This window comes from Carassius auratus, unplaced genomic scaffold (genome assembly GCF_003368295.1).
Source record: "Carassius auratus strain Wakin unplaced genomic scaffold, ASM336829v1 scaf_tig00005214, whole genome shotgun sequence".
NCBI classification, from domain to species: domain Eukaryota; kingdom Metazoa; phylum Chordata; class Actinopteri; order Cypriniformes; family Cyprinidae; genus Carassius; species Carassius auratus.
The window spans coordinates 136,852-208,940 of record NW_020523638.1 but is presented as its reverse complement, the minus strand read 5'-3'; the positions used below and the strand labels follow the sequence as shown (position 1 = coordinate 208,940).

Sequence of the window (72,089 nt, the reverse complement as noted above, 5' to 3'; positions counted from 1 at the left end):
ATTTTTATTTTATTGTATTTTATTTATAAGGAAACAGCACATTTTGTAACTTTTGTGTTATTGTGTGACTGTCAAAATACAGAAAGATTTTCTATGAATTAGATGACTGCAACACCTACATAATGCAAACACATTATAAATAATTTTACATGAGGATGTTGGAAATTGCTTTGCTTACAAATATCACTGATAATATGATGTACAGCTAAATAATTGCAATGCATCTGCTGCTTCTATGCTTGGCCTCGTAATCAATGCTTGCAGCTAATATGTGACCTAAACTGAGATTTATACATCATCTACAAGCTGAACAAATACGTTTTCTATTGATGTACGGTTTGTTAGGATTGGACAATATTTGGTCGAGATACAACTTTAAAATCTGGAATCTGATGGTGCAAATCTAGATATTGAGAAAATCACTTTAAAGTGGTCCAAACTAAATCCTTAGCAAAGCATATTACTGGTCAAAAATTAGGTTTTAATGTATTTATGGTATGAAATTTACAAAATATCATCATGGAAGATCCTAAAGATTTTGGCATAAAAGAAAATTAAAAATTTTGACTCATACCCATACATGTTTTTTTTTTGGCTATTGCTACAAATATACCCCAGCAACTTAAGACTGGTTTTGTGGTCCAGGGTCACATATACTGTATGAATTTGCAGCTAAAATGAAGAACCATTATTATTTTCCTTTAATGCAGTGGAGAAAATGACAACATATTCATCTACATGTCCGGTCTGGGAAATGAAGGCACATTTGAATTTCCTGAGGAGTCAGTAAGTATAAAAATAGATATTTGTGCATATTGGAGTACTATTTAACTGAACTTGCAATAAATAAATAAATAAATAAATTGAATAAAAATATATGTATTATTTTCAATATTTTTAATAATAATAGTAGTAGGCTAGAAGTGGTAAAAAGGTAACATTTTGCAGTGTAGCTATGGATACACAATTAATGCAACTAAAAACTTTGTCTATAAGTGATAATCTTTTAAAAACACTATTTCCCATGCTGTGAATTTTAGAAAACATTTCAGAGGATAAAATTATTAATTCAATATTGCGCATGTAAATAGATGAATTAAGACACAGGACTTGTTGTGTTTAACCTGACATCCTGCTGAATTATAGAACATTAATTCAGTACTTTTATTACAGCTTTGTAAGAATGATCTCGTTCGTGTAATAAACAAAATGCATCATGAAAGGAAATTCTCAAAGGTACGTATACAATTAATGTTTTTTATGTATATTCCATATATACAGAGAGAGAGAGAGAGAGAGAGAGAGACAAAGAGAGAGAGATGGATTTTGTTTACTAATATTTTGAACTTAAACATCATTTGCATCACTTAAATCCCAATCTTTCATCTGAAAGGAAATTCAAACCGTATGAGTCTTCTTGACAGTAATTTTAAATATCTCTTACTGTTTCCTCAATGCACCTATGCGCTGCAGATGGTGATATTCATGACCAGCAGTTACTCTTCAACAATGTTCAAAGATCTTGGCTGTAATGTAGATGGTAAGGGAAAAAATCTAACAGCCATGCCTTATTGTAATCAGATTTGGGCTTACGCTAGATTTTATTTGAAAGGATTGTGCCCATAATCCATTTTCCAAAAATAAATAAATAAAACGTTTCTGATGTGATCTGAATCTATCACGCAGCCTATGCATTGACTGCATGTGATACAAATATCCAGAGCACTCCCACTGATTACGATGAAACCAGAAACATCTACCGCTCTGATAAATTCTCATCTGCTTGGTTGAAGGACATTAATGAGGTAAACAACTTTGAACTGCATATGGCATTAATAGTTTAATATTCTGATCTAATAATAGTCACAAAGCAGACATGACAAATGTGTGTATTTGACTTTATATTCACAGGCTGACTTTAATAAAGAAACATTCCAAGGGAAGATAGCTGATAAACAAGCTCATTACCAAGGTCCCTGCCCCTGTCAGTTTGGGAAACTGGTATTAAACATTTACAACTTTAGACATTATTTCATTATATTAATATAAAATAGGATATGATCACATATATAGATCTATTCACAAGGTCCATAAATGTTGTTCTTTTTCTAAAATCATTTGTTGATTTTTTTTTTTTTTTTTTTAGGAAATCAGTCAATGTCTCCTCAGTGACTTTCTGCAAAAATGAACACCCTCCAAGCCGATCAAACAGCATTCCAGACCACATCTTTCTGATGCGGGCAAGAAAATGAGTAAATAAGAGTAATCTGAGGACCTTTTTGTGCTAGTCTTTTATGTTGATTGAAGCAAAAATAGAGCTTAACACAGTAATATTGTGAAATTTTTTGTAAACAATAAAACTGGGAATAAGGTTAAACGTCCAATGATTGTATGTGTTTTTTTTTATCATGCATAGATTTGACACCTTCTTTTATTCTGCAGAAAACCTTTCCCCAATATAAATACATTTATCACTGAACCTAGTTATTTTAACCAATGAATAGATAGTCTCACAACTAATGTTACAATTAAAGTAATGCTACCAAGTGAATGATAAAAAAATCAGATATATGAGGACTGCACCTTCTGATTTGCTTAATTTTCACAAACAAGCAAGTGCATGAAATCAAGCATGCAATCTCCTTAATCTTTTAACAGAACACTAACATCCAAACAGAAATGATTTACTGAGGCAGGAACTTGACTGGTCTGCCCAAACCTCAGATCTGAACCACTCTGAACACATTCATGATGGATATTTATGCGCATGGATTTGAAATTTGTGGTTTTTAAAAGCTCACATTTGGCCAAGCTGTCCAGTCCAGAAATGTACATCACTGTAAGTGTGGTTTGAAGGAAAGTATTTGATGGAGAGGTATGAAAGCACAAGCAGCAGTCATCAACATCCAAACACCAATGGCACCAAACTATTTTGAAGGGCTTGACTCAAGGATTCAAGGGTTATGATCCAAATGACAAAATCACCTTATCACAGGGCTATGTTGGACAGATATTTGTCTGTGTGGCCGAGAATATTATGGACTCTGACACCAATGCACTTGTAGGGCAAAAATAAATAAATAAAATAAAACAAAAAACTAAATATAATTACTGTTGTAACTAACAATAGTAACTGCCATATAATCATACAAGCTTTTCTTTATTTGACATTTTGTAGACATAATAACAAAATTACAATAAAAACTAATTTTGCTCGTCTAACAGAGAAATTATATAAAGTATTTTCCCATTTGTCTTATGTTTATAAAGGTGACAGTAACACATTTTGATGATACAAATGGTCGTTTTTGCAGTCTTAATTACATTTTATGTAAAAATGGTTGTCAGGTCAATCAATGTGTCAAAAAAATGCTAAAAATATCAGCTGATTTTTTTATCCAGCTCATGCTAAAAATGAATAAGAACAAGAAAGCCAACAGTGGTTCTGGTTTAGACTGTACTGTATATTCTGAACAATGTACTACGTCAAACAAATATTCAGAGCATGTACTGAACATCTTCATGCCGTTATACTTGCTGCACTCTGCAGAAATACAGTAAAATACCAATCAAGGATGATTTTGTGAATATGGTCTCTATCTGTCACTTCATGTTACCCACAATTCTCTGACTGACTGCTTCAATGAAGATTCTTCTGTTCAGTTTTGTCTTTGTCTCTTTCATTTGGTCTCTTTGTGTAATCAATCCAAAATAAATAAATTTAGATAACTTTGATTTTATGTGTTGTTACTACAAAAATAGTCTGTATACAATTATTTTTTTAATTTTTTTTTTTACTTAAACCCATTTTTTGCCATTGTAGGAATCATGAAAAAACATTTTCAATGTACACAATTATTTTCTCTGTAATTTTTTTTTAAATATATATTTTTTTTCATTATTGAATAACACAACAATAAAATAAAAGTGTGACCGGGGGTTTAAAGCAGGAAGAGAAAATAAGCATTCGTGATGATTTTCCCTGGTCACGGCTATAAGGCTTTGTCAGAAAGTCACAGAAACTAAAACTTTGTAGATGGCAGTATTATTGTCCAACAGACTGGACAATGTTGGAAAATATAGTTATCAGGCTTACTTATAATTTTACTGTTTTTAACATAACATGTTATAGATAAAATACACCACATCCATGTTTAACTATACAGAGTAGTATTTTATTTAATTTTTTATAACACAGCTCCTTGCCTGCGTCAACCCGATTTTTATTTTCAACCAAAATGCTAATTCTATCTGACTTCATGTCCAACGTGACGTTACATAGACGTCCGGCTGGGATGAGGCTATAATTTGTTTCACATTCAGATTATTATATCTTTCTGAATGTTCTAGGTTTGTTCTTTCAAAAGCCCGCATGCAACAGAAAGTCAGTGACTGAGAAAAGTGCTGATTTCATTCAGGGTGCCTGCTTTCACTTTAAAATGTTGTCCTGGTGTCCAGTTTAATACCCTATATACTTGTTTCTGGAAAGAAACATTATTATTTTGTGTGGAAAGCAAATTGCTGTCTTTCTTTGACATTTTGACATCACCTCATACCAATGGGGCAATATCAATCCTTGTGTGATTGCTTTAGTTAACAATGTTCTTTCCGATATTACTTGAATAAAATAAAACAAGCTCCTAATAAAGACTTCATAAGCGGAAAATAGGAAGTTTCCGATAGCACGTGTGGTGGAAAAATTCATTTAACATTGCTTCTGTATGCCTATATATGCATGTGTTTTCTTAGAATTGCTGTGTGGGTTCAGAAGGGTGACACCTGGGTGGAAAAAAGGGGTCTGAGAATGACCTGAGAGGGTAATTGGGCCATATAGTGGGGGGACAATGCCTGAGGATGACCTGAGGGGGTCACCTAAGTCCTAAACGTGTGAGAAACAGCCCATAGAGAGTGTTCCTTTGTAACCTTGAAGCAGCAAAGGTATATAAGGTGGAGGACTGCCCTCTTCCTGGGTCGGTTTCACTCTGCAGGAACTCAGTGTTGCTGTATGACTGTCTGACCTTCTTTGCAAAGAATAAAAGCTTTCTTTTTAATTATACCTGAGAATGAGTCTGTCTCTTATGCTGATGAGAGTTGATTTAAATTTTGCCACAACAATTTGGTGTCAGAACGTGGGATTCCTTGGATGTGTCTTCTGGACCTGTGAGCGGACGGTGACTGATCATCCTGAACAATAGAAGTTCAGCCTTAACCCCAATTAGGTTTGAGGGAGAAAGGGACCGACCGCTGAGGCCCGGAGGGGACACCACTGGAATCAGAAAAGAACCGGAGTGGCAACAGAGCTCTCGGGTAAGAGACAGTTCATGGTATTCAAATTTTTTTTTTTTTTTAAGGATTGGAATTTAAATTAGAAAAGACGAACCATATTGGTTTCCTTCTCTGTGGGAAGCACAATCTGGATGGTTCCAGAGAGGAATTGGATTGTGAGAATACTGCGGCACAGTTAATAAATTTCTAAGGGGAGTTAAAACTGCTGCAACTGGCGTGATCATAAATTGAGTTAGAAATTGAGATCAAAGCGATCCAGATATTTCGAAGCGATAAGCTGAGATCACGCTCGAGCGGTTAACATATTTCTAAGAGGGGAAGTGAGAGTGTGCGAGTATTGGCTCTCCGACTTGGGCAGAGGAAGTCAGTTCTGTTGGAGATGTCTGACAGATTAAAGGCGCGCCGAAGGAAAAAGGTATCCACAGAGAAAGAAACCAGCAGATATGGGAAAGTCTCAGAGAAAGCTTGCTGAATATGATACACCGGTGTTTAGGCAAATGAAAAAAAGTGTATGGCCAAAAATGAATGCAAGATATAGGGAAATTAATTAAATACCATGGTTTTCCAAAAGAGGGAACGTTGAGTGTTAAGAAATTAAAAGCTGTGAAGGAATCAGTAGAAGAGGGAAGCGAGGGACAGAAAGGTTGTTGTGTGAGACACATGTGTGAGAAATGTGAACGAACTGTGAATTGTTGGATAGCGGAGTTAGAGAAAGGATAACAATGCAGAAAGAACTAGCAAGTAGAAAAGAGGAAAAGAAAGTTGAAGAATGTGAAGAAAGTGTAAATGCCTCCCATAGACCTACTAACCGCTTTTATGTTTGTGTTTCTAAACATGTACCTCCGCCCTATACACACTTTCCCTTGATCGATCTGAAAGCCGTGAAACTGGACCCTGACCTCGACTGGTTTCCGCCGAGAAGACCAACAGCACCGTGGCCAGATCCAGAATGGAGACAAGAAACAGCGGAAGACCCAGAAATCATTCCTGAAACCCCCAACGAAGAAATTGAAGAGGAAATAGTTTGTAGAGCACCCCCGACAAAGAAAAGACAAACAAGACAAACAGCGAAAGAAGAAAATGTGAGTATAACAGCTCCATTGATTGAAGTTTCAGGTCCTGACGGCCCTGTTATGGTTTTTAGACCATGGACTATAACGGACATGAAGGAAGTGATGGCTCACTTGCCGAGCCCTGACAAAGCAGGTGATAAATTTTCTACCGAATTAGTCACCTTCTGCCAAGAATTCAGCCCTACTGTGTACGAACTGAGGAGGCCGCTGGCAGTGAAACTGGGGGCTACGAGCTGACATAAAGTGAGTGGAGAGCTGCAGAAAGAGGACTGTCTGAGAGGACACTGTGAATGGAAAAGTGGATGACTATCTGCTGTTTTAGCACACGCTTTGCATGCAGAGGAGATGCAGACGGCGAAGAAGGAAAGAGTTAAAGCCAAGACCAACAGAGAGTGGCAGCTGGCCTTTGTGCAAGCCGTGTCGAAGCCGGGGGGGCTATTCTGCACAGCGAAACCAGCAATCAAAAGGGGGAAGATGGAAGAGAGGAGGAACATATCCGAACAAAACTGAAAGAAACTCTGAAAGATGGGGTTTTGGATCTGCGAGAGTGATGAACATGCGACATTCAAGTGTACCAGATTCAGACCCGGAGAACCAGCGAAATCAACAAGCAGACTGAAGCGAGGGAGACGGAGAACAGAGAGGAGGGGTCCAGGGCGAGCAACCAACGGTCACAAGTCAGGGAAGTGAAAATTTTCTAACCACAAACACACACACATACACTGATGTATTTTCTGCTCTACTTTCTGAGGTGGGAATCAACTGGAAATACCACTGAGTTTTGGACTAAAGTGTATAACTACACGGACACTTCAGGGTTAAAACCATTTGAAGAACTGTGCAAAGCTGCTCTGGCTGCCCTCTCCTTGCCACACTCAAATGCAGAGGTTGAACGGATGAGTGTGGTCAAGTCAAAGCTAAGAAATAGACTGTCACTGCACACTCTCAACTCCATACTCCTTGTGCGGTATGGACTGAAGCTGGCTGGTGATACTTGTAACCAGCATAAACTACCCAGTGAAGTTCTGCAACACTTTGGCACCACAGCAGCATACAGCTTTAAAGCCATGCCATCCTTTTCTGCTGATACCAGCTCATTGGACAGTGAAGCTTAAGATGATTTGCTTGTAAATCTATGATTCATCAAGGAATGGATTTTCCAGAACCGAGGGAATCCAGGCTGATGGTGGCAGTGTACACTGCACTGTGAATGAGTAAAGTAATCGAGGAAACCTGAACAGCTAACCAACCCAGCAGCACACCACACCATTCTATGGAGAGAGTTGTAAATAGGTGCCTAACAATAGACAAACACATTTAAATTAAGATGCTAGCTGCAATTGTTCAATTGTTCAATATAGCCTAATTGTTAATTTACTGATACACCTTGTTATTAGCTTGTCATTTAGGTAGCATATTAACTACCACAGGGCTTTAATTGTTCAATTCATGTGTAGTTTCACTGGTTAAAAGGAAAATAGTCTACATAAAATTTAATTGTTCAAAAGTGTTTAACTGTTCAATATCAATGTTGTATTTAAAAATAAAAATAAATCTAGTCATGAAAAAGTGTTGTTTGTATTCATTTTAAAAATGCTGAGTGTGTGTGTATTTATTTTACAAACAAATGTAAATTAGCATTTCAAATAATATTTATGTAGTTTTGCGTTGCGATTACGTAATGACGTCATGGCGCAATTACGTCACAATGTCATTTAGTATCGCAAGCCGTTTTAGCGTTTTGACTGTCCATAAATATAATTTCGGATAGTCACAATTTTAATCCGGATAGTCATAATTATAATTCGACTAGTCACAATGACAATTAGAGATATCTGCAATTATAATTGCACTAGTAAGAAATCAGATTAGAGATATCTCTAAAAACTTTATGACTAGTCAAAACTACATTTAAGATATCTGTAATTATTTTATAGATATCTTCAATAGACGCGTCATACATCCGCAAATGTAATTAGAGATATCTCTAATTCAATTTCGACTAGTCACAATTATAGTTTAAGATATCTGAATTGCAATTGCTCCTAGTCGAAATGCTCCTGTTTGACGTCAGAATAAATTTACTCAGCTCCTCCCCGCCTACTCTGCTAACAGCTAACAACCCAGACAGCACATGTACGTCTGGCCGACGTCGGCCCAATATCGAAACGTCGGCCTCTATACCTAAAACATCTATAACACATCGGCCTGGCGGAGGCCGATATAATTTGGTCAGTGCTCTGTTCTCCAGCTCATCAATCGTCGGCCCTGAGTTGGTTCACGACCGCGGGCCGATGCCGCGCTTATCTGTGTGCGCGTGCCCAGTATTCGTCTCTTTTAGCCACCCAGAGAGAGAGAAGAGGATAATCCCAGCGACATCTGTGGCTCTGAGGTAACGTTACGATTTCACTTCAGCTCAATTAGACAAAAATACTACTTTGTTAATTCTGTGACACTGAAAAAGTACTAGTAAGGCACACGGTGTGTTTTATACAGTCTATGGGCAGCTGAAGAGTCTGGCTCATTTTCAAATGTTACCGTTAACTTTTTGAGCCAACGGTCACGGTAGCGATTTTTTTAACATTAATGTTAACGCCTTAATGCGTTTTCAGAAGTTTCTCGGAGGGAAAATGTAAAAGCGGGTTATTAAAGAGAAGTCCTGACTGCTTTTTCACCGTGTTTTTCACTCTTTTACAGGCTTCCAGAAATAATCTGGTGAAATAATATGGTGAGCTATTGTTGCTGTTGCTTCTGAACTACAAAATGATTTTTAAATTTATTATTGAATGAGACTGTACATTATAAATGTAATGCTTTAACTCTAGATGTTTGTTTGTGTAAATGCTGTGTGTGCGTTGAGTCCTGCGCGAGCGGGGAGCAGAGTTGCCATGGAAACGGGGCATCAACACAAAAACCGTTACTGGCAAGCAGTAATCTCCTCTCTCGATGCAGTTTACACTGTTTTGGGTAAGTTTAGTCGCTAAAACCACACAAATATTACATACAAATGTTCCTGACACGTTTCTTGCTTGTTATTTACATGTTTCAATTAAATTTATTTTATAGAAACGGTTTAGTGTCTTCGGAAAAGTCCGTTATCATTTTAGCAGTTTTCAGGTAGGCTAACTCTATAGATTGAGCTCTTGTTGATGAAACTCTGGGCTTTTAATCAAATCTTCGATTTGATTAAAACAAAATGATTTTAATTTTAATATTGAATGATTATTGAACGAGACTGTACATTATAAATGTAATGCTTTAACTCTAGATGTTTGTTTGTGTAAATGCTGTGTGCGCGTTGAGTCCTGCGCGAGCGGGTAGCAGAGTTGCCATGGAAACGGGGCGTCAACACAAAAACCGTTACTGGCAAGCAGTAATCTCCTCTCTCGATGCAGTTTACACCGTTTTGGGTACGTTTAGTCGCTAAAATCACACAAATATTACATACAAATGTTCCTGACACGTTTCTTGCTTGTTATTGACATGTTTCAATTAAATTTATTTTATAGAAACGGTTTAGTTTCTTCGAAAAAGTCCGTTAGCATCTTAGCAGTTTTCAGGTAGGCTAACTATATAGATTGAGCTCTTGTTGATGAAACTCTGGGCTTTCAATCAAATCTTCGTGTGTGTATGAGATATTTTGATGGCACTTTGAATGTTTTGCTGGTGATTTGTCAGTATGTTATTGGAAAAGGCTGATTTACTGAATCGATGACGTCACTTACAGTGAGAGTGTAATCGGCTGAAATCAAGTTCACATTAGTTTCGATATTTCATGATAAACAGATATTAATACAAATTGTTCTGTGATTTCAGGAGGACAGAAAGAAACTCTACAGAACAGAAGTGAAGCTCCAAGATTTCAACATTTCTGAAGGGAGATTCTGACTTAGAAATACAGGTGAACTGAAGAAGCTCATGAAATACATTAATATGCCTTTTTCAGAATACATTTCACCAATTTTAAGAAGTCCCTGACATCATAACGTAAGTCACACTCAACCTAAAACTAAAAATATAGATTGTGTTATTTTAAGATTATATTTTAGTAGTAGAATATGTATATTACATGTTATTATAATTGTAATATATTATTCTGTCTTTTATCTCCATTTCACCTCTACTCTAGCTTGTTTCCTTCTAATGAACCTGGAACTGCAGAGTAAATATTGTTGACTCTGTGTCAGATTGCTTGTTTTGTTCCTGGATTCTTCAGTGATGATGAGCAGAGTCTGAGTGAACCTGCTGTCAGACAGTAAGTACCGTGGGGTTTCAGTCAGGGCCTTCAGTAAACAACTGTTAGATACCTGTACACATCTTACACATCTGTTACAGCTAACGCAGCCGTATGTGTAAAGGTGCGGTCACACTAGCCTTTGAACATGCAAAATTATTTCGGACGCTGCTGCGAATATGGGCGGGAGCAAGATATAACGGTTTCCCCTTATCACAACATGGGTTAATCTGTGCTTTTACTGTGTCTTTGGCGATGGCGTCGAAAGCGTCTTATTATATTGCACTCTGTCTCTCTCTCTCTCTATAAATATACACACTAAACAATAAAAAAATATAGAACGTGTCCTCATTCAAATGTGCCATCTGTTCCTGTTTCCATTGACACTGCGAACCATGCAGCTTCTTTTTTAATTATCTTTTAAATATGTATTATATAAAATAGGATGCTGCGCTACGGCTAAAATTAGCACTTCATTTTTTAATTTCTGTACAGAGAGGTCACGCAGTGACGTATCATTCATCTACTGGTCCCACGACTTCACGTGATGCGAATTCGCAGGTCAAAGTTCACCAAACTTGAACTTTCGAATGCAGCGAAATGCGAAAATTTTTGCATGAGCCTGGGTTTCCGGTCTGACGCATTCGCAAGAGTATGAATGGAAGTCAGTGGAACGAAAAGTGCAGTGTGACCGCCCCTTAATGCACATATTATGCCCCACACAGGCTCTCAACAACAATGACGGGGCTGATCAACAACTTCAGCAGTAGGCTAGATTAGTGTGGGTTAAAGGGATAGTTCACCCCAAAATGAAAATTTGCTGTTAATTTACTTTCCCTCAGGTCTTCCAAGGTGTGGGTGACTTTTTGGTAACAATTTATAATAAAGTTCAGTTGTAAGTCACTTTTAAGTGAGTAGTTAATGATGAACTAATCATTTACAAAACATTCACAAGTGCCTAATAAGTGATATACTAATAATTTGTGTACTTTTTGTAAATTCATTTTAAAAGTCATTTACAAGTAATTAGATTATGATTAACTAATTATTTACAAAACATGACTGTTCATAGAAATAAATGATGTTAATATTTTTATCTATGTTCTGTAGATTAAGTTATAAATAATTTACAAGTGACATGAATATACATTCACTAATGATTAAGTAATATGCTATGATTTACACATCTTTCATAAGCAATCTTAAAAAAAATAAAATCACGAAAAAAATCAAACAGATCCTTAATTTTTAATAGTTACTAGTTAAAATATTATGAATCACTTATAAATCATTGAAATGTCAACATTGTACTATTATCTCAATAAACAGTATAAATCATTTACAAAGCTTTCTGCACCCCCCAATCTAAGATGTAAACTACTCATCAGTTGTAAATGTTTTACAAACTTTGTGGTTTTCAGTTGTGTGTGCGTATGTATATATACATACATATACACACACACACACACACACACACACACACATATATATATATATATATATATATATATATATACACACACACACACCAACACACACAAACACAAAATCAACCAACCTGTAACCGGAAAATTTACATTTACAACTGATGAGTAGTTTACACTTTAGATTGTGGGTGCAGAAAGCTTTGTAAGTTATTTATAACTTAATCTACAGAACATAGATAAAAATATTAACATCACTTATTAATCATCTATGAACACATAGTCATGTTTTGTAAATGATTAGTTTACCATTAGCTAATTACTTTTATTACATGGCTCTGTGGGTACTTGATTCTGATTGGTCAGTTGCGACATTCCGATGCATGTTATCCCTGGATAAAAACCTGTAAAATGTAATAACACAGGCTCATCCGGGTAACAGTAGTTGGTGCTGTACTCTTGCTTTAACTATTTTTTTTTTATTGGTGGAAGCTGTGCATTTGTTTAGCTAATAAATTATAAAAACTGTGTACAACAGTTGTGTACAATTGTTTAATTATCTCATCCTGGTTAGGGTTGGCCTGATTGACGATGCCATCGTTCATCGCCGATGGCTGATAGACATCACGATGCTGCGCCGGCAAACAGCGTCATCAGCTCCAGTATCTCGCCCGTGCATCTGTTGTCATGCGACAGAGAAGTCACGTTCTATAGACAGTTTCTATAGACAGTTGTGAACGTGCTGACAGCTGGTTGCCCAGGCTATGGATTAAAGGTAATAATGTTGTAAGTAGTGTTCATTTTCTCCTAAATACCGATCATTTCGCTTCATTAGACCTCAATGTATCACCAGTAGCCACCGGTATTGATTTGGTCTTTTTTTTTTCTGGACATCCACACAGCACCACAGTATTATCAACTAGAGATCAACCGATAGTGGATTTTTCCAATACTGATAGCTAGTTTGGACCACACTGGCCGATACCGATTTATAAACCAATAGTTTTTAAAATGAATACTGAACAAAATGGATACTGAATGAGAGCAGCGGTCTGCGGTCGTGCTGTGGGTTCCAGGGTTTGTGTCCATTCTCGGACCATTCCATGTATTTCAACTGTAGAAAAGGTTGTTCCGAGCCGAAACTGACTTCTTTCATATTTGTCGACCAATATACAGAAAACTAAATCAGTATATCATCATAAACACAAACGTTTTTGTCTTACATGAATCTAAACAGATGAGAAAGAAAACACACACGTACAGTATTTTTGTTTAAAGAGACAACAGCCTAATAAACGCGCTGCCTGTCATTAATGTTAATCAAAGAACAAAAGAAACAAAAGAAAATCATTCACTGATCTCGACTGAATATATTTAATAACTTTAATTGATTAATCTTTATTTTATTTATAAAAAGAAAACTATGCAGTGTTTTTAAACTTTTAATTACAGTTTCTGTACCTGAAATTTTGTTTAGTTGTATTTAGGATATTGCTAATTGATTTGTTTGTTCATATCTTACTACTGACTGGTTACTTGTCTTTAACACTTTAATATTTTTATTAATTAATTGTTTTTGCTATGGCATTTTTTTTTTTTAGCACAGGCAAAATTCCTCTTGCAGTGTTTTGTAAGCTGCTGATTTTTGCTCATGTTATTCAGCTGTAACAGAATGCTTTGTAAAAAGACAGAAACATGTTTGACATCTAAATGTTTGACTATACATTTCCATTCTAATTTTTTTATATTGGATTTTTTACCTTATTGGAATCGAAACTAGGAATCGATAAGCAGAATCGGAATTGGAATCAATAAAATTCAAACGATACCCAAGCCTACACACCGGATGCGTCTCATTTTATTTGCTGCTATTTTAGAACAGTGCATGATTATCTAATCATATGCAGCGTCTTTGAGAAGTCACAGTTATCACACACACAGGATGCGTCACATTCAATTCAAGCAGCGGTCTGAAACTGTTTATTTAATCACCAAACGGACATAAGTTTGCTTCAGGAATGAACTATGTGGCATATGTGTAGGATATTCCAGGTCAACCTCAACTAAACTAATCACAAGCAATTTGTGAACATTACACAAATGTAAATGATAACTAAATAGTCTTTAAAAGCTTTTTTCACACAATTTTGTTTTTTATAGGGCCAGCAGAGCTGCTGACGGCCCACCGCTGCTGTCAGACAACATCTCCAAGATGCTATAAACTGCAGGACCAGTATTTACAATCTTGAACATACACAACTGTATCATAAGTTTGGGAAGGTATGGTTTTTTGTGTTTTTGAAAGTCTTTTATGGCAACCACAGTTTAATATATGAAATGAAAACAGTTCACTACAATTTAAAATAATAGTTTTCTATTTGAATATATTTAGAGAAGTCATTTATTCCTGTGATGGTAAAGCTGGATTTTCAGCATCATTACTCCAGTCTTCAGTGTCACGTGATCTTCAGAAATCATTCTTATATTCTGATTTGCTTCTGAAGAAACATTTCTGACTATTATCAGTGTTGAAAACCGCTGTGTTCCTTCATTTTTTTCAGGATTCTTTGATGAATAATAAAGTTTTAAAACAGTACAGTGTTTGAAACAGAAATGTCTGTTTTAACTTTTGATAATTGATAAGACAGTGATAATAATTGAAAATGTTTATTGAGCAGCAAATCAGAATGATTTCTGAAGGATCATGTGACACTGAAGACTGGAGTAATAAAAATTAGCTTAGATCACAGAAATAAATTACATTTCACAATATATTCACGTAGAAAACTGTTGTTAAATTGTAATATTTCACAATATTACAGTTTTTTTACTTGCTTTTGATCAAATAAAGGCAGCCTTGTTGAGCAGAAGAGACTTTTCTCAAAGACGTAAAAAGAAAATCGTACTGACCCCAAACTTTTAACGGTAGTATAATTACAAATATAATGTTCCACCCACTGAAATGTATATTCCATTCTAAAGAGATGCCTGTTCCACAAATATTACATTTACAGGGATCACATGAAACACTTCATCAATAAACTGATTTTTGAGAGCATTAGTGGCAGTGTGTCGATTTTTGTTTATTGATTGGTGAATTGGAAGTGGATGTGCGTTTATTAAACCTACTTGTGATTAAATCAGATATATATATATATATATATAGCAAAATAAGCTCAAATTGAGGCAGCAGCATCTATGGTGCATGGCCTGTAGTGAGGTAACTTAATTCTAACACCAAGAATTTATCAAAGTCCACTAAAGGAAGCAAAACCTATTGGTATTTTACTTTGAAATAGCCTTCCTAATAATATTTGGGGCTCGGACACACTTTTTTGTTGTTGTTTAAATTAAATTAAAATACATAGTTTAGTATTCACACAACACATCTAATAACCATGCACTCCAGTTATATGTGATTAAATAAATAATATTTTGTCTGAAATAATATGAACAGCAGCAGCTATTCTAAACTTTCTCCTTTTTATTTCCTGTTTCTATCTCAGGATGTCAATCCCAAGGTTTCTAGAGATTACACCAGCTCCAGACTGAATCCAAACTCACTTTTGAAGACTTCAGATGACACCAACGCTCAGAAAGACTACAGACGACAACTGTACATGAACACACAAAACATTGGACACACAAAACAAATATTAACCTTATTTTGCCTATAAGGGTAAATTTGATGATTTTCAAACTGCTTTATTGTAACGTCTCTTATATCTGTAAATGAACAATATTTACTCTCTGAGTTATGTGGACCTACATGTCCCCTTTTATTTGTAAGCATCACTTTAAAAATGTTGAAAGATAATGTTAATGTTAACTGAATACAAAACTAGAGACTTGTTTAGTAAGATTTTATCAGAAAATATTTTTGAACTTTTATCATGCAATTTAAAACATTTTAATTGCTTAATTAGTATTGTTTGCCTGGTTTTATTTTGTGTTTATTTAACTCTTTTTAAAAAGTTCTTGGCATAAAGTTTGCATGCAATGCTGACAGCACTGAACACATGACTTTTATTATGAACTAGTAGATGGTCTTCCCAGTGAGTCTCAGTCATCTCTGGCTTTTTAAACTGTAACCTTGAAACATGCATTTCCTGTAAACCTACTTTGAAATAAGTATTGTCAAAAGGTGCTATACTCATACAACATGTAACCATGCAAGTACTGTAGTAATGGTTATTTTTGTTTTTACTATGGGTTTACTGCAAAAGCTGTAGTAAAATCGATTGTAGTAAAACTATGGTTGATTTTGTTTTTTCTATGGTTTTACTGCAAAAGCTGTAGTATAATCATGGTTAATGTTCAAAAGACTACAAATAATCCCGAATTATCCACTTTTGATCAAAGCATCTGGTAAATGTTATTGTATTTGTACATGTAATATGAAATAAATGAAAATATTAATAAAGTTGCGTCTGTTCTTGAGAGTGGTGTGTATTGTTTTATTATAAACCAGCGGCGGTAGCCGCGGGTGATCCGTAACGATGAGCAAAACGCCGGTGAACCGCGTCCACGCAGAGCGGCCGGGATGTATCGTCTCAGCATCGGCCGGAGAGCATTTCCGATCAGAGGCCGACGTCGCCGAGACATCTTGCCTATTAGCAAACGCTCCCTGAGCGATATCGTCCCGATGGAATTTTGTAGGTCGGCTCGACATCGGCACAACGTATGTGTGCTGTCTGGGAACATAATAAAAGTCTGCTTTTGTTGTCACGGAGTGAAAAGATACTGGATGAAGTGCTTCATGGGTTATTAAATAAATTTGAATGTAGCATTGTGTGGTAAAATGTCTCCCGCGTGCATGTGTTTTAATTGAATCATGTTGCAAAATAGACCAAATGCAGTGTAATGTTCAATAAAGGCAGAAAATCACAAACTGCTCGTCTGAATTTATTTATTATATATTTAGACAATGAAAAAAATGTTTATTTATTTATTAAAGAAAGGTAGGCCTACCTTTAAAAAAAATAAAGGAAGGCCTAATTTGCAGCTTTTATCTTACCATTCATTCTGAATTTTTCTCAGAATTGCGATATAGACAATGCGAGATATACATTTTATAACAGTGAGATATAAAGTTGCTATTTCTTTATTAATTTATTTTTTAAATAATTTCTTAATTTAGTGGCGGAAACGAGATTCCATAAATAGCCCACAAGGTGGGAGTATTGTATTGTATTATAGCAAGAGATCCATGATGATTATATTCTGCTGTGTTCAGTGATGAGCACCAATGTATTCTTTTAGGCAGGGGCTATTTGTTTAGGCGTAATAGCATATTTTCTTGGCAATAGATATAGCAATGGATTATATTTACACTGTGTTAAAATAGCTAGATTTGATGCAATTTATACTACTTATTTGAAATGGTGGCAATTATCTGCACCTCAGTATTGTAGTACATTATAAAACAGTACGCATTAATAACTTTTTTATTTGAATTTTAATTCAAATTTTTAAATGAATGCCACCTTACTGGGACAATTAAAGCCCTCCCTACACCTACCCTAACCCTACCCAATATTTATTTTCAACTTTTGAATTATTTCCTTAATTTTTATAGAAAATAAATGCCTTCCCTATAAGATATGAGATTTGAAAAAGGAGAAAAACATGTTTGGGAAAAGGCGGACGCGAACTCGGGTCGATTGTGTCAAAAAGCACACAAGTTAACCACTAATCCACTACAACCGATACTAACATGTTGATGGGCGATGGTAGCCTTGAACTTAGTGTAAATAAACACTCTGATTCTTTTAACATCATATCAAATGTTGCAACAGCTGACATGCTTATGCATGTGTTCGTTTGTAAATAAAGACTAACACAATTTTATCCACAGCACACACGTCTCAACATTACGATAAAAAAAACAGGACAAAAGCCTATTTAAGTCCTCTCTGTCTAACCTACCACTTTTACACATGCTCCAGTTACATTTTTATTTCCATACTTTTGAATTACTTCTGTATAAAACAGTTTAAAATCACCCAAAGACGCGGGACCTTTATTATACAACTCTTAGGCAAAATTGCGTATGGCAACAGTTTCCAAGCTAGGATTGGTTAAATAAAATGTTTAACAATGTGAACTTAATTTAACACGTGTCGCTCCGCCTGGGGTTACTCCCACGGTTAATGAGAACCGGAGTAGGGGGCGCCATCTCACCCTCATGCCCGAGAGGGTGAGGCCACGCTGGGCCTGGGTCACTCGAAAAAGCCCCTGGAGCTCAACCTTCAAATTTACAGAGAACCAGACCAGGGGATATTATATAGGTTTAAATCAATTATGAGGAATTCTGAATGCTTTTTAACCCTTGACAAATGTGAATATAACCCAGCCGGCACATGACCGACCTTCAACGTTGAAATATGGTTGAAATAAGGTCAGTTGTGGTTTCAACGTTGAAACAACGTTGATTCAACGTTTAAAGCTGAATGGTTGAAAAACATCCAGCACATGACCAACTTTCAATGTTGAAATATGGTTGAAATAAGGTCAGTTGTGGTTTCAACGTTGAAACAACGTTGATTCAACGTTTAAAGCTGAATGGTTGAAAAACATCCAGCACATGACCAACTTTCAATGTTGAAATATGGTTGAAATAAGGTCAGTTGTGGTTTCAACGTTGAAACAACGTTGATTCAACGTTTAAAGATGAACTGTTGAAAAACTTCCAGCACATGACCAACTTTCAACATTGAAATATGGCTGAAATAAGGTCAGTTGTTTTAATGAAACAACGTTAAAAATGTTTAATGCTAAATGGTAGTTAAAGGTTAACAAGCTTTTAAATTATTTATATTAAATTATTTAAATTAATTAATTATTTTAATAGCATTTTAAAATATTTTAGTCATGATACCTATTCTAAAATCTAAAGGTATATGTTAAATATTATCATCATTAACAACAATAAAACTATATACATTTCGCTGCTTTATCACACTGAAACAACTCCCATTGGTAGTTGTATTTTATTACTTCTATCATGATTGGTAAATCTGTCTGTCATTCAGGAAACTGGACAATGAATCGGTTCGCGCCTTTCTACATTTAAAAATATGACCGTTATTGTCGTCTTTCTGTGAGTGAGGCGGCTAACTGTGAGCTGCTGCTCGTTATAACTGACTGCTCTATCGGTCCCGAATTATTTCATATTTGCCTGTACATTTTTTATTTATTTTGAGCGAATTTGAGTCGTGACATGTCAATGGAGAACAAAAACTGTGAACACAAGAAGGGTCAGGTGTTCTGCGAGGTCCTGAAAACATCCTGGCAAAATGAGGTAAGAAAATCGCTAACGTTATCTTTATTATCTTTTGAAAATAGTAAAGTATTACCAGAGTTTACAAATGGGTAGTTTAAAGGACATGTAATCTGCAGATGAATAAATACCCGTGTGTCTATTTTTGCATTGCTTTATCACAGCTGATCAAGTTAGGTGCTCACCTAATGTGTTGCTGGTAAGAGAGATTTAGAGATGGTTTAGAGATTTTCCCATATTTTCCTGATATGTATCCCATGCATTAGGTGTGTTATATATGTTTGTATGCTTATAATAGTTTCAAAGTGTTTTCTGAAACATATAAGTGCAAATGTCTGTATTTAAATATAATTTTAATGAATTAATGAAAATGAATAAATAAATAAAAGGATTGTTTAAAGCCATGGTTCTCAAAGTGTCAGGCCCCCTCTAGTTGTTATGCAGGTGAATCACTAAATTAAACTAATTAATGTTAATATATTTTAACTTAATCTTTGAGTAAGTTTTTTTTTTTGCACATTTAAGTATGTTACAGTTAAAGTACAGTACAGTTTTGTAACTTTTGTTACATAATTACATTTAAAATTACATTTTAATTTAAACTTTTTTTTATTTACCTGTGTATGTAAGCACAGTTGTAGTGTTAATGTTCAAACATGGTAAAGTGTCTGACAACAATAAATATTCTTATTAGAATAAAACTGCCTCATTTTTTAACTGTAGACCTGTAGCTGAATAGTTTGGTCTACTACGCTGCTGAAATGTAATGTTGGTCATTATGGTGGAACTTAATATTTAATAACAATATTTTCTGAAGTGGTACTTGGTATAAAAAGTTTGAGAACCAGTGGTTTAAAGAAATGGTATAATATGAAATCCTGCTTTTTAAGAACTTTTCAGTAAACCATTTCTTCTTTCCCCTTGTAGAGTCATCGAGGATCCAGCTTGTTCTTGAAACATTGGTAAGAAATTGTTCATCTGCTACATTGCACTGTCACTTCTGCTAGAGATGCTTTGACCTTTTGTGATAGGTTTTGATTGTACTTAGTTTATAAAAAATTTACTGAATTAGATTTTATTTGTTTTACTACACTGTATTACTAGTGTTTTGATTAAAACAGTGTAACTGGGGGCTCTGAAAACACTGCTTGTGAATAATTTGTTAATATTGTAAATTTTCATCTGAATACATTAAATAAGTGTTTAATGAATAGTGTTGTCCACTTTGTTTCCAACCTCACTGTTACTGAACTGTAAAGTGAAAATATTGTGTGATTTATTTTGCATTCAGTTTTCAGTTAAATATATTTCACAATATCAAAGTTATTGTGAAACATTGTGGACATACCTAAACAAACTGGTTAAATCTTATGTTCCCTCCAGAAGTTTGCCCTCTGCAAGTGAACGACGCCTTGTGGTGCCATCCCAAAGAAGTTCAAAATCACTCTCACGGACCTTTTCCTGGACTGTGCCCAGCTGGTGGAATGACCTCCCAATCTCAATCCGAACTGCTTAGTCTTTACTCATTTTCAAGAAACATTTTAAGACTCATCTTTTTCACCGGAACTTAACCAACTAATGCTAGCACTTTTCCTTCTTTTCTTGTCTTTCATATTATAAAAAAAAAAAAAAAACCTGGCTATGCGTTCTGTCCTAGACTAACTGAGACTTATCATGGCACTTGTATACTGTTGTTGTTCGCTTGTACACCTGACTGCTTCTGTTCTTCTCATTTGTAAGTTGCTTTGGATAAAAGCGTCTGTTAAATGATTAAATGTAAATGTTTATACAGGACGGTACAGAAAGTGCACAAGTGGGAGAGAGTGGAGGGGACGGCGTCAGAAAGGACCTAGCGCTGGGACACTTTCAAGGATCACCCGAAGCACAACCACACTGTATACACGAGGCTGCTGGTTCTAACATTTTAGAGTGCCCTGCGGTAGAAATCTCATTCTGCATTCCCCACGGTAAAGAAGACACAGTCCGGGGGGGTTCCCATTAGAAATCAACTGGTTGAAGGTTCCCTGCTCGTACTGTGCAACACATTTTCACTGCACAAATGTGCACAACTTGAAATGAGACACATTACTAAAACATGTTTTTGACAGAAACTGTAGTTTTCCACCAAAATAAAAGATCCACTGGTTTCAGTCATAAAGGTACAAGGGTTTGTCTTGTAAGTGCTGAAAAAAATATGCATTTTTGTGCCGAATTATTTTACAAAAACCTTTAAATATTATTGTATTTGGATTGTTCTACTACATGTTTTTAGCATTACCTCCATGCATTCTCTACATAATAAAGTGTGGGATTATTTTCATCTGTTTTATTCAGTATGTTTCCAAAATTTAACTGCTGTTTGACAATTTTGAGCATGTGGTCGTTTATTAAAGTTGTTTGTAAAGCCATTGCTGCCAGTCATTAGATTTTTAGCCTTGCATGTACATTGTTGATCTAAATGCCAACTAGGATCTAGGTGTATTTACACACGGTGCAAGGTACGACGGGGAAACAACGTCGTGTTATCAACGCTGATTAACTTTTCAAAATCAACACCTCATTCAGCTTTCATCCCAGGGCTGCAGCACGACCCTAATTCACCCATAATGCAGGTAAAACGGTGAAACAGCGTCGCGATTTCAACGGTGATCCAATTGGCAAAATCGAAAGGTTATTCAACGTTGATTCAACGTCAGGATTTCAACAGTGAATCAGCGTTGTGATTTCAACCGTACATCAACGTCACGATTTCAACGGTGAATCAACGTCGTGATTTCAACGTTGATCCAATTTGCAAAATCGAAAGGTTTTTCAACGTTGATTCAACCATGGTACCTGACGTTGTTTCAACGTTGAAATGCCGGCTGGGAATATTATGGATATGGAGTCCACAGAAAGTGTGGCCATGATTAGATCAATTAAGTTTATCCATTGTTTTCCATGGTTTTGGGCAATTCCTATGTAATTTGTGTAATGACAATAGTTCGTGAATTATTTATTTTTATCAACAACACTCAGTCGGAGCATAAATTGACAATGAATTACCAACATCGTCAAGTTGATTGGTAACACAGTTGACATGTGACAGTTGACATTTCAACCATTTTCAACCTTGTACAAACTGCTGACCTTGGAATAGTTAATACATGACCTTGACATAACTTTTGTTTTTATATTATTTCTCTACATATTTATAAATATAGCATGTGACGCCACTAGCGGGGCCAGGAATTTTATTGTAGGTGGCCAATGTCATTCGTTTTATTGGATCACTTGCTGATGACGATGCAGAGTCCACACGTGGGATAGAAGCCACTGATTGGTTGAGAAGTTTGTGTGCCATCCTCTGAATGGTCTCTTAAAATAATACACATTGCTAATCATAGTTAACCCAGCGATAGGTTACATCACAAAATAAGCCTTGACAAAATTCCCCAAAACCACCCAAAAGTAATTAATATGGCCGTATGGCATACAGGTCAGGTGCTTCCATCTGCGAGAGTTAATTTACAAAAATAGCTGTCACGGTATAAATATAGAGAAGATTTATAAATAAACATATATATATATGTATATATATATATATATATATATATATATATATATATATATATATATATATAGTGTGACACGTGTCCCGAGCTCTCATCAGCGTCGCCCTGGAAACCAAGCAGTCACACCTGCTCCTGCTCATCACGGGCTGAGCGGCCACACCTGCGGATCATCAAGAGCTGCCTATTTAAGCACAGCAAACGAACACAGAGGTGAGAGATGTCTCCAGGAGAGCCAGCTAATCCTACTGTCTGTCTTGCTTTCAGAGAGCAGTGTGTGCCAGCCCCACCGCACAAGGGAGGGCACAACGGACCCACACTACCACAGCACACAGACCACAAAGGAAGCCGAGCACCCCGCACTGGACCACCTCACCTCACCGCCTTCTGCCACCCTATTTATTAAGAAAATCCACCCTTCGGGGGAACTCACCTGTACGTACTCGTCGTGTCCTTCTTCACCCCGCCACACTGGTGGAGAATGCGGGCAGGACAGTGAAGAAGACACCGACGACCCCTTCCCACACGGTGTTTCCCCAGCTGGACTGGTTTGATTGTTTTTTTGGTTTTTCTTTTGCCACACGTGTCTTCTCTGGATTCCCCAGGTGGCGCTCCTCCCCCGGCGATGGAAGAACTCTTGAAGCACCTCACCGAGGTGAGCATCCTCCAGCAACAAATTATAGAGCACATGGCCTCCCGGCAAGGGGAAACCGAACAGGAGCTCGCCGCGCTCCTTAAGGCTGCCGGCGCACGTACTTCTGGACTCCGGTAGCGCGGTCAGCCTCGTGAAGACGGCGTTGTTGCCCCTGCGGCCTGAAGCCAAAACGAAGCTCTCCATCACCTGTGTGCACGGCGACACCAGGGACGTGCCAGCACAACGGGTTACCATCGCTGCGTCATCCGGCGCCTGGGCCATAGACGTCGGACTGGTCAAGGATCTGCAGGTACCGGTCCTCCTCGGGCGAGACTGGCCAGGATTCGACCAGTTGCTCGCCTCCATCAGTCAGCCTGCCGGCCCAGCCGGGTACCGCCCACCCCCTCCAACTCCTAACCTCTATTATGATCTGTACCAACAGGTGATGGGGGCTGGAGGGTTCTCCAAAGAGCAGCATGTGGACGACCAGTTAAACACTGCTGGGGTCAAGTGAGAGTGGTGGACGGAAAAGAAATCCAGCCGACACCCCACCCCACTCTTCACTTTATAGTGAAAAATGGCCTGCTGTACTGTGTCGCACAGCGGAGGTGGAAGGAAAAGACGCTGCTGGTTGTCCCGTGCAGCAAGACAGGAACGGTAATGGAGATAGCCCACCCACACCCCATGGCAGGACACCTAGGAGTCCAGAACAACGTCCAGCGCCTCCGTGACCGGTTCCACTGGCCGGGCCTAGAGTCCGAAGTCCGGCGGTTCTGCCAAACCTGCCCAACCTGCCTGTGGACTTCACCACAGACCCCTCCCCCCAGCCCGCTGATACCGCTGCCCATCATTGAGGTGCCCTTCGAGCAGATCGGGATGGACTTAGTGGGGCCGCTGCCGAAGTCCGCCCGGGGGCACGAATACATCCTGGTCATCGTGGATTATGCCACCCGCTACCCTGAGGCCACCCCCCTCCGAAAGGCTACTACTAAAGCCATTGACCAGGAACTCTTCCTGTTGTGTAGTCGGGTCGGCAACCCATCCCAGATACTGACTGACCAGGGCACCCCGTTCATGTCCCGGATGATGGTGGATGTCTGCAAACTCCTGAAGGTCCAGCAGCTCCGTACCACAGTGTACCACCCCCAGACCGACGGGCTTGTTGAGCGGTTCAACCAGACCCTGAAACAAATGCTGCACCGAGTGACAGCCGAAGATAAAAGGGACTGGGACAAGATGCTGCCATACGTCCTCTTCGGTGTTCGGGAGGTCCCTCAGGCCTCCACCGGCTTCACACCATTTGAGTTGCTCTTCGGCCGCCAGCCCCGTGGTCTGCTCGACGTTGCCCGAGAGGCCTGGGAACAACAACCAGCCGTACCACCGTGGAACACGTGCGGGAGATGCGGGAGCAGATCGACTGAGTGATGCCCATCGTCCGGGAGCACCTCGTCAAGGCGCAACAGGCCCAGCAGCGACACTATAATCGGGCGGCCCAACCACAGGAGTTCCAGCGAGGAGACCATGTCCTGGTTCTAGTCCCTACGGTCGCCTGCAAGTTCTTGGCCACCTGGCAGGGGCCGTACACCGTCACCGAAAACATCGGCCCGTTACATATCGAGTGCGGCAGCCCGGAAGATGGAGGAGGGACCAGCTTTATCACATTAACCTCCTGAAGCGCTAGGTCGGAACTGGGCCTCAGCTCTCGGCCTACACCAAAGCGACTCCTGTGGTTGTTGACATGGACCCTCAACTCTCAGCTGCCCAGAAGACCGAGCTGGAGCACCTGCCAGCCTGGGCGGACCCACGTCTTGGAACACGACATCCGCACGCCACCCGGAACCATCGTCCGGCAGCGGCCCTACCGTGTCCCGGAGGCTCGGAGACATGCCATCGAAGAGGAAGTACAGGAGATGCTGAGGTTAGGGGTAATTGAACCATCTCACAGTTCATGGTCCAGCCCCATCGTCATGGTTCCGAAGCTTGACGGCACCCTCTGCTTCTGTAATGACTTCCGCTGCCTCAACGAAGTCTCCGAGTTTGACTGCTACCCCATGCCCTGCGTCGATGAGCTGTTGGATCGTCTGGGAAGGGCCCGGTTTATATCAACCCTCGACCTCACGAAGGGATACTGGCAAGTCCCCCTCTCGGAACAGGCCAAGCCGGAGACGGCCTTCTCGACCCCAAATGGACACTGGCAATACCGGGTCCTTCCCTTTGGCCTCCACGGAGCACCGGCCACCTTCCAGAGGCTGATGGACATCCTCCTCCGGCCGCATCAGGCCTACGTGGCGGCCTACATCGACGATGTGGTAATACACTCTGAGACTTGGGAGGACCACCTGGAGCGGCTGCGGAGGGTGCTACTGGAACTGCGCCGGGCTGGCCTGACTGCCAACCCCCGGAAGTGCCACCTGGCCCTCTCAGAAGCAAAGTATCTGGGGTACCAGGTGGGTCGCGGCCTGATCAGACCTCAGGAGAAGAAGGTGGCAGCAATCCTCTCCGCGCCGCGGCCCACCTCCAAGACGCAGGTACGGGCCTTTTTGGGGTTGGCAGGATATTACCGCTGCTTTATCCCTAACTTCTCCTCCTTAGCCTCTCCCCTGACAGATCTGACCAGGAAGGGGCAACTGGAGAAGGTCCCGTGGACTCCCGAGACGGAGGCGGTGTTCCACAGGATAAAGGCCGCCCTCACAACGGAGCCGGTACACCAAGCACCCGACTTTAACTGTCCCTTCCTGGTCCAGACGGACGCATCCGACACCGGTTTGGGAGCCGTCCTCTCCCAGGTCCACGACGGCGAGGAACACCCGGTGATCTACATAAGCCGAAAGGTGACCCCCACGGAACAATGGTACGCTATGGTGGAGAGGGAGGCGCTGGCCATCAAGTGGGCAGTCCTGGAGCTCAGGTATTACCTTCTCGGCTGCCCCCTCACTCTCATTACAGATCACGCCCCCCTGCAGTGGATGGCCCAGGCCAAGGAGACGAACACGAGGGTGATGCGGTGGTTCCTGGCGCTCCAGGACTTCAACTTCACCGTGCAACATCGAGCGGGGATGGCCAACGCCGACGGACTCTCTCGGATTTGGGCAACTTTCGCAGGTCTGTCAGGGTCCACTCCCCGCCCTCCCACAGTTTCCCCGCTTCTCCACAAGACTAGGACGACAATATATATATGGTGGCGAGGTGAAGAAGGACACGACGAGTAAGTACAGGTGAGTTCCCCGAAGGGTGGATTTTATTAATAAATAGGGTGGCAGAGGGCAGTGAGGTGAGGTGGTCCGGTGCGGGGTGCTCACCTGTACTTACTCGTCGTGTCCTTCTTCACCTCGCCACAATATATATATATATATATATATATATATAGATAAATAAATATATATATATATATATGTATATAGATAAATAAATATATAGATAAATAAATATATATATATATATATATATATATATATATATATATATATATATATATATTCACGGTCCCGCAGAGTCAGTGACTGTACATATTCGGACAGTTCCTAACCTTCTTCTGCATCCATGTTTACTAAATCCCTCCTAAAACGTGCTAGCTTATGCTTGTCAACATTGCGCCTGCGCCTCTTTTTGCCTCCAGCTAAGCCCCGCCCACCCAGAGACGTTGCAATGTTTACTAATTTTTAAGGGGTCTATACTAATATAGCTTACGCTTGTCAACATTGTGCCTGCGCCTCTTTTTGCCTCCAGCTAAGCCCCGCCCACCCAGAGACGTTGCAATGTTTACTAATTTTTAAGGGGTCTATACTAATAAAAGATAATAAAGATCCAGTAAAACTTTAGTTTTGAAACAAAAGTGCTGTTCCTTCTATTTTTGCAGCCAAAAACACAATGAGAAGACATTTTAAAGTCAAAACCTCAAACTTTTAGTGCACCTGCTGTGAGTTCTGCCTTATGTTTTGCCTCCAGCTAGAGCGGTGACGTCACAGTGACACAGGCAATTAAGGGGCCTATATAGAGCATCACAGTCCCGCCCACAGCCCGAGAGATCTTTGGTGCCGGAAATAAATTTCCCATTCATTTCTCCCATTGACTTTCTGAAAAATCCGTATCTAAAGAGTTTTAGAGCATGTGTGAGGATAACCAGCTACGGCTGAACTCATAAGCATATAACATATAATTTTGAGTGAAAAAATTAAGAGAAAATCCAAAAAAAGTCAAAGGTACAAGACTGTGTACATATTTTAATTTGATCCTTTTGAGCAACTTCCAAATCTGATGATGGGCGCTCGCGCGAACTTTTTCTCCAGTGGATTTTATTTTATATAGTGAATGTGCAGTAATAGCAGTTCTTTCAGTATTAATCTTGTAAATAAATAGTGTTTTATATAGGTATTGTGTATTTTATATTGTCTGCGTGTGTGAAAGTGGTCAACGATAACGTCAGCAACACGGTGCAGTACTTTGTACCTGACTTGCAATCACTGCTCAGTCGTCAACACATGTCATTGCCGTTACACAAAAGTTCAGTAAATGCACAAAAAGGTATGCCTAGGCTAAATTTTGTTTTGACAGTGGCATTTTATTTTTATTGATGATCTTCAAGAAACTTCCCGGGGTTTAACCCGACGGTTACACGAGTTCCACCAATCAGATACATCACTGTGGGATTGTGGGATTGTTCAGGATTCTGGGTAATGAAGTACTTATCCAAGACATTGCGAATAAAAGGCATTTATCTCAAAACAAGGTTAGTGCCCCATGAACCCTTTGACGTTTATATGAGCATATACTATCGCTTAGTACAGCCGTAGCTGGTTTTAAGTCTTCCATGTATACGTTTTTATGGCTTATACCCCAACTGTCAATGCAGAAATTGTATTGAATTTTTACTCCCGGCACCGGCTGTGGGCGGGACTGTGATGCTCTATATTAGTGATGGGATTTATGGCTCTTTGAGGGGATCCGGATCTTCACGATCCGTTCCTTTCAAAGAGCCGTTCAAAAGAACGGCTCTTTTGGCTCTTTTTAAATATTTAGTCAGTTTTAAGAAGCCAGCTTGGGGGCATCTCAGTTTATCCTGGAAATAATCACTGGGAGGAATGATGAGGTGAGATTTGTAGTCAAATAATTAAAACTCAGATATGACACACCAATACTTATGTGATTCATACAATACCTACTCACAAATAAACATCAAAAACAAAGCTGGCTGCAATTAATTTCTGTGCAAAACAGCTTTTACTACAAACACTTCCACACAAGAACATTGTTATCACATCACACAAGAACATTTTGATAGAAAACAAAAAAATATTTAAAGTAGATAAAATTAGAATAAATAAAATGGAAATGTCTACATACTACATACTATTACTACTGTAAACTTTGCAAATAGGACATCAGCCCCTTCAAGTCAATGAACAATAAGTGGGCTGCAATGAATGTCTGTGCAAAACAGCTTTTAGTGAAACATTTCTATACAAGAACAGTATCACAAAAGAACATTTTAATGTTTTTAAAAGAACAAGTTTTAAATGAACACAAAATTCAATGTAAATAAATACATAGCAGTTCCTTACTTTATGGCTTTTTCTGCCTCTCTTTTTTTGTCCTTGGGCAAATTTAATATCATCACGCTGGGTGCGCCCCTCCCCCTATAACTGTTCTGTCTCGCGGAGGAGCTTATTTGAGTGCATCTGTGTGAAACACGCATAGGGAAAATGAATGACAGAAAGAACGGCTCCCCTCCAGCGCGACTCGGCTCCCATCGTTCATGTTTATGAGCCGTTCAAAAGAATCGGTTCGTTCGCGAACGTCACAACTACTCTATATGACTGGATCGCTCATAGCCAGTGTTGCCAGACGTACAATAATTATCGTATTTGTACGATAATTTTTACCTCTGTATGATGTACGATCAATAATGAAAAAAATCCTGTAATATACGATGATTTCAGAATTTTATGAAAATTTAAATGATGGTAGTTGCAGTCATAGGGCTTCTTTACTTATACACGAAATCGGCTCATGAGTTCGTGTGCACCTGAGGGTGTGTTAAGAATGCAGGAGAGTGCCCTGCTTTAAAGCCAATGAGCACTAGTTGCGGTCCATGATAGCAAGAACCCCTTCAAAATCTGGCAACACGCAGTCTTCCGGTGACAGCGGCTCAGATGTTAACTGCACCACGCAGCAACAGCTAAATTCCTTCTTCACTGGACGCGACAAAGCAAGTGTTAAAAAATAATTTTAATATGTTTTAATATGCGCCTCGACGCAGACAATCACTGAAAATAATGGGATGTTTTGTATCACTGCTTCCGTCCAACAATAGCCTACGCCTTATCATCTATTGAGGTAATTTGCAGGTCGTGTCAAAATGTTGTTGGTTTAGAATAAATAAATAACTCTTTTGACTCGTGTACAATAATTTTCTTCCAAATACGATAATTTTGAACTTCTTGTACAATACTTGGACATTTCCAATCTGGCAACACTGCTCAGGAGACTTCATGGTTGGTGTTTACAGTCACTCAGTGTCTTGTTTTTGTTTGATGGATTTCTAATTGTTTCTGGACACATTTCAATGAAGAAGTCCACTCAAATTGCATATATTGTGAAATATGTCAAAAGTAGTTTTTCTCCCCTGGAATTTTTATTTTTTAGAAACCCTGTGGATAAATTTCATTACATAGTATCTATATAAACTGTGGTATATAACGATAAATAAATATATTACTTTCCTTAGCTGTAAATATATAAAATGTTTATGTTTCAATGTTGTCAATTCATTTATATTATAGGATACAATATCTTTCCAAATGGTAAAAAAAAAAAAAAAAAATATTTATGTGAGCTTAAGATCAAATGTACTATTTATATTTTTTTTGCACTTTGCATTGTGAATGTTATTTACTCTATCTATGTTCTCAGTAAAGTAATACATTGATTATTGTTTAAACTGTATTAAGGATCTTTTGGAAGATTTTTGCTGTAAAAGCTGTGATTATTATAACTGTTATTAAAAAAACCTGGAATCTCAACAAAGATCTATACCATCTTAGAGCCTGCCTTTGAATACCTGTATAGTTTTGTAATCGATCTATGAGTATGTCATGATCTATGCTGTCGAGCGCAGTACTAAGATCAAGTAAAACTAGAATTGATGTAATACACTGATTATTGTTTAAACTGTATTAAGGATATTTTTGAAGATTTTTACTGTAAAACCTATGACTACTACATGTGATTAAAAAACCTGGAATTTCAACCTGCTCATGAGATTTCATCTTTTTTTTTTTTTTTTTTTTTTGACTGTTGCAATTTCCAGTTAACTTACAGAGTCATGCCCACACAAATTACATAGATTGTGAAATCTATGTCAAAATCAAGACTGATGGATAAATATCTTATTTTATTTTTTTATTTATTTATTTTTTTTTTACTTTGTACAATACCTAAAACATTTATTTTGTATTTTTGAAGTATTATCCTGCACAGTAATGGCTATTCATATTCATACCGTGGTAACTTTTCCAAAGTTTTAGAACTATGCCCAATATACGTATACATTTTAGTATATTTTCAAGTAAGTTACAGCACACTAAATCACAAAGGATCTCTTCCACTATATACTATGAATGTTTAATCTATATAAACTTTCAATTTCACTGGCTTTCATATTATCAAACTTTTCATTTTCATCTCTGTAGGTAAGTTATTTGTCAAAAAAATCCAATTAATTTAATGATTAATAAATAATAATTTTTGAAATGTGGATCTGTGCACACTCTAATAGCTAATATTACCCGCAACCCATTGCGATTTGGCAAATGATTTGGTTCAGAACAACAAATACGAATAAAAAACTTTTAAAAACTACAAACATGGTGGATGCGCACAACCGAGGGGTTAAGTAGAGAGTTTTAGATAAAGGGATTTAAGTTAATAATAACAAGATTTAACTAGGTACAAATATTTCGTAAAAATAATAAAAATATAATTTTTATTTTATTTGATTTTATCTATGTTATATTTCAGCTGTATGTAATGTAAAATTTTATAAACATCTGTTTGCAGGGGCGGGTCTACGTGGTGGCCAGGGGGGGGCACCGGCCCCCCCTGAAATTCGATTGGCCACCCCAGGTGCCCCCCCTATAAGATGTCTTGTGATTGGTTCATTTTATGGCAAATCAGTCTATAGACTCTACTGAAGTTCGGGATTCAAAGAAGTGCAGCGTCTTCAGAGAAACAACGCTCGTCGCGATCTTGGACTTAATTAATTAATTCTTGACCTGGGTCTTCAGTCTGTGATTAACTCACCTCGTGTCTGACAAGTCTTCGGGTTCAAATCATTCCTTAATCACGTGACAGACCCATGCGCTATTTCTGACATTTCTGTCACTGTGTTTTTGTTACTGTTTCTTGAGGATCTGTGGTGTTATTATTTTATAAATAAATAAAACCTTTTTATAAATAAAATATTGATTAATTTGTCTTTTTGACTGTCTATCAGTAAATAAACACTAGGCTATATAATAATATAATAATCTAATAAAGTATTTATAGCCTAGTTTAATTTTTAATCCATTTTTAATAATATATGTATAAGATGCTTGCTCAAAAAGGACATAATGACATAAATTAAAAGCAAACAACATTTTGAATCCTAAACAAGTAACACTACAGTTCTATAGTCTAATCTGAAGGGTGAACTCAAAAGACATAAATCATACAACACGGTCATTTTTGAAGATTAGAATCCACTGTAAAAAAACAAACAAAAAAAAAAAAAAAAAAACAATCAAAGTGATGTCGCCGTCATAGAGACGACTCGTTCTTCCCTAGTCACATTAAAGATTCGTCGTTCAAGAACGACACATCACAAGACACCAAACAAAGAGCTGGTAGGTAACCTTTATGTATGGTTTAAAATGTTGGTATGGTTTTCTCAGATCAATGTTTTTACCCCGTCAGGCTCTGCTCGCGTTGGTCGTGGTTGATTTCAATCGAACGTTCAGTCAACGTTTAATAAAACACAATAAAATTAAAATACGCTGGGGGGCTATCAAACAATAAACAGTCATGTTGATTTGCATATTTTGTATCAGTTTATTTTGTGACAGTGACCACATATAGCAAGATTGCACCAAATGACAATATGCACAGAATGTTCCATAATAATAATTGTCTGGTGACACGTTACTTGTTAATGCATGAGAGTAAGTCAGTTAGAGAGTCAGTTAAATTGTCAGGCCTAACTTAGCCATTTACACATGAAATGTTGTGGATGCATTCTGTGCATTTCATTTACAATTTGAAATTATTTTTGAGATTGAGAAAAACAGACACACATAAGTGTTTCTTTTGAAGGCAGGGAAGAGAGCAGTGGCAAGCCATGAAAAGAAGTAAAGATATAGGGAGTTTCTTTCAATGAAAAAAAAAAATGTATTCTCAAATTTAACTTAATGGATATATACAGGGATGACAAAAACTAAATTAATCAAAACTGTGCTTTATTACTGCATTTGTTTACAAGTAACTTATTCAAGTTAAAAATAATAATAAAATCAATAGGATATACGTAATACACTTTAGAATTTCGCTTTTTTTTTTTTTTTTTTTTTGGGCACAGGCGGCCACCCCATTAGGAGGCAGTGCCCCAGCTGATTTGGTATTAAGTTAAATGAAATTAGATGTGCAGGATGTTACCTGTAACAAGATTATTGACAGGCCAGTTTACAGCGACAGGGTGTGTGTAATTATGCGTCAGAGCGGTTTGGTAAAGATGCAATTGTATGTCCTAAATCTTGCCTAATCTTCTACTACACACTCAAAAGTGTGTACTTTTCTTCACCAAAAAGTACATACTTTAAGGGCATAGTATAAGTAGGCGCATTGGTTTGCAGCACTTGTCCATGTTTTTATACAATCTATACTGTACACATGAAAATGCAAGGGTATCGATTTCAGATTCATCCACTCTTGCACCCGGTTTTCAGTTCAGTTCAATTCAATTTAAGTTTATTTGTATAACGCTTTTTACGATATATATCATTGCAAAGCAACTTTACAGAAAATTAAGTTTCTACAATATTTAGTAGTAGCTTAAGTGGTGACTGTCAGTTTATTTGCATATGACAGGAATTTTCAGAAAAATGAATACAAGATGTAGTCAAATCAGACAATGAACACTATTAACAGCAAATACAATGTGATTGCCTAGTAAGTAGCAATATTTGTTAGTTCTGTATGTTGTTTCAGGGTTAGCATCATCTGTGGTCTTCTGAGGGGTTTGCATCATCTTTTCTCAGGTGTTCTGGATCCAGAATGTAGCTTGTGTGCTAAATCCTAGTTAACACGGGATGTAAATCCCGTGGCAAAACAGAGAAACAAATAGAGACATAATTAACTGCTGTTCCAACCAAGTAATATTCATTTGTTCAACCCAAGCTAAAGAATAATAATGCACATTTGATCAGATACAACTACAGTCACAAGTTATGAGAAGCATTATTAAAATGCTTGTCGAAAGAGATGTGTTTTTAATCTAGATTTAAACAGAGAGAGAGTGTGTCTGAACTCCGAACATTATCAGGAAGGCTATTTCAGAATTTGGGAGCCAAATGTGAAAAAGCTCTACCTCCTTTAGTCAACTTTGCTAAAAAAGTCCAGCAATTTGTGACCCCAGGGAGCATGATGGATTGTATCGTGGTATAAGGCTAGTTAGGAATGCAGGTGCTAAACAATTTAGGGCCTTATAGGTAAGTAATAATAATTTGTAACTGATACAAGATTTAATAGGTAGCCAGTACAGAAATTTTAAATTTGGACTAAAATGATCATATTTTCTTGACCTGGTAAGGATTCTAGGAGCAGCATTTTGGACTACCTGAGTTGTCTAATAATATTACTAAGGGGCAATATGTATATTGAAAATAGAAAAGGACCTAGGACAGATCCTTGTGGCACTCCATATTTTAATAGTGATAAATGAGATGACTCCCCATTTAAATAAACAAAATGGCAGTGATCGGACAGGTAGGATCTATACCATCTTAGAGCCTTTGCTAGCCTTTGCCTTTGAATAACTGTATAGTTTTGTAATCGATCTATGAGTATGTCATGATCTATGGTGTTGAATGCAGCACCAAGATCAAGTAAAACTAGAATCAATGTAATAATCTGATTATTGTTTAAACTGTATTAAGGATCTGGATTAAAAAACCTGGAATTTCGACCTGCTCATGAAATTTCATCATTTTTTTTTTGACCGTTGCAATTTCCAGTTAACTTGCAGAGTCATGCTGTGGATTTCTCACCCTTTCTGATGAAACTGAAGCAGCCTACACAGATTGCAAAGATTGTGAAATCTATGTCAAAATCAAAACTTGTGCATTAACATCATAACATTTTTATTTTTACTTTGTACAATACATAAAACATTGAAAAATTTATTTTTTAGTTTTGAAGTAATATTCTGCATAGTAATGGCTATTCATATTCAAACCGTGGTAACTTTTCCACATTTTTAAAAGTATGCCCAATATATGTACATTTGAGTATATTTTCAAGTATGTTACAGCATACTAAATCACAAAGCATCTTTTTCACTATATTCTATGACTGTTTCATCTATATAAACTTTTAATTTAACTGCCTTTCAAGCTCATTACTATAGGTAAGTTATATTTGTCATTAAATAAATACAGACTTCATTGTTAGTCAATTAATCATTTAGTACATCTTAAAATTTCTACAGATACAATAGAAATGAAACTGACAATGAATTCTCAAAAATTCTTAGTTTTCCTTATCTACTTTGGTAATTTTAACAAGTGTTAATATTTCAGATTGGATGAATGACGTTACACTGCAATTTTTTCTCAGTTTTTCTAAAACATACTGTATAACTGTTACGTCCCTTAAGCTTTTAAGATTAGTTGGGCAAGGGGAGAATGGGAGAATAACATTTGAAAAGTGTGTGCGCATTGTAACGGGGTGAAGAATCACACAACAGCGTGGAGTGCAAAAATAAAGGCCCCGGAGGGTGGTTTTATTTGTGAGGTAGGTGAAACAGGAAGTAGGAAGTGCAGGAGTGCTCGCTGGCTGGTGCGCTAACTGTGATGTGTTCCAAGTGCGGCATGTCGATGCTTGGAACAGGAACAATGAAATCAGCGTTAGCATTCAGTCTTCTGGAGTGATTACTCCCTTGTTTGTAGTTGGTTGTGGCTTATGTAGCCGCCGCTTGATTGCCGGTGGCCGTGACGAGGTCTCCAGGTGTTCCCCGTGCATTTCCAGGGCAACGCTGATGAGGCTTCAAGACACGGGTCACCCGAGATTGGGGGTGGGGGGAGAGTGTGCCCTGACAGACTTACGAAAGCTGACCAATTCCTGGAGAGTCCGTCGGCGTTGGCTGTCCCGGCTCGATGTTGTACGCTGAAGTGGAAGTCCTGTAGTGCTAGGAACCACCGAGTTACCCGGGCAATGGTTTCTTTCGCCCCGGGCCATCCACTGTAGGGGGGCATGATCTGTAATTAGGGTGAAATTTCTTCCCAGCAGATGATACCTTAGCTCCAGGACTGCCCACTTGACGGCTCCCAATCCAGTGTCTGAGGCATCCGTCTGCAACACAAAGGGGCAGTTCAAGTCTGGGGCCCATAGGACTGGCTCCAACATGAGTGCGGCCTTGATCTGTCGAAACACCTCCTCTTCGGTGGGGCCCCATGGTGGCTTCTCCGCCTGCCCCTTTCTGGTCAAGTCTGTCAGGGGGGCTGCTAAGGAGGAGAAGTTAGGGATAAAACAACGGTAATACCCCGCCAACCCCAGAAAAGCCCATACCTGTGTCTTGGAGGTGGGACGTGGCACGGGGAGGATCACCGTCACCTTCCCCACCTGAAACCCCAGATACTGGGCCTCGCTACAGGTGAGATGACACTTCCAGGGGTTGGCAGTAAGTCCAGCCTTACAAAGCTCTCCCAGCACCCTCCAGAGATGTTCCAGATGGTCCTCCCACTGCTCAGAGTGGATGACGATGTCATACAGGTAGGCAGCGTCGTAAGCTTGATAAGCTTGGGGCCGCAGGAGGATGTCCATCATGTGTTGGAAGGTAGCAGGAGCCCCATGCAAGCGGAATGGGAGGGTCCGGTATTGCCAGTGGCCTCTTGGGTTGTAGAAGACTGTCTTTGGCTTAGCCTCCTACGTGAGTCTGACTTGCCAGTACTCCTTGGTCAGGTCCGAGATTTAATTTAGGTGGCGGTAGTCATTGCAGGTGCCATCTGGTTTCGGGAACCAAGACGATGGGGCTGGACCAGGGGCTCCGGGATGGTTCGATTAGCCCTAACTTCCTTGACTTCCTCCTCAATGGCGTGTCGCCGAGCCTCTGGGACACGATAGGGCTGCTGCCATATGATGAGCCCTGGTGGTGTTTCGGATGTCATGTTGCACGACGTAGGTCTGCCTGGGAATGGGAGAGAATATATCAGAGAACTGACCGAACAGCTCCCTCTTCTGGGCGGCCAACAGTTGGGGTTCCATGTCAAAAACCATGGGATGAGGAGGTGGTGAGGGTGGAGAGTTGGGTCCTGGACCCAATTCACTTTTTTAACAAGTTGGTATAGTCGGCTTTCCCGTCTTGGGCAGGGTTGACGCACCCTGTAGGTGACTGGGACCACCTTCTCGGTCACAGTGTATGGCCCCTGCCAGGTGGACAGGAATTTGCAGGCCGCATTGGGGACCAGGACCAGGACATTATCTCCTGGCTGAAACTCCCATGGCTTGGCCGCCCAGTTGTTGTGGCGTTGTTGGGCCTGCTGAGCTTGACTGAGGTGTTCCCGGACCAAGGGCATCATTTCTGTCGACACTCTCCCACATCAGATGGACATGCTCGATTGATGACTGGTGGCCAGCTGGCTGCTGCTCCCACGCCTCTCTTGCGACATCCAGAAGGCCACAGGGCTGCTGCCTGAACAGGAGCTGAAAGGGGGTGAAACATTTGTATAAGGGTCTGGTTAAAACATTCGACCAAGATGTCCATCTGTGAGTGGTAGACCATGGCCGGAACTGTTTCACCTTGAGGAATCGGCAGAGGTCCGCCATTAGCCAGGACACGAAGGGGGTTCCCTGTTCGGTCAGAAACTCAGCGGGGATGCCGACTCGGCTGCAGAGGAGAAACAGCTCTTGGGTGATGGCTTTGGCAGTGACCTTACGCAGAGGAATTGCCTCAGGGTACTGGGTGGTATAATCGACAATCACCAGGATGTGCTTGTGTCCCCGGGCGGACTTTGGCAGTGGCCCCAGTAGATCCATCCCGATCTGCTCGAAGGGCATGTCAGTGATGGGCAGCGGAATTTGCGGAATGGGGAGGTGTCCGTGGCATTGAAAGGTCGGGCACGCTTGGCAGATCATGGATTCTTTGGATGGTGTTCTGGGCTCCGAGGTGGCTGGCCATGGGATGGGAATGGGCAAGTTCCATCACCGTCTTGGCCTTCATCTGTGCTACCACTAGCAAGGTTTTTTCCTTCCCCCTCCACGATGCGACACAGTAGAGCAGGCCTTTCCGTACAATGAAGTGATGACCCGTACTTGGGCCCAACAGTGCTTCAGCCGGTCGTCCTTGTGCTGAGCCTTGCTGAAGTCGCCCCCTCCAGACACCTGCTGGAAGACATCAAAGTAGAACTTATGACAACTTGGGGACTAACCCTCTCTGGCGCTGTCCGAGGCCAGCAGCACAGGATGATGTTGGGCCCCCTTCATCCGTAGGGGTCTTCGGCGGCTCCCACTGGGGCTGGCAGGCTGAGTAGCGGCGAGGAGGAGGTAGGGTGGACGTGGCTGACCATACTCCAGGAGTCCAAGACAGCTTCAAACGGGTGGCCATTCACTTTCACCTCTGCACATGGAGCCCCCCTTGGTGGGGTATGGTGGACGGTGCAGCCTGCCAGCCACATCCGCATGGAAGGGCGGGGTGGTTCGGTAGCCATGGGATCATCCTCTCTGGCATGCGTCGCTCCTGGACCACCCTATTTTTTTGTATCAGCTGTGCGGCCTGGACACGGGGATCAGGCGGTGGAACGTGTCACCCTGTGTGTTGCTGGCGGATGCTGACCTCTGTTAGATGCTTGAGGTGTTCTTCCATGATGAGGGGGAGGAGTTTCCACCTGCACAAAGAGAGGGGGAGAAAAAAAACAAATCAAAATATATCTACATATTTTTTTTAAGGTTAAGGGCGGCTGTCGGTGATTCTTCATGCTTCTGCCCGCATTCTCCACCATTGTAACGGGGTGAAAAATCACACGACAGCGAGGAGTGCAAAAGTAATCACTCCCTTGTGTGTAGGTGGCTGCGGCTATATATGTTAATATTAATTTTTTTATAATCACTTACACACTAAAAGTAGTGTTTGAGGCACACCTAATGAAACCATTGGCTTGTAATTCATAAGCATGTTTACAGATAAAAGTTTTTGACAATTGCTTACACAGGATTTCTGTTATGCTGGCTCCTTTTCTATAAACACACCAGCATGCATTACAGCCAAAACTAAACTCTTCTCAAAATATTTTTTCTGTATAATTTCTCTACACCTAATCCATCAAACAATTCACTCTTAACAAGACACAGAAGAGAAGGTAAAATTACACATAGCCTAAATGTGCACAAATACTGAAATATGCTTATTACATATAAGCAAGTGAATGTGCAGAGCCATTACAGAATATATATATATATATATATATATATATATATATATATATATATATATATATATATATATATATATATACATATAATTCATAAATAATGAAGAACATACATTTATAATTGCAAAATTCAAAATGTATATTATTATTATTATTAATTTTTTTTTACAATACCAGATGATACGTGCAAATAAAGGGGAGCAGCTACTTTTTCCAATTAAACTGACATCAATTCAATTATGGGAAATATTGCACAATAATAAATAGACGGCTCCCACCAACATAGATTCTCCAACCATGAGTCTGAAATGAATGGAAGAAAATGCCTATATAAAGACAGAGATCATCTGACTAAAAGCACAAGAAATCATCTGGACAACTACAGAGGAACACCTGATACTCATCACAGGTATGATGACATGATCCACTCGACTACACCAATAATCTTAATCACTAACACTTTCTATTTAAATATGTATATCATCCAGTTAAATAGAAAATTGATCAGTTAAATTACTGTATTTGCTACAGTATTTGTAACATCATGATAACTGATTGACATGTCAGCACTTCATAAACTGAAAGCAATTCTAAAGTAGAGCTTAATTGAGCTCTTGATATTTTTCATAAATTATAAATCACCTACTATTATGTGTTCTTTTTGGCATTACAATTGTATGAGCCATCACAAAATAATGTTAGATGACTAAAAGAACAATATCACAATTTAGTTTTAAAATGTTATTATTACTATTATTATTATTATTATTAATTCCAACAGACTTTGCTTTGAAAAGGCTAAAAAAAATGTCTGGAAAAAAATGGGTTCTCCTTGTCGCCGGCTCAAAGAACTGGGAAAATTACAGACACCAGGTTTGTCCTTCTTTTTATAATATTCTTTATTTTCAAGACATATTTCTCATAAATTCTTCAAGGTGTGCTGTACCACAGTTTGTGTATGATGACACTAACATGGAAATAATCTGTTTGTGTTTTAGGCCAATGTTTGCAGTTTATATCAGATAATTAGGAAACATGGGATTCCTGATGAGCAGATTGTGGTGATGATGTATGATGACATTGCTAACAATCCAGAGTGAGTAATTTCCTGAAGTTTTTGAGCATCATGTGTTTCATGGCTGATCTCAATCTTCAGGGCTACACACACTGATATTTAGTGGAGCTAGAACAACAGTGTAATGGACCCTTTGTCATATTTCCTGGCTCCTCAAAAGGATAAGAAGACTGTCACAGAGTGAAAGACTATACAGTAAATACGATTTTTGCATTCCAGTTTGCCGCTCGATATACAGTACCATTTCCACAAATATCCAAAAGAGAAAAAATTGTGAGACTGATTACAGAAGTCAGAAGAGAGAAATGGTTCAAATTTGTAATCACTCCCTCAGCCATATATGCTAATTAGTTTTTTTTTGTAATTTCATATCAAAGTCATATAATACAAACTATAGTGTTAAAATTTAGGCTACATTTATACAATGTAAGTGTAAAGTACAGAAGTATAGTATAATAATGTAATCATTAAAAAAAAAAAAAAAACTATCGTAATAATTCTGGAAACACATCATCACAGAAAAGCAGCAATAGACTGTGTGGAGCTGATTGCCTTTAACTTGTTCCTTTTCTTCTCTGCCTGCAGAAACCCAACTAATGGAACCATTGTCAGTGTAGTTGATGACACAGACGTGTACTCAGGAGTTCTGAAGGACTACACTGGAAAGGTAACATTTAGAATGTTATTGTTTTGATGTTTTTATTCCATTTATGAGCACAATTATAGCTTATAACATTAATGATCAAAATGATGATCTTAAAGGATGTGACCCCAAAAAACTTCCTGGCTGCTCTTCAAGGGGATGCGAGTACAAACAAAAAAGTCATAAACAGGTTTGTTTGATAAGAAATCTTTTACTACTATCAATATGCTATATAATACCTTTTTATTTTATTTTATTTTACCTGAAATAGTATTTCACTTTTGTGTAAGGGCCAAGCACTGAATGTAAGGAAGCAGCACAGGTGCAGATTGTAACTTTTGTGTTGTTGTCAAAATACACAACGATTTTCTATGAATTAGATGACTGCACAACCTACAAAAAATATCACTGATGATATTACATACAGCTAAATAATTGCAACGTATCTGATGCTTGTTCTTGGCCTCGTAATCACTGCTTGCAGCTAATATGTGATCTCCGAGCACACAAGTGTCTTTTTTTTTTTTTAAACTGAGATTTATCATCTACAACTATTTGAAAATCTGGAATCTGAGGGTGCAAAAAAAATTTAAAATTGAGAAAATCCAAACGAAATCCTTAGCAAAGCATATTACTAAAATTAAGGTTTAATATATTTATGGAAGGGAATTTACACAATATCATCATGAAACATGATGTTTAATATCCTAAAGATTTTGGCATAAAATAAAAATCTATAATTTTGACCCATACAATGTGATTTTGGCTATTACTACAAATATACCCCAGCGACTTAAAACTGGTTTGGTGCAGGGTCATATATACTGTATGAATTTGCAGCTAAAGTTAAGAACCATTGTTATTTTCATTTAATGCAGTGGAGAAAATGACAACATATACATCTACATGTCCGGTCTGGGAAATGAAGGCACATTTGAATTTCCTGAGGAGTCAGTAAGTATAAAAAACAAAGGCTGAAGAGATAGGTGTGCATATTAAGGCACTATTTAGCTGAACTTGCAATATATAAATAAATAAATGAAACACTAATATATTAATATATTATTATTAATTTTAGCATTATAGTAGGCTAGTAGTAGTAAAAAAGTTACATTTTGCAGTGTAGCTATGGATACACAATTAATGCAACTAAAATTTTTGTTTATAAGTGATCATCTTTAAAAAACACTATTTACCATGTAGTTATACATTTTAGAAAACACTTAAAATATAAACACATAAAATTATTAATTCAAGATTGCGCATGTAAATACATGAATTAAGACACAGGACCTGATGAATCAATTCAGCATTTTTTTACAGCTTAATCACGGTGAACTCATTAGCGCAATCAACAACATGCATCATGAAAAAAAATTCTCAAAGGTACGTATACAATTAACGTATATTCCATACAGAGAGAGAGAGAGATGGATTTTGTTTACTAATATTTTGAACTTAAACATCATTCGCATCGCTTAACAAATCCCAGTCTTTCATCTGAAAGGAAATTCAAACCGTATGAGTCTTCTTGACAGTAATTTTAAATATCTCTTACTGTTTCCTCAATGCACATATGCGCTGCAGATGGTGATATTCATGACCAGCAGTTACTCTTCAACAATGTTCAAAGATCTTGGCTGTAATGTAGATGGTAAGGGGAAAAAAACTAACAGCCATGCCTTATTATAATCAGAGTTGAGCTCACACTAGATTTTATTTGAAAGAATTGTGCCCATAATCCATTTTCCAATAATTAAATAAATAAATAAAAAGTTTCTGATGTGCTCTGAATCTTATGCATTGACTGCATGTGACAAAAATATCCAGAGCACTCCCAGTGATTACGATGAAACCAGAAAAATCTACCGCTCTGATAAATTCTCATCTGCTTGGTTAAAGTTCATTAATGAGGTAAACAACTTTTAACTGCATATGGCATTAATAGTTTAATAATCTGGTCTAATAACAGTCACAAAGCAGACATGACAAATGTGTGTATTTGAATTTATATTCACAGGCTGACTTTAATAAAGAAACATTCCAAGGTTTGATAGCTGATAAACAAGCTCATTACCTTGAACAAAATCCCGGTACCATCCCCTGTCTCTGCCCTTGCCAGTTTGGGAACATGGTATTAAAAATTTACAACTTTACACATTATTTTATTATTTTCATAAGAGGACATGAACACATATATAACTCTTTTCACAAGGTCCATGAATGTTGTTCTTTTCTAAACTCTTTTGTTGATTTTTTATTTCTTTAGGAAATCCGTCACTGTCACCTCAGTGAGTTTCTGCAAAAATGAACACCCTCCAAGCCGATCAGGAAAACATCTTTCTGATGCGGGCAAGAAAATGACATAATGAAGAGTAATCAGATGACCTTTTGTGCTAGTCTTTTATGTTGATCAAGGCTACATTTGTTCAAGCAAAAATAGAGCCTAAAACAGTAATATTGTGATTTTTTTTTTGTAAACAATAAAACTGGGAATAAGGTTAAACGTCCAGTGATTGTATGTGTTTTTTATCATGTATGGATTTGACACCTTTAATTCAGAAATGATTAACCTTCCCCTGATATAAATGCATTTATCACTGAACCTAGTTATTTTAACCAATAAATAGATAGTCTCACAACTAATGTTACAATTAAAGTAATGTTACCAAGTGAATGATAAAAAAATCTAATGCATGAGGACTGAACCTTCTGATTTGTTTAATTTTCACTAACAAGCAAGTGCATGAAATCAAGCATGCAATCTGCTTAATCTTTTAACAAAATACAAAAAATACAAACATCCAAATTGAAATGATTTACTGAGGCAGGAACTTGACTGGCCTGCACAAACCTCAGACCTGAACCACTCCATGGGCGTAGGTTTGGTCTCAGCTTTGGTGGGGACTGTGTGCTCCACTTAAGTCAGCTGTCTGTGTGGCTGAGATGATCATGGACTCTGACACCCATGCACTTGTAGGGCAAAAATTAATAAATTAAATTCAATTAAAAACTACATAAAATAACTGTTGTAACTTAAATTAGTAACAATAGTAACTATCATATTATCATACAAGCTTTTCCTTATTTAAATTTTTGTAGAAATAATAACAAAATTACAATAAAAATGAATTTTGCTCTTCTAATGGAGAAATGATATAAAGTATTTTCCCATTTTTTCTTATGTTTATAAAGGTGACAGTAACACATTTTGATAACACAAATGGTCGTTTTTGCAGTCTTAATTCAATTTTATGTAAAAATGGTTGTCAGGACAATCAATGCGTCAAAAAATATTTTTATCCAGCATTGTTAAATTTGTTAACGCAGACGACGACGAAAAATATTAGTTAACGAACATTTTTTCTGTGACTAAGACAAGATGTTGACGAGCTAAAAATAATATCTGACGACGAAATTATGATGAAATTTATGCCGCGTCTTCAACTACCGGACATTAAAAATGCATCCTATAGGCTATTGTCCTTCAAATGTGCATCCCTGTCATTGGATTGCAATCGGATAAGAGCCGTTTGGATATATCTAGTCAGTATAGCAGCGGCAGTGGATGTATAGACTAATAAAATGTGAACTAGTGATCTGAAACAATGGCCTCAGCACCCTGGTTAAGGTAACCAGACTTCCTGTTTTTCCAGGAGTCACAATTCGTTCTCGATTAACTTAAAGTTAGTGAAAGGGGGACAGGTGGAAAACTAATGCATTGCTCTACTTTACAAAGTCTCTGCATGCGCCCTTTCTTCTAAACATTATGTAAAATGTTGTTATCCGGTGATCATGTGATTGCTCTGATTGTATTCACCTGTGGACACATCAAAGGACTCGTTAAAAAGAGGTTTGTGACTTGTGGGGTTACGTTTTGCTGTCTCTCAGGGGCAATATAACCTCCGGATGAAGATAGACAGTTAAACATTATTATGTGTGCAGTGTAGGTTGATGTGATATTTTCAACAGGGGGCACCACTGTATTAATGTACTGAAGACTCTCTCTCTCTCTCTCTCTGTGTGTGTGTGTGTGTGTGTGTGTGTGTGTGTGTGTGTAGATGAGTTGAGTTGGGGGTTGTGTGTTGTCCCATGCCTTTTTCTTCTGTCCTTATACACCTGTGCCTTTTTTTAAAAAGCTTTATTTATTCAAATTATTATAAAGGAAGTGTTCTTTTCTTTGTTACAACGACTGGTTGTGTAGAGTTCTATTTTGACGGACATACATTTCAATAAGGTTCATTACAATTATATGATTGCACTAAATAATGGTTGTTTTCTTCTAGTTGTAAAAAGCATCGCAGCAGGCACACAACATCAGAAGACGTTGACACTTCGTTAAATTTCAGTTGCGACGTCAGGTGACCAAAATTCAATGTAAATTCAGCGCCTAATATCAATGTTAAATTGATGTCCAATACCGATGTCAGCTGACATTGATATTTTGTTGTTTTTAGGTTGTGTAACCAAAATTCAATGTTAAGTCAACATCAAATACTGTATTGACGTTAACCCGATTTTCATTTTCAACCAAAATACAAATTCTATCTTAAGTCATGTCCAACGTTAGACGTCCGGTGCCTGCTGGGATGAGGCTACATTTTGTTTCACATTCAGATTATTATATCTCTCTCTGAATGTTCTAGGGTTGTTCTTTCAAAAGCCTGTTTGGAACAGAAATGCAGGGAATGAGAAAAGTGCTACTTTCACTGAGAGTACATGCTTTCACTTGAAAATGTTGTCTTGGCATCCATTTTATCCTATATACTTGTTTCTGGAAAGAAACATTATTTTTGTTTGGAAAGCAAATTGCTGTGTCTCTCTTTGACCTTTTGACATCACCTCATACCAATTTGGCAAATTCAATCCTAGTGTGAGCCCGGCTTTAGTTAAACAATGGGATTATTTTGTTCTTAGCACGTGAAGCAGCAAAATCTTAAAGAAATCAAGAATATTGTCCTGCATCCTTGGCCAATCTTCTTTGTTGGCCCCCCTGTGCAGGGCCATTGCTAGTGGGGTGAAAGGTGGTGATAATTATAGGGGCCCACGGCTGAGGGGGGGCCCCGGCTATCTGGACCGTCTGGCTGCGGCCAGTCTAAAAAAGACGCTCAGGAGAGTTGACAGAACGCTGCTGCATGTCGTCACAAAAGCGAATCATTTTCACGTGTTATTAAGCTTTGCCAATTTAACCATTCAAAAGACTTTAAAGCATTCAAACACAAGACACGGAAAAGCTGAACTGAGTAGCTGGTTACTCGCGCGCTGTGCTCAGTGCGCATGCAGAGAGCCGTGCCTTACAGACCACAACACTGAACTGAGCTCTCCTTTGCGAAGTTCTCCTTTAAGTTACTCCTACACCTGAACGAACAAAAACAAAAGCAAGAGAAAAGGATGTATAAGAGCCCAATTCAGCACCGTGGTGTTCTGGTGTTCAGGGCTCACGCAGAGAGAGGCGTCTCAAAACACTTGAGCACCGAATTTGTCTGTTTTTGCTCTTGTACCGACAAATACATAAAAAATATGTGAAAATACCCATCTTGGATAGTATGTTTGAAAAAATTTTTTGGTTATGTCAGAAAGTAAACAGTTGAGGAAAAAAAATTGTATGTGTATTATATTGGATGCATTCATTGTCTCTTAAAGTGACTAAACATTACTGCTGCTGTAATGTTAATCCAATGAAAAAAAATGAAAAAATTACAAAGAAAAAAAGAATTTTTTTTTTTTTTTTTTTACTAGTAAGTGCAGGACACTATTAATTAATGTATGTAAGTGAGTATAGCAAAATAAGAGGGGCAGCTGTTGGACTTGTAACCCAGAGGTCGCAGGTTTGAGTCTCGGTGCTGGCAAGAGTTGTAGGTGGAGGGGAGTGAATGAACTCTCTTCCACCCTCAGTACCCATGGATGAAGTGCCCTTGAGCAAGGCACTGAACCACCTGTTGCTCCCTGTGTGTGTGCACTTGGATGGGTTAAATGCAGAGCACCAATTCTGAGTATGGGTTACCATACTTGGCAAATGTCACAACATAAGGCGAACTGTGACATATTATACCCAAAAAATGTTCATAGAGTTTACTACTAGGAAAATTATATATATATTTGGGACCAAAATTATTCAGACATTTTGACCATGTTTTGCTTACGTTTTTTTCCCCCCCAGAATTGCTAATGCAACCCTTTCACATAATAGATTGAACAAAATTAATAATTGCTTGGTAATTGGTCAACAAAGTATTGACAGGTGTCTGAAGTTTTGTTTGATTGCAATCCATCAGTGGTGGACGAAGAACACAAATCAAGTACTTGAGTAAAAGTACAGATACGTATAGTAAAATATTACTCCAGTAAAAGTAAAAGTACTCCTTTTTCAATTTTACTCAAGTGAAAGTACAAAAGTACTCATTTTTTTATGTACTTAAGTAAAAAAGTACTGAAAGATAGATGTTTGCAATTTTATATAGGCTACTTAATTTAATTTTATATTAGCACATTTTTTTTTATAATCCTACTGCTCAAAATACCTGGGATTTTTCCCAAAATAACCACTATATGGTTATATAGGTCCTTCTAGAAAAAATTAGCATATTGTGATAAAAGTTCATTATTTTCCATAATGTAATGATAAAAATTCAACTTTCATATATTTTAGATTCATTGCACACCAATGTTTTTTATTGTTTTAATACTGATGATTTTGGCATACAGCTCATGAAAACCCAAAATTCCTATCTCAAAAAATTAGCATATTTCATCCGACCAATAAAAGAAAAGTGTTTTTAATACAAAAAAAGTCAACCTTCAAATAATTATGTTCAGTTATGCACTCAATACTTGGTCTGGAATCCTTTTGCAGAAATGAGTGCTTCAATGCGGCGTGGCATGGAGGCAATCAGCCTGTGGCACTGCTGAGGTGTTATGGAGGCCCAGGATGCTTCGATAGCGGCCTTAAGCTCATCCAGAGTGTTGGGTCTTGCGTCTCTCAACTTTTTCTTCACAATATCCCACAGATTCTCTATGGGGTTCAGGTCAAGAGAGTTGGCAGGCCAATTGAGCACAGTAATTGTTTTACATCCACCACACGGTCCTTGGCAGGTCTGGGTCAGGATCCAGTGGCACGGAGTCCAAGATGACTGGGGACCCATCACTGCTAAAGCCTTCATCCGCCTTCCCAGCCGTTGTGATGCTCCACTTAAGTCAGCCATAATACTCCGCCTGTTCCGTCGTTGAGGTCTTTTTCTTTTTTTTCAGGGTTTGTTCCCTTAGCCTTTGCCTCTATAGGCTACCCCACAACGTTTTACACAACAGGTTTTGGCACTGTGAGCAGGTGCCAGGTCGTGCTGAAAAACGAAATCTTCATCTCCATAAAGCTTTTCAGCTTTGGAAGCATGAAGTGCTCCAAAATCTCCTGATAGCTAGCTGCATTGACCCTGCCCTTGATAAAACACAGTGGACCAACACCAGCAGCAGACATGGCACCCCAGACCGTCACTGACTGTGGGTACTTGACACTGGGCATTTTGACATTTCCTTCTCCCCAGTCTTCCTCCAGACTCTGGCACCTTGATTTCCGAATGACATGCAAAATTTGCTTTCATCCGAAAAAAGTACTTTGGCCCACTGAGCAACATACCAGTGCTGCTTCTCTGTAACCCATTTCCTGCACACGCCTGTGCATGGTGGATCTGGATGTTTCTACTCCAGACTCAGTCCACTGCTTCGCAGGTCCCCCAAGGTCTGGAATCGGTCCTTCTCCACAATCTTCCTCAGGGTCCGGTCACCTCTTCTCGTTGTGCAGCATTTTTTGCCACACTTTTTCCTTCCCACAGACTTCCCACTGAGTTGCCTTGATACAGCACTCTGGGAACAGCCAATTCGTTCAGAAATTTATTTCTGTGTCTTACCCTCTCGCTTGAGGGTGTCAATGATGGCCTTCTGGACAGCAGTCAGGTCGGCAGTCTTACCCATGATTGCGGTTTTGAGTAATGAACCAGGCTGGGAGTTTTTAAAAGCCTCAGGAATCTTTTGCAGGCATTTAGAGTTAATTAGTTGATTCAGATGATTAGGTTAATAGCTCGTTTAGAGAACCTTTTCATGATATGCTAATTTTTTGAGATAGGAATTTTGGGTTTTCATGAGCTGTATGCCAAAATCATCAGTATTAAAACAATAAAAGACCTGAAATATTTCAGTTGGTGTGCAATGAATCTAAAATATATGAAATTTTATTTTTATCATTACATTATGGAAAATAATGAACTTTTATCACAATATGCTAATTTTTTGAGAAGGACCTGTATATCAAGATATATTTTTTTGTTGATATGGACTACACTGATGAGAGTGATGTTAACTGTGAAGTTTACACTGTGATGTACATGAGAGAAAACAGAGATGACCATCTGATCTTCACCAGTAAGAACAAAGTATTCTAAAGTGTGTTGTTTTACAGAACATCACAGTTATATATGACATGATAATAAAGCCTGAAGTAAGGAAGAACATTTTAAGGAAAATATTATTATATTTTCATAATGATTGTTTCCTTCTCAAACCTTGTCTGTGGTGTAAAAACACCCCTGGCCAAACGGGGTGCATCTCTTCCCACTTTGATAATTACTGTAGTTACCATGTTCTGAACATCACATCCTTTCTTTTCTCCCCAGATGTAATATATATATATATATATATATATATATATATATATATATTTATATATATATAGGTGGTTGAATAAAAATATTTGGACATTATTTATAAAAGTTACCTCAAATTAGCACAAGCAAGCTTGTTACCTAGACAGTTAGCATCAGCTAACAATATTTACTTATTTTCAGTACGGTTATGAATAAACATTTATGTCTGTCTACTTTTCTAGTTAATCCAAACAACGTTAATATAAAATATAAAATAAAATAAAATAACGTTACTGTTGATAAACAATATAAAAACAGACGTCACATAGGACATGGTAGCATTTTAATAAAACTGTTAATATTACTGCAGCTGGGAATTTGAACATGCATGGTTTATTTTATTTAATCTGTGTTAGTTTAACGGTTAATTTATTTATTTTTAACCCAAAACACACAAACGCTGATTGATGTGTCTGCAACTCTGCACTCGAGCATTTCAGCGGGCTTAAATAGATCACTCTTTACAGCAGATTTAGTTCCAAAACAACTGACAATTTTGACCTAAATATGATTTTCAGTTACAATAATTAATCCTAAATTTCGACATTAATAACTTACTTTTAGCAACATCAGATGCACGCGCACTCACAAGATCTCCCGGTGGAGACTCGCACTAAACGGTTCATTTGAATCAGTGAGTGGTCACCTCCAGAACAGCTGCAATCGGATAATTCTAATTCGTAAACGAATCGTTTGGTGTGATTTGCGAACCGATTTAAAAGTTTATTTTGAAAAGAGTCAGTTCGTTCATGATGAATCAGACACCCCTTCTGCGTGTCGGAGCACGTGATATATTACAGGGAGTAATGATATGTTTTATGAAATGTAGTGAAGTTAAAAGTACGATCTTATGCTTTGGAATGTAGTGAAGTAAAAGTAAATGTTACTAAAAATAAAACTACTCCAGTAAAGTAAAGTTGAAAAATTTACTTAAGTACAGTAACGAAGTAAAGCTACTCCGTTACTGTCCACCACTGCAATCCATTACATATCTTTCTATCTGATATTATCAAGATTAATTTGTTCTGACAGTTTAACTCTTGAGTTCTTGTAATATTTTATTACCATTTTCTAAACTATAGCAAATAAACTAATAATGTGAGAAATGTTGAAGGTATCTGAATAAATTTTGGTTTGACTGTGTATTTAATTTTTACAGTGCTATTTTACATTTAATTATTCGGTTTCTGTACCTGGACACTTACAAACTTGATACAACCTTCACCGGGGCCCCGCTAACCCCAGCTACGGCACTGCTTGGGAAATATCTACTTTTTTTTAACTGTGTAGGAATCTGTAAGCAAAAGGAAATCATATTAATTTGCAAGTGTGTAAAGTAAATGAGTGTAAATTTTATAAATGAAATAAGTGCAAATGAAATAGCTTTTTCCATGCATTTCCTGGAAATTACTTAAATCGATTTTCATATTTCTAAACTGCATAGGAACCTTTACTGTTTTAATTAGACGATATTTTAATATTTATGGATCACGAAAGGTCCCCCAAAATGGGACTCAAACTTGCACTAATGTGAGCAAAGGTGGGGTGAAAGGTGATGATAATTATAGGGGCCCACGGCTGATGTGGGTGCCCTCGGCGATCAGGCAAATACAAAAGCGGTAGAGAGGAAGTGGCAGAAATCAAGAAACTCTACCGACCTCAGTGTGTATCAGTCTCTCCTCTCTTCCTTCTCTGCAAATGTCTTCACGGCTAAAACATCCTACTACCACAACAAAATTAACAGCTGTTGTGATGCTCGGACACTCTTCAAGACTTTATCTTCTCTTCTTAATCTGCCGCCACCACCTCCTCCATTGACTTTTACCGCAGACGACTTTGCAGTTTTCTTCACAAACAAGACAAGAACCATCAGTGACCAATTCTCCACACCGCACACTGAGGACAACTTCACAATGACCGACGCACACTCTTTATCCTCCTTCTCCCCACTCTCAGAGATGGATGCTTCCAAACTTCTGTCCAATCATCCTACTACTTGTCCACTTGATCCGATCTCCACTCACCTCCTTCAAGCGATCTCTTCTTCAGTCATACCTTCACTTACTCACATTATCAGCTCCTCTCTTCACTCTGGAACATTTCCCTCAGCATTCAAGCAGGCTCGGGTAAGCCCACTGCTCAAGAAACCATCTCTAAATCCAGTGCTTTTTGAAAACTACAGACCTTCCCTTCTTCCATTCACTGCAAAGACACTTGAGCGAGCTGTGTTCAACCAGCTTTCTATGTTCCTTGTACAGAACAACCTCCTGGACAGCAACCAATCTGGCTTCAAAAGTGGCCACTCAACTGAGACTGCTCTGCTCTCGGTTACTGAAGCCCTGCGACTAGCAAGAGCAGCTTCAAAATCTTCAGTACTCATCTTACTGGACCTGTCTGCTGTCTTCTCATTTGTAAGTCGTTTTGGATAAAAGTGTCTGCTAAATGATTAAATGTAAATGTAAATCTCAACCGTATGGCGGAGGCCAGCCTAAAAAGACGATTAGGACAGTTGACAGGCCACTGCTGCGTGTCATCACAAACGCTTATAATTTTCAAGTTTTTCAGCCTTTCCACATGCCAATTTAAACATTCAAAAGAGTTTAAAGCATTCAAACACAAGACGCAGAAGAGACGCATTCAAAACACTTGAACACCGAATTTGCCTCTTTTTGCTCTTGTGCCGACAAATACACACAACATATGTAAAAAACTACTTGTCTTGGAAAGTATGTTCGAAAAAACTCTCGGTTATAAGTGAAAGTAAACAGCTGATTTAGAAAACAGTTGAGTCATAAAATCGGTTGTGTATTATATTGGATGCATTCATTGTCTATTAAAGAGACCGCGCTTAATTTAGGTACTAACTGCTGTAATGTTAATCCAATAAAATGAAAGAAAGAAAATCACACACTGCTCTTATCTGAATTATTTTGTAGTTTTAACAAGAAATAATGCACAGTCAAATCAACAATTATTCAGACAGCATGTCACGAATCCAGCCAACCAAGCAGCGTCAGACCCTACAGCTCAACCTCCCCGTTCCTGCTCACCTGAGTATTAAATCATTGCACCTGCCGCTGACCAATCAAGACTGGCATATAAACCTGCACTCACAGACATCTTACCGTCTGGTCTCGTCTATCGCATGTGTGTGTAAGACTTACCCGACTCCCGATCTCCAGTCCGCAGATCACCTTCATCGTCATCTTCGTCCTCATTGGCCGTTGGTCAGGGGCTAACGATCCTCTTCCTCCCTGAAGTACGCCAGGGATGTTTTGGAAGTGAAGTCTCTCGAACGCTGGCCATTCCCGTAATTTCACCCCTGCAGGATTTTCCCTGAGTTTTTCCTCTTAATTAAAATTCAGTGAACTCTCGTCTTGTCTCCTGTGCTTCAGTGGTGTGTGACACACCAGATATATATTTTTAATTTTTTAGTTATTTTTTTACTTGGTGCAGAACACTATACTGCATTTATGTGAGTGAGTATGAAGATAGTGAGTGAACTGTGGCATATTATACCCAAAAAAGTCTTCATACAGTGGCCTACCAGTGAAATTGATTTTAGAAAAATGGCACCAAAAATTATTCAGACACTTTGACCTGACCATCTTTTGCTTTAGTGTTTTTACCTGAATTGCTAATGCAACCTTTTTACACAAGAGACTGAACAAAATTAAGCATTGCTTGGTAATTGGTCAACAAAGTATTGATAGTTGTGCAAATATTGTCATACAGTTGTCTGAAGTTTTGATTGATTGTAATCCATTATCAAAATGATCTGACATTATGAAGATTAATTTATTCTGACACAGTTTTACCCTTGTCATATTTTATCACCATTTTCTAAACTATAGCAAATTAACTTTGATAATGTGAGAAATGTTGAAGGTGTCTGAATAAATTTTGGTTTGACTGTGTATTTTATTTTACAGTGAAGACTATGTAGTGCTATTTTATATTTAATTATTCAGTTTCTGTACCCGGACACCAAAAAACTCAGTCTCCCCTCAGACACCCAGTCCACTCAGTCTCCCCCAGTGGGACCTTTCTGATCGATGGGTGAGTGTTCAGCCAATCTTTATTGTACTTAAGTACAAATTACTGTACTATTAAATCATATTTCGATACTGAGTACGCATGAAATTTGAATTGATATTCAAATTTTTCACAGGACTCCAGTAGCCAATAAAAATATCAGATCGTGAACCTGATATCTGAACCGCTGCAGCGGGTGAAGAGCTGATCAGACAGAGATGGAGCTCAGCGTCATTTATGTACTCAGAGCTTGAAAAAAACAAACTACATGGTAGTGTTATCATAAATATCTATATGTTGATACAGATAATGAAATGTCTGACACAGTTCCATTACTCATTTTACACCATATCTGAACATACACAGATACAATCTGCGTCTCTCACTCCTCTCCGACAGTGAGTTTGACACGCATCAGCCTCCTGTCAATTACAGTCAGAATGTCTGCGCTGGATTGCAGGTAATTCACATTATTATAATAATTCCCGTGCAAATGTGGCGAGTACTTTATTCTAACATGAGAATACTGTCATGTAATCGCAGAAAACTGGATGTGAGCTCTCAAATAGGCCTAACTTATACAAATGAACTGCTTGGTTGCAGACTGTGTGCAGTCGCGATCTCTCCGTGCTTTTAAAGTAGAAATTATTTCTCTTTGCTCCTGGATTAAATTTTGTCAAAAGTAATCAACCATTCAGAATAGATCCATACCTGACCGAAGAAAATCCTTCTAGAAATTTGATTGGTTGTAAGAGAAATGCACCAGAAAGTCTTTAAACAAAGATGGAACTTTAATTTCTTGACCATGTAAATTTATGCTAGAAATGTTTTGGTATAGGATTGTGATGAGTGGGGCGGGGCCAAGGGACGTGGGAACCGGAATGAGGCCGGTGGAGTGATTGGGAAATGAGCGACACCTGCTCGACCCACCGGTCTCGAGTCCCACGGAGGAGATGGAGGGATATAAAACTGGAGCGATGACAGTGAAGGACGAGAGAGGACCAGGCCTGGGCTTTATTTTATGTTTTGGTTTTTATTTGTGCGCATCAGTCATCCGTGAGGGGCTGAGGCGCTGTTTTGTGTTTATTTTGTAATTAAAGTTTCATTTTGATTGTCCGCCGGTTCCCGCCTCCTTCTTCCCGATGATTATGGAGTTTTTATCATTACAGGGATATTTGTCTGATTTGTACATATAAATATCCTGTCTACCGCATCACTAAATTTTACAGTCATTGCAGGTCAAAGCCATCTGATGTTCCATTTATCTACATAAATAGTCCTAACATACTGTACATGGCTCTTTGCTTGTAAAAATTCAGTGTGGTCATATTTCGAATACCTCAAACTGAACTGAGGTCATTTGTTTTATAATTTTATTACTGACTGTGACTTTTTTTTCATTATGTTTTTCAATTCAGTTTGAAGTCAACTTTGAAATCAAACTTTTTTGTGCTGTAAGTTACCCTATTTTAAAGACACAAATGCATAGAATGAGCAAATGTTAAAGATTTAGATTTTTGTAATGGTAATTGGGGGTATAATATTTATATGTGTAAAAATTTAAAATCTATTCATCATATAAGGTGAATGTATCTTTTTAGAAGACTTGGATTAAACCAATTTCAAAGCTTAAAATAATGAGTGCCTTGAAAAAATGGATGGACAAAAAAAAAATATCTACAGGTATATGGCAGTATACAGTATGTGGTAGTTTTGCCAATGGTATTGAAAATGATTGTATATCATGAAATCAAAAATAACCCTCCTTGCTTTTTTAGTGCACAGTACTAGTCTTATAGCAAACAATTGAACCATGCAAGTCAATACACTTGGAAAAAAAAATGTCTGCCGTCACTTCCGGCTCTGGAATGGCGTCCTTGCTTTGATGAAGTCAGTTTGATGGCTTGGGAGAATTCTCTTCTTAAGTCAAGATGTTAGGACTGCTGTTGCCAGGCCATGCCTCTACTTATTTCACTTGAGAATACTATCTCAGCAGACATTTATTAACACTATTTCATTAATATTATGTATTTAAGCTAAGCTTAATTTTCTGTGTACCGTAAAAGTATTTGTGCTCACAGTGTCTCAGACACTAATATTTTATCTGAATCAGTTTGTTGTTGTTGTTTTTTTTTGGGGGGGAGGGGGGGGGGTTGTCAGACGTAACAATCAGATAATAATGGGGTCCTATTATGTTTTTTCCGTTTTTGAATTTTAGTCAGTGTGTAGTGTGCAGTGTTTGGAATAACGGCGTTTAAAAGAACGGCGTTAGGTAACGACGTTATTTTTTCAGTAACGGGGTAATCTAACTAATTACTTTTCCCGTCGTTACAACGCCGTTAACGTTACTGAACGTTAAATGCGGTGCGTTACTATCCATTGATTTAATAATATGCAATCCGAACGCACCCCTGGCTCACACAGTGAGTGAGCAGGTGGGTTAATGACGAGTTAAGCATTATGAGAATTATGATTGGCTAAGGTAGAGTCATGTGTTTCATGGTAGCCAATCAGAGCCAGTGTTTTTACACACATGCCGGCACATGCGGCTGCGCCAGCGGCGCCAAACACACACACACACACACACACACACACAAGCAACAGCTACACAGAGATTCGCAGCAGAGATGGCGAGTCAGGAGCAATCCGATGAAAAGTTGGCATTTTCAAGGTGAAGATATAAGCACTACTTCAAATTCATTGTGGTCGAAGGCAAGAACGTGCATGTAATTTGTACATGTAATGTGTGACACGCATCTACAAAGCTAGTGGCCAAAAACACTTTTCTTACAAAGATAATACTTGAAGTGCAGGATAAAACTCTTGCTGTCTGTTGCAATAAATATTGAAAGTTATGTACCTGTCTGTTCTACTCATTTCAACTGACTTGTAAAAACTTTAAAAAAAAAAAAAAAAAGTACAAATTCTCTGACATGTAGCAACTTCTCAAATCTCAAAGTCCATTCCAAAGGGAGATATTTCATTTTTTTTTAATCCCTTTTCAAGAACTACAGTAAACAGCTTGTTGGAATACAGCGTTGTTTTCCAAAACAACATCAAATTGATATAGCAATATTGATGCCATCCTCATCAGAGGGAACTTGCTGCTTTGGCAAGAGGTGGGCAGTACTGAAACACCGTCTTAGCTACCAATCAAAACACACTGGGACAGCTAACCAATCACAACACATTTTGTTTTTCGGAAGGCAGGTCTTCATCAAACCCAGAACTAATCGAGACATTTGTGCCAAGCTGGGGAGAAAGGTATTGTAATAATGTAAATGATGTGAAAAATAATGTGTTTTTCGAACCACCAAGCAAGAGAGCATGTTCTAGTACACCCCGAAAACATTCAAGACATTGTAAAAGAGCATAATAGGACCCTTTTAACCACTCCAACTCCAATCCAACTAAGGTATTGAAGTTAGAAATCCCTGTATCATGACCACTAATTAACCCACTTTGTCAATAAGATAAGAGTGGGTTTTGTTCAAAGTTGATATTATCCATCCACATAGATCTTTGATATGAATATTTTTTAGTAACTAAATATCACCTGCTAAAAAGTAACTAGTAACTTGCACTCTGATTACTTTTTGAGAGGAGTACTTTTTTACTCTTACTTACGTACTCTTTTGACAGCAGTACTTTTACTTGTAATTGAGTAGTTTTTCATCAGTGTAACAGAAATTTTACTTAAGTAAAATTTTCAGTACTCTTTCCACCACTTGTGTCGGGTATAAAATCATTCAAAACACTATCATTAAATTTCATCCTGCATATTATTCTGAAGCCTCACGAGATTTTGTGGGATTTCCTGTGTTCACAGTCGAGGTTGAAAATCTGTTCATGTGTGGTGTGCTGTCTTTGACACATCATGGCACACCACACTATAGGAGCAAAACAGTTAAATCTGGGATATTTTATCCTCATGTTTGTGGTCTATCACATTTAGAAAATCTTATAAGATGTAAAAAAATCTTTTGGTGTGTGCCCAGCATAACTTGGACTTGAACCATTCTTATTTGTTGTCAATATGACATTGGAATCATGAAACATCATGTTAACAGAATTTGAGAACCAATAATAACCAGATTAGTAAGATTTTTTGAATTAAGTTTGTGCATTTATGCTCAAAATGGGAAAAATAAGAATTCTATCTTGAGATCCAAAGAGAATCACCCAGCTGCATAAGCTCCCATTTCTGCAAGTCATGAGAGTGTTAATGAAGAGGGAGGGACTATCGTTAATTAGCTGAAATCTGCAGAATACAAGAAGACCAAAGGGCAGTATCTCCACTTTGTGTTTAGCTGTTGAACAATGGCTGGAAGTTGGTTCAGATTTTGCTGGTTTGTGCTTTCTGTCATGCTGTTCCACAGTGGAGTAAATCGCTTCAGGATGCTCAAGCTCTGAAGACTCAGCAGTTTCTGTTTCAGAAGCCAGTTCAACAACCAACTTACCAGCAGTTTCCGCCTCAGAAGCCAGTTCGTCAACCAACTAAACAGCAGTTTCCGATTCAGAAGCTAGTTCAACAACCAACTTACCAGCAGTTTCCGCTTCAGAAGCCAGTTCATCAACTACCTAAACAGCAGATTCCACTTCAGAAGCCAGTTCAACAACTACCTAAACAACAATTTCCACTTCAGAAGCCAGTAGTGAAGGCAGAGCCCCTTGATAAATGTGCTGTAGCTGATTCTGAGCAGATTCAATGTGGGCTACCTGGGATCAGTGGTGCTGCGTGTGAAGCTATCAACTGCTGCTTTAACGGAAAACAGTGTTTCTATGGGAGGGCGGGTAAGTGTTTTCAATCTTATTCTGTTAGTGTTACATTGATTCTAGGGGTGCTTCGGCTGATCGTTAATGCGCATCTCGTCAGTAAAGCCGGTTCTCTAAGCAGCGGTTAATTCCATCAGCTGCGTGATTTCACATAGAGCAGCTGTTACTACACAGAGCCATTGTTAATAGAGAAGATGCGCAAATCCACTTCATTTTCAGCATTTTTTGGCGCATCTTCTCAGTTAACAACGGCTCTGTGTAGTAACCGCTGCTCTGTGAATATCAGGCACCTGATGGAATTAACCACTGATTAGAGAACCGGCTTTACTGACGAGATGCGCATTAACGATCGTGATCGGAGCACCCCTAATTGATTCTCTGCTTTAACCTGCTCTTGTACCTTGTTCTAGTGACTGTCCAGTGTATTAGAGATGGTCAGTTTGTGGTAGTGGTGTCTAGAGACGTTACTCTGCCTCGACTGAGTCTGGATTCGGTTCATCTACTGGGTGGAAACGACCCACCTTGTGCTCCTGTGGGGTCCACATCTTCCTTTGCTATATACCAGTTCCCTGTGACCGCATGTGGCACAAGCGTGATGGTGAGCAGCTGTTACTGGTTTTATTCTGCACTTTATTTCTGATGGACTGGATGCTGACACTGTTCCTATTCACAGGAGGACAGCAGATCTGTGGTGTATGAAAACCGAATGACCTCATCCTATGAAGTGGGGATTGGACCATATGGTTCCATCACAAGGGACAGTCATTTTGAGTAGGTCATCTATGACTTGGTGTGAACCTTAATCCCTGATAAATGCTACAAGCTCTCTGTGTGTTCAGGTTTCTCTTCCAGTGTAGATACTCTGGAACTTCTGTGGAAGCTCTGGTTGTGGAGGTCAACTCTGTTCCTCCACCTCCACCAGTAGCTGCTCCTGGACCTCTCAGGGTGGAGCTCAGGCTGGCCAATGGCCAATGTGTCACCAAAGGCTGTGCTGATGGTAAGGTCTTGTCCTGTGTCTGCCTAAAGCTTTTCAAACTCGAGTCTAGTTAATCCCCAGTGTTGTTCCTCAGGGGATGAGGCCTACACATCCTACTACAGTGACGCTGATTATCCCATCACAAAAGTCCTGCGGGAGCCCGTGTATGTTGAGGTGCACATTATGGAGAGGACTGACCCCAACATTGTCCTCATGCTGGGACGTTGTTGGACTACTTCAACCCCCAGTCCACTCAGTCTCCCCCAGTGGGACCTTCTGATCGACGGGTGAATGTTCAGCCAATCTTTATCCCGTTAGTCTGCTAGTAGACCCTTTCTAACCTTCTCTTTTGTCTTCAGATGCCCTTACCAGGACGACCGTTATCTGACCACACTGGTGCCAGTGACCGGATCGTCTGGTCTTCAGTTCCCAACCCATTACAAGCGCTTTGTTGTGAAGATGTTCACATTTGTAGATCCAGCCTCACTGGCTGCTCTGCAGGAAACCGTATGCCCCCCTTTACTTGAACATTTTGTATATCTACTACTTGTGGATTCTATGACTTGAGCCTCTTTCTTCCCTGTCAGATCTTCATCCACTGCAGTACGGAGGTGTGCCATCCATCATCCGGCTCTTGTGAGCAAAGCTGCACCAGGAAACGTGAGTTCTTGCTTCCTCTTGACTAGAGGAACTGAGCATTTTTGTAAGCGTGTTCTCACTTCTAACATTCCCTTTCAGGAAGAGACACCCATATAAAGGCCGTCTCTGGGGAGCAGACTGTGGTTTCTAGTGGAGAAGTTACTATGGTCATGTAAATCTAGTGGTTTTCTTTTAAATAAACTTTGCAGAATCCGGTATTACATGCCTCTTCCCTTTTAATACTCAATACCAGTAAGGACTGTAGGTTAGGAATTGAATGAACCGTGCTCCCCTTTCAATACACCCAGTTGCTACCTGGACACCAGGGACTGGTTGCAACCTGCACTGGGTGTGTTGACTGCTTCTAATGTGCCTGCAGTAACTTGGAAGGGTTAAAATTGGAGGACAATTTTTCAAGTATGGGTTGCCATACTTTGCCTTCGCTGTCAGGTCAAAACGTGTTGTAAACCTGTTTAGCTGAGAGAAATCCTGGTGGAGCCAATCCTTCTGACAAGAAGCCAGTTACAATGCATGTGTTTCAATAAATTTGAGGGGGTTTTAATTGCTCCATGCTTGCACCCTGGCGCATAATATTTTGGGCTATACCGAAGGCAGTGGTAGAAAATATCACGTGAAAGTTACTGCAAAGAACTTCATTTTATTTGTACCCAAAATGAGATGATGTGAGCATTATGGAGCAGGGTTAACCCTAATCCAAACACTCATGTACTGTAATGTCTGTTTCACAAGGGAGACCTGGGAAGTCCCTTATGGACCAATGCATCTGGTATCACTACAGCTGAATAACATGCACATAGAGACGCTTTGAAACGTGGAAGACCATAAACCCCAATTGTAATGCTAGTTGATATGGCTTGCATCACGGTGTAGAATTTTATCAAAAATATTGACACCCTGTGATAAGCAACAGTTTTCCCAGCATTCACCTTTGTTCTTTCTGTGTTTGCCCCATCAACACTCGTAAAGTTTTGTCAGAGAACGTGGTGATTTAATTGGCCATATGTCCATGCTGCCTGTGTTCCTGCACCAACCCCTGTCTGAGATCAGCTCGCTTGTGGAGAAACCCTAGTACCGTGACACTCTGGCTACCGAGAGCTTCAGAATCCTTAGCCCTCCTGCTAAACCCAACTGCACCACCTGGTTAGGAGGTGAGCAAAGAAAGGCATGGCTGAGGCTTTGAGATTCCTTTCCTCTGCATGGGACGAGAAGAGTTTTATAAAGCAGTTGTGAAAATAAAAATTTGCTGAAAATGTGCTCCCTCTAAGATGAGTTTGTTTCTTCAGGTTTGTAGAAATGTAACGTTGTGTAAGGGGCACTTTTTATAATGTAGAGTGAAGTGCTGCCTTTTCTAGCTATTTTCGAGTGGGTTACAGTTGCATCAGTGTCTTGGCGATGGATGCCCTGCGTGAATGGGTGCCGACAGAATGAGTCCAAACAGCTGATAAAAACATCACAATCCACAACACTCCAGCCCAGCAGTTCACATCTGGAGAAGACAAAACCTGAAGTGTTAAGGCGTTTTAACTTCAAACTATTGCTTACGGCTAAAATAGGAGTTCATAATCCCAGTTAAAGGTGCCATGGAATTTTCATGAATCGCACACACAAACGGAGTGATCCAGTTGCAGTGTTTTATTAGGGGAATCCAAAAGTCATAGTCCAGTCAGGCAGTCCAAAACAAGAAGCACAACAAGCACTAAGGAACAAGAAAAAGTAGGGTGACAAACCAATGATTCCATGAAAATGATAGAAACAAACAGGGTATATATGGACAGGTGAAAACAATGAAAGTGTAAAAAGCTGTGTGCAATTAACAGTAATGAAGCCAGACAAAGGCTTGTGGGAAATGCAGTACCTGCAGTGGGGTGACTATATGGGGAAGTGAGACCACTAGTGGACACCCAGGGATACACAGACCAGACACTTGTGACAAGAATGCATTGATACAATATTTTAAATGATACCTACATGAAAGTTATGTGGCTTGGGTAAGGGCAAGAATTCTCCAGAAATGGTTTTACATGTCAAGTCAATATAGCGCTTTAAACAAAATATATTGCGTCAAAGCAACTGAACAACATTCATTAGGAAAACAGTGTGTCAATAATGCAAAATGACAGTTAAAGGCAGTTCATCATTGAATTGAGTGATGTCATCTCTGTTCAGTTTAAATAGTGTCTGTGCATTTATTTGCAATCAAGTCAATGATATCGCTGTAGATAGGGTGGCCATTCGTGCCATTTTCACAGGACACGTCCTGGCCAAGATTTCTAAATTGCCTAAAACATCCAGGTTTTGGCTTTTGGTTTTACTTGACCATTAACCTGCAGACATTGTGCGTAAATCGACCAATCGTTGTGTGTGAGAAGGTGGGATCTGCAGAGAACGGTCAAAGCTATGCAAATACGTGTACATTTTATTGTTGGACTTGAAAGCAGCACTGAGCAGACTGATCGGTGTATGACATCAAAGTAATGTGAATTCAAAAGCACGAGAAGCCATTGATCCGTGCAGTGCAAACAAAGCCAAAACGTGTATATTTTTGGCAACATAAAATTCCCGGCCAGGACATGTGCTGCGAAAATGGCATGATTGGCCACCCTAGCTGTAGATGAAGTGACCCCAACTAAGCAAGCCAGAGGCGACGGTGGCAAGGAACCGAAACTCCATTGGTGACAGAATGGAGAAAAAAACCTTGGGAGGAACCAGGCTCAGTGGGGGTGGGGGGGGGGGGCAGTTCTCCTCTGACCAGATGAATTCAGCAGTTCAATTCCAGGCTGCAGCAAAGTCAGATTGTGTAGAAGAATCATCTGTTTCTTGTGGTCTTGTCCTGGTGGTCGTCTGAGACAAGGTCTTTACAGGGGATCTGTATCTGGGGCTGTAGTTGTCCTGGTCTCCGCTGTCTTTCATGGATGTAGAGGTCATTTCTAGGTGCTGATCCACCATCTGGTCTGGATACGTACTGGATCCGGGTGACTGCAGTGACACTCTGATCTGGATACAGACTGGATCTGGTGGCTACGGTGACCTCCGAATAAGAGAGAAACAGACTAAAATTAGTGTAGATTCCATTCTTCTAATGATGTAGCAAGTACATCTGGTGGTATGGGAAGTGCTCCCGGTTCCGGTTTACCTAATTAATGCAGCCTAAAAATCCTTTAACGGACATGTACATTTACAAAGCTAGGATTTGTCCCTAGAATTATTTGGAAGGGTCATGAATAATAATGTTGAGTTCTGCTCTGATTGGCTGTTTCACGGCACAGCTCTCTTCTGTCCAGCGTGAACGAAGGAGAGATTAGGCATCCAACCAGATATGTTTGAGCCTGTATCTAGAGCTGAAGATCTTTGCCCGAACCTGACGGGACCCGATGGGTAATGCATGCAATGTAATGTACTGTAAATGCATATTGTAGACAGAGCATATAGGCTTATGTTGGCATTATTCTTTTATTAAATTTCAGCCGCTAGTGGCAAAGCAAATCTGGTGGGAGCCTTTATCTTAATTTCGTTATTGCTATATATCTTAATTTAGAATTTATCTTAATTTAATTTAAGAAAGACTTGTTTTTACTGGTGCGTTTTATTGAGCCTAGGCCTATTTAGAGTGCAGAGATGTTATGATGTTACAGAGGACTTATTTTATTTCTTTATTCCAACTTCCAAGTGACCTATTGCCTATGTTAGTCATGAATAAATTGTTAAAACCTGAATAAATTACTTGGTGTGATTTGTGTTAAGAGTGTCCAAACCTGAATGGAAGAATGTTGGAGCCGCCCCGATCGCGAAACGTTAATATTCAACATGTTTAATATTTACGATCAGAAATCCTGATGTGTAGGGGGAAACTAAACAATATCCAATCAGAAAGCGAGATGATGGAAGACGGAAGCAGTCATGGCACAGCACAAAGTGAAATTGATGAGGACAACAGAGATGGAGGATCAGTTTGTTAATTTGTGGCAACAGCACAAATGTTTATACACCGTGTCGTGCAGTGGTGGGAAGTAACGAATTACAACTACTCACGTTAAGTCGTTTTTCAGGTACTTGTACTTTTTTGAGTATATTTTTTAAAGCTGTACTTGTACTTAAGTACAAATTACTTTACTTTTAAATAGGGCCGGGACTTTAACGCGTTAATTGAGATTAATTAATTACACAAAAATAACGCGTTAATTAAGATTAATTAGTTACAGAAAAAAAAATCCAGCATTTTTTATAACTTATTTTTGCACCGCGGAACGTTTCTCTCTGGATGAGTTTCGGCGGACCGATTATACTGGAGCACCAACTAGCGTTCGCATATCACTTGCAGCACATCGAGCCTCAAGTATCACCTCAACGCAAAACATATAGCAGCTAGCGTGGACTTTACACTTTATGTTGAACTATGTATTATTTTGTTGGTGCAACTGGCAGTTTATGTTGAACTCTTTATTGTTTTGGCCAAGGTTATTGAGAGTTGGACTTAGTATGTTATGGCCTCTGAAGCAACAGAGAGATGTTTTCTAATAGTCAGGTTTTCCAATGTTCTGAATGTAATTGACAGTATTGTGTTTTACTTAAAAAACACTTTACAGAAGGTTCCAGCACCTATAAGCTACCTGAATTTCTGAAATGTACTAGTTCCAAATTGTTTCTAAATATGCTATTGCTACACTTAATGGCAAAAATTGCACTGGTCTGCTAGACTTGGTTGAACAAAAATAAACAATATTTTGTTGCTTAAGCTTATGTATTCAGTCATTATTCAATGGTATACTATAAATCCATGTGAAAAAAAATTACTTCTCACTGTTCTCAGGTCAAATATTTATATGCGATTAAAATGCGATTAATTTCGATTAATTAATTACAAAGCCTCTAATTAATTAGATTAATTTTTTTAATCGAGTCCCGGCCCTACTTTTAAATCATTGTTTGTTACTGAGTACGCATACAATTTGAATTGATATATTGAAATTTTTGACAGCACTCCAGTAGCCAATAAAAATATCAGATCGTGAAGGGACCAATAAAAGTGCTGATATCTGAACCTCTGCAGTGTGTGAAGAGCTGATCAAACAGAGATGGAGCTCAGCATCATTTATGTACTCAGAGCTTGAAAAAAACAAACTACATGGTAGTGTTATCATAAATATCTATATTTTGATACAGATTGTAACAGAAATGAGTCGAACCAGACAAATTAAAGAGTCTATCAAAGCTGTGTTGAAACATGGAGCCGAATTCCTCAGGAAGTCATAAAACATTCTGTGCCACAAGTCCCAAGCAAGATGAGCAACCAACTTGTTAACACAACAGCTTTCAACATTAACACTGTAACGTGAGGGTTCGTTTTGTGGTGGTAGATCACTCCTTATAATAATGAACAGCAGAATGGAGACAGAAGACTTCAGTCAAGCAGCACTTTTTACTGAACACCGTCACAACAACAACACTTCCTTCCACACCGCCTTTCACGTGACATCACTAACCAATCAGAAGCAAGGACTTAGACTGAGATAAACGTGAGTGAATCAGATAGGCAGATTCAGCAGAATATCCTAACTGCATTAAATATGTAAACACATAAAGGTGTAAATAATTAACTGACTAAACATTGTAAATATACTTCTAGTATATTAACTCAAATATAAATCATATTAAATTCTAAACATTACAACTTTCCAACATGAAATATGACCTCCACTTCTAAACCTTACATTTCCTCCCCCACCCACAAAAGAAACGTCCCCGTTTCCCATCAAATAAACAAGTAACATTCACCACAGCAATAAACCAACTGTATCAGTTCAGAACATAATCCTTAAGGAATCTTGGAGGTCTAACTGAACGTTTCCCAGGGCGTAGCAACGAACCAGACACCTGAGGAGTGGAGGGGACAGTGTCAAACTGGCTTACTGGGCCAAAGGAGGGAGCTGAGCAAGACTGAGTCAGGGGAGAGCTGGATTGGGGCTGTGGTCGGGGTTGTGGATGGCCAGTGGGAGGGACTAATGAGGGAGTATTGCCCTGGCCAGATAAGGTGTAACTCCTCGTGGCTGCAAACTTTAAAGGCTTAAAGGGCAAAGCACCTGATAATGCAGTCAAATGAGGGAGTTGAGACTGCAAAAAGTCACGTGTAGGTGTCTCATGTCCACAATCTGGCACAGGAGCATAGTAGGGTCTGAGACGGTTGTAGTGGACAATCTGGGATTTATCAGACTGATCCAGGAGATAGTGAATCCTGTATGTCACTCCAGGAAAATCCACATCAGATCCTAGGCACTCTAATATTTCAAAGGGGCCTTTCCAGTGAGGAGCAAGTTTTTGTTTTGCTGTAGTGGGGTCATTTAACCAGACAAGGTCTCCCGGAACATAGGGAGTGTGCTTAACACTCTTGTCATACTGTCGTTTCTGCTGATTGTGGGCATAATCTCTGTTCCACGCAGCAGAACTGAAAGCGGACTGAAGTTTCTGTGTCAATTGTGCAACATAGTCAGCAGGAGAACCCGTAATAAACAAAGATGGTGTGTTGTTAGGTAACAGCATGTTGACAGGCATCCTGGCTTCATGACCATGTGTGAGGAAGAATGGTGTGAATCCTGTTGTAGAGTGTGGGTTGGTATTGTAAGCCAAAGCAACTTGGTTGAGGCAGTCATCCCATTCCCCAGACTGCTGAAGAAGTGTCTTGGCTAACTGATCAATAAGTGTCCTGTTGAACCTCTCAATCATGCCGTCACACTGAGGATGATATGGGCTGGTTCGTGTTTTCTGCACGCACAGCAGGTCACACAGATGTTTCATCAGGTCAGATTCAAACTGACGTCCCTGATCAGTGTGAAGCATTTCCGGAATACCATGCTCACAGATTAAGTTTTCAAACAGACATTTCGCTACTGTTATGGCGCGCTGGTCTGGAATGGCATAGAGGTTGACATACTTGGAGAAATAATCTTGGACAACAAGCACATACCTGTTGCCACGACTCGTGATGGGGAGCTCAAGTATGTCAGCTGCGACCTTTTGGAATGGCTCAGTAGCAACAATTGTTTTCATTGGAGCTCTCTGATAAGGTGTGGGACTCCGTCTGGCGTCACATGGAGTACATTGCTTGCACCACATCTTGATGTCACGTGACATAAAGGGCCAGTAGCACAGCTGTTGAGCACGTTTCAGGACCTTATCAGCAGATGAATGACCAGTTACAGGATTTCCATTCAGCATCTGAAGAACAGTGTCTTTCAAAGCATGAGGGACAATCAGTTGATGGAGCACTGATGCTGTGGATGGGTTGAAAACTTTACGGCAGAGCACACCATTATGAAAAGTAAGTCTGTGGAATTCTTGCCAAAATGCTTTCTCAACAAGTGTGCGTTTTTTCATGCGCCAGTATGGGGGTTTCTGTCCCTTAACTGTCCAGCTAATAACCTCTAACAGTACGGGGTCTCGCTGTTGTTCCTTTTTAAAATCCTCTTCAGGGAACTGCAGCACAAATGTGGAGGAGACAGACTGTTGAACACACTGTGAGGAGGTCGGAGGAGATTGTGGTCCAGTCAGGTTACAGCAAACTGGCTTTGTATCAGTACTGCAGAGGCTGTGATGTACAAAACTGACTGGACTAGACAGACTCACAGGACTCAGATTAGAATGTCTCTTGTCAGAGTGCGGATTACCAAAAGCACTGGAGGAGGTGCTCTGCTCAGTTGGTCTGATGTCAGCAGGGCGACGTGACATTGCATCTGCATTGAGGTGACTGTGGCCATCCTTGTAAATTACAGTCCATTCAAAAGGATCAAGTTCAAGGGCCCAGCGTGCACGGCGACCAGTTCTGTCATTGTCAATGGGTATTTTCCTGAGACCCAGGAGAGGTTTGTGATCAGTTACAATAACAAAGGGCTGTTTGTAAAGGTAGTGGCGAAAATGTCGCACGGCCCAGACAATGGCCCAAAGTTCTCTGTCATATTTTGACCATTTTCTTTCTGCTTTTGTGAGAACATGACTAGCATAAGCAACCACTTTTTCTTGATCCCCTTGCCTCTGAGCAAGCACAGCACCAATTGCAGAGCCTGAAGCATCTGTGTAGAGGGAGAATGGCACAGTAAAGTCAGGGAAAGAAACCACTGGAGGGTTTGTGAGTGCATGTTTCAGATAAGTGAATGCATCCTGACATTGAGAAGTCCATTGGAAAGTTGCATTCTTCTCTGTGAGAGCATGTAGAGGAACACTGTGATGTGCAAAGCTTCGGATGAATTTGCGGTAATATGAACAAAGTCCCAGAAATGCTCTTACTTCTGTAGCTGACCGAGGAGTAGGCCAGTCTTGGACACTTTTCACATTCCGCGGGTCTGGCTGAATGCTGTCTTTGGATACAACATGACCCAGAAACTGTACTTGATCCCTGGCAAAACAGCATTTTGAGGGATTCAGCTTCAGGCCACTTGACTGGAATCTGGAGAGAATTTCTTCCAGGTGCTGGAGATGTTCACTGAAAGAGCGGCTGTAGATGAGGACATCATCCAAATACACTAGACATGTTCTCCATGGGAGGCCACGAAGTACCATTTCCATCAAACGCTGGCATGTGGCTGGAGCGTTGGTGAGACCCATTGGCATAACTTTAAAGTGATAAAGGCCACTACCTGTTGTGAATGCTGTTTTTTCACGGTCTTCCTCCTGCAGCTCGACTTGCCAATAGCCATGTTGTAGGTCCATTGTGGAGAACCAGGCAGAGCCCGACAAAGCATCCAGTGCGTCATCGACTCTCGGAAGAGGGTGGGAATCTTTGATTGTCACTGTATTAAGTTTTCTATAGTCCAGGCAGAAACGCCATGTGCCATTTTTCTTGCGCACCAAAACAACTGGCGCAGCCCAGGGACTGTAGCTTTCTTCAATGACATCTGCCTTTAACAGGTTGTCAACTTGAGTCTGTATTTCAGCTCTCTGTTCTGGTGTCACTCTGTAAGCTCTCTGTTTAATTGGTGTGGCCACACCAGTGCGGATTTGATGCTTGATGATGCTCGTGCGACCTCTGTCCTCTGAGTGTTTACTGAATACTGCTGAGTATTTCCGAAGCAATGATTTCAGAGACTGAACTTGGGAAGGGGACAGGTCGCTGTCATTTATCTGGACAGGTGGAGCTATATCATGCACAGGGGAGGTTGCACACCCTGTCCCTTTCCCTGATACGACGTCAACAGATGAAACTGAATGAAACTCACCCAGGTGTTGACCTGAATGCAGCTCAACGTCATCTCGGGAGGGATTTAAGATTCGAACCACAGTAGTACCATTCTGAACCTCACTGAGAGAATGTGCCACAATGATGTCACACAATGGGTTGGGCATGAGAACACCATAATAGTCAGTTGGCATGGGAGAAGCAGGTGTAGCTGCTGACACACAGGCTGTGATGAGAGTTTCACTCATAGCTGGAATCTTAGTGGGCGCTAGCACAGATACATTACAGCAGGCGGCCACTTCATGTCCTTTGGGCAGGAGAGGAATTTTCATGTCCCAAAGTTGCAGCATTTTGTTGTTTATGTCAAGGAGGGCATGGTGTTTCCGTAGAAAATCAAACCCAAGAATGACTGGCTGGCAAGCACCTCTGAGAATTTCAAAATCCTGTTGCCATACCTGATGTCCAAGTCTGATACCAATCGTTAACTTGCCTAAAATGTCCAGGCACTGTCCATCGACTGAGTGAGCTGGCAGAGAGGAGGGTGTCATGGGGCGTTTTTTCAATGCTGGGTGAGAGTTACGAAAATCTTCGCTCACAATGGAAACAGTAGAACCAGAGTCAATTAAAGTGCACACTTCAATGCCCTCAACAATAGCCAAGATTGTAGAAGAGACAGAATCATCAGAGTGTGAGTCATTTTTGTCAGGCATTAACTTGGGAAAATCCTTTTGGGGCAGTGAGACAGTAGCTGATGTTTGCCCCTCAACAGCAGCTAATGGAAGTTTCCCTGACGGTTGGAATCAGAGTGCGAATATCGTTCAGGAGACTTGAAGCGAACACTACCTCTAGCATGTGGACTGGCATCCCTGTTTCCCTGTGGAGCAGGACTAGGGCTGCGTCTGTATCTGTTCGTATCATCCTTGTCATGGCGACCATACCTGGAGTACTGATAGGACTGGCGTGAGGGAGAGCGATGACGGTCACGTCTGTCATTGTCATGCCATTGACGGTTTCTCTGAGTAACAGGGGAAGGAGGACAACGGTCATAGCAGGACCCTGGATCACGACCATGATACTGCTCAGGTGAGTAATTGTCTCTGCGGTGTTGTCTGTTATAATAGGGTTGTGGAGAGACACTGCGTGCACTGTATCGAGCATCATCAGAGGAAAACCTTTCAGTTTGGGAGTCCAGACGCTGTGCTAGGTGGCTGTGTTTCTCTCTTAATAGGTGTACTTCACTTTGTAAACTGTTGACAGTAAGAGTCAGCTGCTCAACTGCATGCAGAAGCTTATCATCAGTAGATTTAGGACGAACCATAGCTACCTGCTCTGAAGCGTGAGAGTGTGGAGACCCTACAGTTGTCAGTTGGAGTGCTGCACGCGCCCTCTCACACCGGCTGGCGATACGCAGGGCATCCTCAAGATCCTCAGCACTTTTCACCTTCCAGTGCATTGTGGTCATAGTTTGGAAAGGCTTCTAATACAAGACGAGTGATGTCAGCACTGTACACATCCAAACTTTCACCTGGTCGACGAGGTCGAGCATTCACATGTGTCTGGAAGAATGGCAGGGAGTATATTGGTCCAAAAACGTCCCTGAGTTTCTCCTTTACTGAATCATAGTCCTTCTGGATAGAAGAAGGAAGGCTGTCCCAATACAGAAATGCAGCATCTGCTAGGCGAGTAGGGAGGACAGAAGCCATCACCGTATACAGATCTGTATCAGTTGAACTCATAGCCTGCACTGACACTTCAAAACGTCGAGACCAACTTGTGAATGATTCAGTCCCATCTCCTTTAAAAGCAGTTCTATAATCAATTTTTAGGGCACTGGAGACAGCACATGTGGCTAGAGAAACAGCACCTGTTGATGTAACGTTAGCATCGCGCCGTCGTCGCGTGGGGGAAGACTGCAGCCCAGTTTCACTTTCATCAGCCGACATGGTGACAAAATATCCAGTCCCAAAACCCACAAAAAGCACGTAAAGTGGAAAAATAAATAAGTAAACAAATACCGCAATAGTCCCTTAATATCTCCACAGTAGTTGTTAGTAAATCCACTGTTCACAAAGAGTGTAAAATCCAGATAGCGCAAAAAAAAAAAAAAAAAAATGACCGCATCCACAGTTCGTAGGAATAAAACCACCAAAATAACACCACACTGCCACCAAATGTAACGTGAGGGTTCGTTATGTGGTGGTAGATCACTCCTTATAATAATGAACAGCAGAATGGAGACAGAAGACTTCAGTCAAGCGGCACTTTTTACTGAACACCGTCACACCAACAACACTTCCTTCCACACCGCCTTTCACGTGACATCACTAACCAATCAGAAGCAAGGACTTAGACTGAGATAAACGTGAGTGAATCAGATAGGCAGATTCAGCAGAATATCCTTACTGCATTAAATATGTAAACACATAAAGGTGTAAATAATTAACTGACTAAACATTGTAAATATACTTCTAGTATATTAACTCAAATATAAATCATATTAAATTCTAAACATTACAACTTTCCAACATGAAATATGACCTCCACTTCTAAACCTTACAACACCACTAGAACAATTATTTACAGTTTCAATTCGAAAAAGAGAAATTTGGTGTCAAATGTGTTGTTCATAATGGAAATGCAATGCTGGACATCACATGTAAACCCATGAGATCGAGTTAAACACTTCCATTGACTTCCCCCCACCTAGCAGAACCAGACTGAAATTCCTAAGGGGGAAGGGCTTTGAACCTCTTCACAGAACATCCCTATGTCAGAAAATGACAAAGAAACTGCTTTTTGTACATATATATGGACCAGAATGAACTCAAAAAGACTTATAAATGAATCAGTCCATCGCTTCACTCCATATTCATTTATGTGTAACCAACACATTTGACTATCATGTTATAA

At 39.3% G+C, this 72,089-nt stretch overlaps 2 protein-coding genes and 2 long non-coding RNA genes across 6 annotated transcripts; all 4 read left to right on the top strand.

The window, feature by feature from the left end:
- Positions 1-8,470: 8,470 nt before the first annotated feature.
- LOC113070680 (uncharacterized) lies at positions 8,471-9,761 on the top strand. The gene is made up of 4 exons (XR_003279979.1): positions 8,471-8,751; positions 9,057-9,326; positions 9,426-9,476; positions 9,628-9,761. It is a non-coding gene; the product is annotated as an uncharacterized LOC113070680 (long non-coding RNA).
- Positions 9,762-10,588: 827 nt separating this feature from the next.
- On the top strand, positions 10,589-15,760 carry LOC113070681 (uncharacterized). 3 transcript variants are annotated; one of them, XR_003279981.1, is made up of 4 exons: positions 10,589-10,614; positions 12,592-12,792; positions 14,178-14,250; positions 15,524-15,760. It is a non-coding gene; the product is annotated as an uncharacterized LOC113070681 (long non-coding RNA). The 3 variants fall into 3 exon arrangements; XR_003279980.1 differs by lacking the exon at positions 10,589-10,614 and having other exon boundaries at positions 12,265-12,792; XR_003279982.1 differs by lacking the exon at positions 10,589-10,614 and having other exon boundaries at positions 12,265-12,792; positions 14,178-14,297.
- A 23,776-nt stretch (positions 15,761-39,536) lies between these two features.
- On the top strand, positions 39,537-41,076 carry LOC113070667 (legumain-like). Its single transcript, XM_026244058.1, has 5 exons — positions 39,537-39,567; positions 39,940-40,031; positions 40,157-40,254; positions 40,819-40,900; positions 40,996-41,076. Exons 2-5 carry the CDS (start codon positions 39,966-39,968, stop codon positions 41,074-41,076), a joined length of 327 nt encoding a protein of 108 aa, XP_026099843.1. The 5' UTR covers positions 39,537-39,567; positions 39,940-39,965.
- An 11,477-nt stretch (positions 41,077-52,553) lies between these two features.
- Positions 52,554-60,208, top strand: LOC113070665 (zona pellucida sperm-binding protein 4-like). The gene is made up of 10 exons (XM_026244057.1): positions 52,554-52,796; positions 57,915-58,197; positions 58,240-58,398; positions 58,791-58,978; positions 59,054-59,151; positions 59,220-59,377; positions 59,451-59,643; positions 59,716-59,863; positions 59,944-60,016; positions 60,095-60,208. The coding sequence occupies exons 1-10, from the start codon at positions 52,554-52,556 to the stop codon at positions 60,169-60,171; spliced, it is 1,620 nt and encodes a 539-aa protein (XP_026099842.1). The 3' UTR covers positions 60,172-60,208.
- The last annotated feature ends 11,881 nt before the right edge of the window (positions 60,209-72,089 follow it).

Bases quoted from the DNA above. Each gene is read 5' to 3' on its own strand.
- LOC113070667 (XM_026244058.1), top strand. From the start codon at position 39,966: ATGTCTGGAAAAAAATGGGTTCTCCTTGTCGCCGGCTCAAAGAACTGG. The intron at 40,255-40,818 runs GTGAGTAATTTC...CTCTGCCTGCAG, and splicing joins GACATTGCTAACAATCCAGA to AAACCCAACTAATGGAACCA. The intron at 40,901-40,995 runs GTAACATTTAGA...ATGATCTTAAAG, and splicing joins TGAAGGACTACACTGGAAAG to GATGTGACCCCAAAAAACTT.
- LOC113070665 (XM_026244057.1), top strand. From the start codon at position 52,554: ATGTCACGAATCCAGCCAACCAAGCAGCGTCAGACCCTACAGCTCAAC. The intron at 59,378-59,450 runs GTAAGGTCTTGT...GTTGTTCCTCAG, and splicing joins CACCAAAGGCTGTGCTGATG to GGGATGAGGCCTACACATCC. The intron at 60,017-60,094 runs GTGAGTTCTTGC...ATTCCCTTTCAG, and splicing joins GCAAAGCTGCACCAGGAAAC to GAAGAGACACCCATATAAAG.